The sequence below is a fragment of the Equus asinus genome, chromosome 24 (assembly GCF_041296235.1).
Source record: "Equus asinus isolate D_3611 breed Donkey chromosome 24, EquAss-T2T_v2, whole genome shotgun sequence".
Taxonomy (NCBI): Eukaryota; Metazoa; Chordata; class Mammalia; order Perissodactyla; family Equidae; genus Equus; species Equus asinus.
In genome coordinates this window covers 55,221,204-55,293,292 of record NC_091813.1, presented here as the reverse complement: position 1 = coordinate 55,293,292, position 72,089 = coordinate 55,221,204, and the positions used below count along the sequence as shown (strand labels likewise).

General features: G+C 38.3%; 1 long non-coding RNA gene across 4 annotated transcripts; it reads right to left on the bottom strand.

Moving 5' to 3' along the window:
* Window positions 1-33,194: 33,194 nt before the first annotated feature.
* LOC106842770 (uncharacterized) lies at window positions 33,195-59,060 on the bottom strand. Of its 4 annotated transcripts, XR_006519307.2 has the most exons (7): window positions 58,705-59,024; window positions 47,489-47,625; window positions 47,183-47,340; window positions 46,796-46,902; window positions 37,197-37,246; window positions 35,830-35,930; window positions 33,195-33,867 (listed from the first exon to the last, which is right to left on the bottom strand). It is a non-coding gene; the product is annotated as an uncharacterized lncRNA (long non-coding RNA). The 4 variants fall into 4 exon arrangements; XR_011497748.1 differs by lacking the exon at window positions 47,183-47,340 and having other exon boundaries at window positions 47,489-47,620; window positions 58,705-59,060; XR_006519306.2 differs by lacking the exon at window positions 47,183-47,340 and having other exon boundaries at window positions 58,705-59,048.
* Between the last annotated feature and the right edge of the window lie 13,029 nt (window positions 59,061-72,089).

Here is a 72,089-nt window from a genome sequence, read left to right as displayed (position 1 = left end):
TCTGCTTCTTCTTGATTATTTCTTCAGCACTTTTATACTCCTAATGCTTGAGGAAGGTAAGAAAGTCACAAAACTATTCTTTTCTTCTATTCCATAAAGGATTATGCTTACACCTAGAGTACTTCATCTTACCACTCCTATCAAGGAAATAGTTAAGAAATATTTTAATATGGGTACATATCAGATATTTGCTCTTATAATTCATGAGATGGATCCCTATCAGTGGTACTTTTAAGAGCAATGCTCACACGTCTTATGAATCAAGGCTTCTCCTGCGTCAGAAGGTGACTAAGAGGTTTTCCACCCTTCTAGCGTTCTCACTTGGATGTGGGGCATTTTGCAGGGAGTGCTCTTGCCTTTCGAGTAGCTTTTCCAATCCTGTTTCCTTTTTCTTCTGGGAAGATTCAAAGAACCTGCTTTTCCGGCTTGACTTATTCAAATAAGAAAAATATTTCCTTTGCATTTATTTGAACATCTGGGTTTTTTTTTTATCACTTGGTATTGGCATGACTTGGTTTGTTTGGTTTGTTTTTGGTTTTCTTGCATGTAAACTACTGTATGAAACAGTAGTTTTGAAGTGTGGTCCCTGACCAGCAGCGTCTGTAGCTCTTGTTAAAAGTTCACATTCTCAACCCCGTCTCACACTTAACTGAATCACAAAGTCTGGGTATTGGGCCTAGCAATCTGTCTTGGGATGACTCTGATGGATACTGAAGTTTGAGAATCCCTGGCATAAAATAATATGAAAAGTGGCTTAGTATTTGAATATGATGCAAGTAGAACTGAGCAATTAGTACCTGAAAGATAGGACATTGTGTTGAGCTGGCTTCTGAGATACAGTATGGGATCATCAGAAAAAGTGTTCTGAGTCTGAATGCTATTGGGCCCTGGTGGGGAGGGGTGGAGGGGGACAGAAGCGGTCAGTTCCTTACTCTCTTGTTTAAAGTATTGCGTTAGCAGGGAAGTACTTGAGCTTTAGTACTTCAAGTGTGGTCTGAGGACCAGCACCTTCAGAATTACGTGGAACCTTGTTGCAAATTCATCCAAGAGTCTGCACTTTAAGTAAACCACCTGGTGATTCATATTCCCATTGAAATGAGAAGAGCCATTGACTTCCCAGCACCTCGTGGCCTTTAGTTCAGTGTCAAGGTGCTTCCTCCTGCACTTTAGTTTTGGTTAACACTTTTCTGATGACTGGGCTGATTTGCTGGATTCCCAGCCTCTTGCATCTAGTGATTTTTCTTACCTGAGATTCATAAATGTGAAATTGTTGGGGCAAAGACTGTCTTTTAAACTTTGGTAGTTACTACAGAATTGTCTTCTATGCATTGTAACCCTTTACCCTATCACCAACCATTTGTGAGCTTTCCAATTTTTTCCAACTCTCTGCCATACTGGATATTTTTTAAAAAAATATTTATTGTTTTTCCCCAAACTAAAGTTGAAAAGTGGCATCTCATTTTTATTCCAATTTTTATAGCTTGAGTATTATATGTTGGGAATATTGTTCCCTTTCTGCTGTTTGTGTTTAACTTTATGTTGTCATTGATTATCTATTATGTGCCATCACCTTGCTAGGTATTTTAAATATATAATAGTTAATGCTTAACAGTAATTTTATAAGGTAGGTTTTATAGTTCACAGTTTAGACATAAAGATATTCAGGCTCAGAGCAATTAAATCATTTGCCCACTAAGTCAAACATTGCTGATGAATGACATATACACAAACTAAAATTCAAGTTCAACTCAAATATCCACATATTTTATAACTTGTGCTCTCTGTTCAGACAATAAGAACAAGAAAAGTGAGGAACAAAAAAAAAATTGGATTCAAGAGGTTATGAGAAAGAGTGATGAGCTGAAACTAACTATCATGGGTAAAAAACGTCCAGAAAATATTATGAGTTAAAGCACTAGCTGTGTCAAGTGAGAAATACAAATAAAAGGGGACATTCAGTTTATACCTCCACATTGTGGTAACTGGCTGAATGTGAAATAAACAAAAAAATTAATGACTTGATAGTTTCACTTGGACAATATCAAAATAATTTTATATAACTAACTTTAAACCATTTTTTCACTCAATAAAGTAACTTTGGCTGCTTTGATGTAATAATAGTGTTAACATTAATGATATCTATCAGCTTTCCACCATGTTCCAGACAAGACTGAAGATCCTTTAGATATACGAATTGATTTAATCCTCATATCAGTCCTGTGAGGCAAGTACTACTATACCCCTATTCTGCAGAGGAGGAAACTGAGTCTCAGAGAGGTTAATCATTGTGCACAAGGTCACACAACAGTCAGCTGTGGAACAAGGACTCAAATTCAGGTGGTATGGCTCCAGATCCAGCCCTCTTAAACACTATACCATAATATTGCCTCTGTAAAGATAATTTAAATAAGATTCTTGAGTGGTCCTTGTAAGAAACAATAACAACAAAAGAATAAAAAATGGTTACTCTGGAAAATGAGGGTACTCAATATTCAAGATCTGAACATTTACTTTCCCTTATTTGTTTACTCTAGGGGAGAATTCAAGAGGAGAGAAAATTGTTTCCTTTATCACCTTGTTTTCCCTTTGTTACCTCCAGGCAATTATTCTTGGATCAAACGCAAGCTTTTGGGAGATGAAATAGCTAAAAATGTGGACTATCCACGAGGTGAATGAGAAAGAGTGCCAACTGATCCAGTGCTACTCGGCAGTGCCGTGGCTCCAACTGAGGGGATCACAATGAAACCGTGAAGATCACTAGGCCAATTCAAGTTTCAATAATTAAAACATGGCTTAATTGTGACTCGAATGACTAGTCAGATTAATAAAACATATAAGTACAGTCAGAAAAATTACCAAGAATATTTATAAAAATTAATTTAAAATAATAAATAATAAAAATAAAAATTTCCAAGAGTAAAAATATTGTCTATTTCATTATTTTAAGTGGAGAAAATACTATATGGTGCTTGATGAACTGCTAGACATTTAAAAATTCTCTTTAACACTATATTAATTCTAGAAAGTTTAATTATATAAGTGTAGAAATGAAATCATAACATACTATGAAAATATATAGGAGAATCATTTTTAAATCTTAGCATAGGAGAAAATTACTTAAGGGGCTGGCCTGGTGGCCTAGTGATTAAGTTCAAGCACTCTGCTTTGGCAGCCTGGGGTTCGCAGGTTCGGATCTCCGGCATGGACCTACACACTACTCATTAAGCCATGCTGTAGTGACATCCCACATACAAAACAGAGGAAGATTGGCACAGATGTTAGCTCAGGGACAATCTACCTCACCAAAAGTAAATAAATAAAAATAAAAAATTTAAGCCAATTTCAAAGACTGAAATCGTTTAAAAAATGATTTTTTATACATATATGTATTACATATTAATGTATTATGTAAATACATATACATATTTTAAAATGTGGGAAAAAACTCTACCATTTATCACTTTTCCATATATTTATGAAGTGGGTAAATATTTTTAACAGAAATAACTAACACAGTTTCTTAATAAATAAATGTATCTCATTTGTCTTCCTTTTAAACTATAAATTGCTTGAGCACAGAGACCTGCTGTCTGACATTGGATAAAACTGCCAATGCTTCCTGAGTGCATAAATTAGTGAGCAAATGTCACAAAATCAATATAAAATCAATTATAGGCAAATAATGAAACATTTTGCAATGTTTCTCTAGCTGAATAGTTTTATTTTTACTTCAGACTGCAAACTGTTGCAAGTATTTGTACACGAGATTGAGTATATAATTGTTCAGTGACAGACACATGAAATATTTTTTTAAATGATGCAAACAACCTTTAACAATATCTAAAGAAGGATTGTGGGCTTGGGCCTTGACGGCTCCTTGTTTTACCATTTTCTGAGCTAGATTTCTCACAATTAGATAGCTACATTGAACCCAGTGTCATGAATGGGCATGCCACCTTAGGAAAGCAAATACTTTTCGTAAGCTGAATGTTCTAAATGTTTCCTTACATTTCATTATGTGGAGTTTTTGGATCAAATATAAAAACAGAAAATCATAAAAACAGTGCCACTCACGCTACTTTGGTGGCAAGCCATCTTCTCATCTATGTCATCAACTGTTCTTTTTTATTGCGTTTTAAGTTTAGTCTTTTATCCTCACAAATGTGAACCCACCCAGTGACCTGATCATAAGTTGTTTATATGATTGCACCACATCAATTTGCCATGTAACTTTGAGCAAGAGGCTCAATCTCTTGTCATGCCATGTTTTGCCATTCATAAAAGTGCATTTTTAATATTTTTATCCCATACCACACTGGAAGTGTTGATCTAGTCACAGGGTCTTAGAGTCAATACAACGTGGAAAGAGGTCAACAGAGAAGTCTTTAAATTATAGCCTTTTCTCCCTAGAAGATACATTTCTACTCACAAAAATGCTCAACTATCTTTATTATCGACTATCTTTATTATCAACACTGGTTACCCATAGGGCATTTAAGGTGCTAGGATTTTGACCATAGACCCTGCTCTCCTGTGTTAAGCAAGTAAGTGGGGAAGTAGCCATATATGTTCTAACTTGCTGCAGCCTTACCAATCCCCTTTCTTCCCACAGATTTTGTTAAAGGTTCTTTGTACAAAGGTTCCCTTCTCCAGTCTGCTGTTGCCTCAGGGTGCTTCAGCATTCACTCTATTTGGCAGAATGTTAATCAGCCCTTTTGGACACGGTACCTGCTCTCCTTCTACTCCCACAGACTTGAAAGTTTCAGAGTTCTAGCTTCCTGAGACTGATGAGCCTAAGACACGAATTCTGATTCCCTTTGTCCTGCACCTGCATTCATGGGCCAGCCTCTTACTTTCCTGCGTCTGGCTTCAACTCTATGACTCCAGTACTGAGATGGACCCTTGCATTTGTGAGGATAAAAGACTAAACTTAAGACTCAATAAAAAAGAACGGTTGATGACATAACAAGACCCTGCATGATTTGACCTCCTAAATGGTCTCACCGCCTTCACTCTCATGCATTCAAGCACATACAGATTATGTCAGAACCCTGCTAAAAAAACTTCGGTAATTCCCTATTACCTGTAGAATTTGAAGTCTAGCTTCCTTACTTGACCTTAACTCACATTCCCTCCTCATTATTTCCTTTTATATGCTTTGTTTTGTTGATCCACACCCCCCTTGCCTACCCGTTCTCATTTTTTTTCCATGTGTTCCCACTCTCCAACCTCTGCATGTCTAAATCCTTTCTAACAGACCTGAAGTTCCACTTCACCCACGTGTCTTCTTTTAATTCCTCCCATCAAGAAATTAATTTCTTCATTGTCTGTGCTGTCGTAACATTTTACCGTGTCACTTTACCCCTTGCTTCTTTGGGTTGCAGACAGCCGCATCCTTGTCTTGTCTCCCCTTCTCGCCTGAACACTCCTTCACATGTAAAGAAGGAGCACATCTGATTCATCAGTTGTTTCAAAACAACCAGCAGTGTCAGGAACCTTGGTTGGCACTCACTCAATAAATATTTGTGCAATGCATGACTGTCTTCAACCACCAAAAATCAATCTCTCTGAGAATCTACAAAACCAAATTACTACTGACTTCTTTTGTCTACTGCTGCTTAAGTGGAGAGTGCCAAACAGTCCTAGAATAAACGAATTACGTTCCAAAAGATGAAGAAGCACAAAGCAGAGAGAATAAGAGGGAGGTGATCACACCATGTGCTGATTGTTTTGCCCAGAAGACTTCCAGGCCTTTAATTAAACAGTTTAACCATGGGAGGCAAAAGTTGGAATGTGTTCCTAATTAATGCTTTAAACTCATTATGCTTCCAGGCCAGGAAATATAATAAGTGCATAAGAATTTGGAAATTGTTTCCGCAGAGGTCGTGGCAGGTTTTTTTGATAAATCTCAGTCACTGTGCTTCGGAGAAGCCTGCGCTATTAGCAGAATTAATAACATGGACCAAAATGGGGCAGGACTTAAAGACGAGAGTTTGATTTACATGTGTTTAGATGAAAAACATCACCACACTCCAATCTTTTGTTACCCCACTCTGTCTTAAAATCTCATAAAAATAGTGCATGATGTAGTTGCAATATATTTAGTGATTAGATTCTGAAGATATTTATAGGGGAAGGATTGTATATGTCAAAATTAACCTTGAAAGTCCTTTCAATTGTACAGGAAGTAGACGAAACATGTTTGGGTATCATTCCATCTCTAAAGAAGTTCATTACTATAAATCATTTTTTCCTAGAGGAAGAACAGATTACTGTTTCTTTGAGCATCAGAGGAATTAATTTGTTTATAGCTAAGGGGCTTGTTTTGTGAAAACCACTTTTCTTCTTTTTTGCCTTAATTTACAAAGTTCAATTTATAAATTTAAATGTACATAGATTGGAATATGACTGTAGGTCTCCAACTTACTCCAAATTCACTTGTTCTTGGGAATTTTAGTATCTTTCCACAAAAATTCAGTTGAACTCCATTATTATAACTGTAAGCAATCTAAGGATTAATACAAATTATTTTCTCTGGTTAAATTACTAATTCTATAATATTTTCTTAAAAGTGATTTTAAATTTAAAATTTGAATTAAAAGAAAATCTTTAATTTTACTGATTTTTCTCCAATTAAGTTATTTAAATGCATTAGACTATTTTTATCCTTTTTGTCCTTTCTCCTTACTTCATCTTTGAAAATTCAGATGGGTAGAGTATTTGAAATTTGGCCACAAATTCCAGAAATCTTATTTTCTTGATTCTACTTTATAATGTTCAAGAGGATTTTGATAAAGCAGAAAATATTAGGCAATTAAAATCTGCCAGTATTATCTCTTATTATGAGTCTTCACAAGGGTAGTGTACCACTTTTAATTCAATGCTGAGATTTCTTCTGTTGATTAGTTAATAAAAGGTACACTAAGAAATATTTTCTATTTTTATGGGCCTACTCATCACATTTCATATGGAAACCTTGCTCCCTACACCAAATGGAATATTTTCAGAGCAATACAATTCAATAAGTACTATTTTTGAGTAGATATTATATAGAAGACAATAATTTGAGTTCTGCAGGGGACAGAGATAATCAATATGTTATTCTTGAGCTTAAGTTTTTACAGTTTTTAAGACAGTTTGGTAGCCTTGTATCAATGATCAGTGATCCTCACCTTCCTGTATTCCCACCTTTGTATTTGTCACTTCCCACATTTGGGACTGGCCAATAGAATACTGTGGAAATGATGATGTGTAGCTTTCTCAGCCAGATCAAAAAGCCATCTCAGCTTCTGTTTTGGCCTGTTGGATCATTTGCTCTGGGGGAAGCCAGCTGCCTGTCAAGAACTATGCATGATCTTAGATTTTACCCTACCTGCAAGGTAGCAAGTTACCCTGCCACAGCTTCATGGATGGTAGTAGAAGACATGAGACTCCTGGATCATGCTCAAAAAACAGTTTATTACTCAAAACAATAGAAGTAGCCAGAGTATCAGCACTGTGCAAGTTCTTTAAGCCCCAATTCCCATAAACCAGTGCAAAGTGGGCCAAATGATGCCTATCCATGCAGTGGGTTGTGTTAAAGGAGATGAACCCCAAGTTTAGGAAACCCAATTTTTTATAATGAGCAATAAATCTGCCTGATCTTTGCCTTAAGGAGACATTACCTTCACAATACAGGAGAAGAAAAATAAACTGCCCTCTGTTCTGGAGGGAGACTATCTCTATCTACCATGGCTGTGTGCTGTACAAACACCCTTGAAAGGATGACTCAGAGCATGAATTTTCTGTTCCTCCGCTCACAAGATGTGAGAGACCATGGAGAATTGTCTCCCAATATTGGAAAGCCACGAGACACTCAGGCAGCCCTATCAAGAGATCCACGTGGTGATGAACTGAGGCCTCTCCCAGCAACCAGCACCACCCCACCAGCCCAGCGACTGAACCACCTGGAAAGAGGATCCTCCCATCCCAGGGGAATCTTCAGATGACTGCTTTCCCAGCTGAAAGATAGAAAATGGAATTTTATGAAAGACCTCAAGCCAGAGCTATCCAGAAAGTTGTTCCCAAATTCCTGATCCACAGAAATTATGAAGGAGAATAATATTGTTGTTGTAATCCATTAAGTTTTGAGGTAATTTGTTACACAGTAACACACAACCAGTACAAATTTTTGTGCTTGGCCGTGGTGTGTTATCACAACAAATATCTGAAAATATATCAGTGACTTTGGGATGAGGTAGTAGGAAGAATCTGGAGGCACCCAAGAAAGTGTTAGACGAAAAATAAGAGGCCTTGAAGAACTTTCAGCGAAGACTGCCCACCTTTGAAGAGGCTGTTGGGAGCACTAAAGAAAAGTGAGGGAATCTCGTGGGTTACTGGAAGACAGAGATCTTTGCTATGTAGTGGCAGAAGGTTAACAACACAGTTGTCCATAGTAACATGGAAAGTGGAAAATGTACCTAAGGAACTGGGTGATCTAGCTAAGATTTCCAGGTTGAAGGTTCCATCTGGCTTTCTTCTTGCTGCTTAGAGTAAAATGAGATAGAAAGCCTTTTTGATGATCCTTGAAGGATATATAACATGTTATACTACAGGTAACATAAATTTTATAAATAATTCACCATTTGTGCATCTCACATTTTCAGAGGGTAGATCATTGTTTTCTATTTTAGCATTGTGAACAAATGTCTTCTAAGAAAAATTAAACTAGTTATAGAGAAAGGGAATGTAAGAACTTTTGATTTAGCTGACTTTTATTAAGTGACATTAAAAGTGAACTTAAAAGAAAAATGTAATCAGAAGTAACAGTTTCCTGGGGAGTTAAATTACCCTACGCTATAGCTCTGGAAGTCAATCATTGTGAGACAGAGTAAGAGGGGGAAGTTTCCAGGAAGATAAGCGTTGAGGCATAGCTGCATATTCACCAGAATGCAAGAGAAACATGAGGTATCAAAATGGAACAATCTTCTTAGAGGAACAGTGCTAGAAACTTATTTTCACAGGCAAGTACTTCTCCAGCTTCAGTAATTATTCTTTCTTACTTTGCAAAATTCTAAACAACAAAACCCTTGGTTAGAAAGATTCAATAAGGTCTCAAGATGCCAACTTTCATTTGGCAGCAATGCTAAGCTGGTTTGTGAAAGCTGAACACTTTGGACTGATTCAAATGATGACTAATTTGGAGGCCCATGCAAAACAGTTTCTGAACCCTTTCTGAATCACCTGCTGCTACAGTCAATAATTACCAACCTTTCAAAATCTGCTGAACATGCTCTGCTTTAAATCCTGTAATTTTATTTTGAACAAATAAAGTCAAACAAAGCAGTCATAAAGTAAATCCTGTTTAGAACATAAAAATTACACTTGGAATATTTGATATAATGAACACTTCTAAAATTTTCCTTCTTCACTTATGATTCAAACACTTAAAAATACTCCAACTTAGTTTGTATGCACACACACACACAGAGAAACGAAATCGAAAAAAGAGGTCACTGAAAAAGCCATCACAGCAATTCTCTTTCTTATTTTGGTTTTGTAGGAATATTTGTCTTCAGAAAGATATTGTCAACTTCTAGCAGAGACTCATCAAAATGATAAAATCCCTGGGGAAAATAATTTCATTTCTTTCTAAGGAATTGAGCTTCTGGTTCTGTTCAAAAGAGAGTAGAATATTCCTTTCACTCTATGCTTATTTAAAGTGAGCTGTCAGGTGTTTCTAGGCTCAGAGAAGACACCGCCACTATTTCCTAAGGAAACTTGTTTAGACATTCTACTGTGGTCTCCTCAGCTCCAACAAAGGTACTTCTCTCTTTGAATTCTAGATGTCAGAGACACTGATATGAAATGGAGACAAGTGTATCACCCCAGAAACTATGTGAAATGTGTTGTGATGGAATGTGCATAGGCCTGGGGGTCGGGAAAACTGAGTCTTGACCAGGCTTTGCTCATAACTTACTGTGTAGTGACTTGGTGTCATTGAACTTAAGCTTGCTCATTCATAAAGTAATATAGTTATCTTGAGTTTGAAGGGACTCAAGTTCAAAGGGTTCGAAGTTCCCTTACAACTCGACTCGTCTGTGATTCTGAAAGTTCCTGCCTTTCACATGGCTATAGCCTAATATCAAATTATGAAGTCTGGCTTTACTGAGCAGTATCGTTTGTAGGCAATTTTTTTCCTCATGATATATTTTCCCTTGAAGTTAATGTCCAATTATTTTGAAAGTTAAACACTGTTTGAAATGCACCATCAGTCATTATAATTTAATGACATTGTCTGAGAGCAGTTAAAACCTCATGACCTTGATATTGTTGTAAAGGTCTTGGTTGTGAGTTATTTTACATATGCGATGAGTTGTTTGACATCCTTGTCACTAAAATATAAACTTGTACAACTTTACGTGAAGCTATTCTTCAGGATAGTTGATCTCTGTCACTGAACATATGTTCTTTCACCAGATACCTGCTTTAATGGATTCAAACACAAGACATGATAACAGTTGGCATGACAAAGGGTATCTGTTTTGTATTCAGAAGATTATTTCTTTAAATAAAAATGTAAACTATATTTTGTGTCAGATGGTTTTCTGCTCCAAAGACAGCAAGGAGCAAGACAGCCATGAGGCTGGCTTCTGGCCTTTTCTTAAGACCAAACACATTTAGTCACTGGGTAACTTCACAACGCAGTGAGGCAAATGAACACTTCCAGATTCCCTGGGTTAAGTGAGGTTTTAGTTTCAAACATTTCAAGCACATGCAGCATTTTGGGGTGGGGGTGGGGGGTCAAAACTACTGCACATGAAGAAAACTATTTTTATATTGAAGAAAGTTTTATGTGTGTGTGTTTCCATCAAAAGACACGCTTTCTTTTGAAAATTTCAGATTAGCCGTCTTCTCCAACTCCACAGATCCTTTTGTTGGTTGTCTTGCTTTTTAAATAACTTTTTTAAAATGTTTCTCCAAAAGAAAACAAAAGTGAGCAAGTTTTCTGAAGTGGAACATTTCAACAGTTTTATACTACTATTTTTATAGTCTTCTTTTTTATCCTTAACTTACAGAAAAATCATACTTTAAAAAGCCCCACCAAGTAAACAAAATTGCCTAAGAAATCTAAGACATTTGAACAGGAGCCAGACATGTAGGTAAAATTCGTCTTAAACCATTTGATTCACACGTGTTCTTTCTCTGACAGGACAAGACAAGCCAAACAGCATCGAACAGCATTCCTCCATTTTTCCTTTTGTTGTTTGCCAGTTAATTTTTATTCACTGGAAATGCCAATTTTCCACATGCTAGTCAATGTGGTGTGCTTGTTTGAAAAGAAGCAAAGAAAAAGGACTTTCTGAAGATGCCGAGGACTTAACTCATTCCTTTCTTCCATTCCCTCCTCCTCCCTGACAAGTCCGCTTTCTTCCGGGCTTAGTGAGAAACAAAAGCAGACTCATTCAACTTCAAAAACTTGAAGTCCCGCCAGGTGGACTATTTCAGCGAGGCTCATCCCCGCTCAGTCCTGCTGCATAGGTGGGCCTACTTAAACGGTTTGTGTTGGCTACTTTGTTTATTATGACTTTATAGTCACACCCTCAGTGCCAAAGTGCAGCTCAGCAGAGTGTGTGTGTGGGTGGGGGTATGTGTGTGCTTTGTTTCAGAAGTAGAGCTAAAGAAAGTATGTAGTTTCAGAAATGGGGGAACTCATTATTTCAGAATACATTTGCTCTTCAATGAACGCTTACTAACATTTGATCTTTACCACATACACCCAAGAGTCAGCAGCTTTACCCTCCCTTGTTTTTTTCCTAATTAGGTAAACTGGGGAAAAGAAAGCGCTCAGTCGCTTGCTTCAGTACAGGTTAGAAAGTCAGGATAAAAAACAGGAGAACGAAACAAAACTTTCATCTTGAATTCTTTCGCCTGCATCACCAGACAAGTCTCTGCCTGAGGGAACACGGCAAAGAAATGCAAATACTGCAATCCAAAAATTCCTCCAGGAGGTGCAGCATCTCTCTAGAGTGACTTAACCCACCGGGAAGGATTGCTTTACTCAGACTTGGCACGGAGTAGGAGCAGTTATCAGAATGCATTAAACAAACACTACTCAGTGCATTTGCTAATGAAAGGAGCCTAAATAAAACTGGAATCCAAACCTTCTTGTAGGTTGGAGATGATTAGTAGCAGATGAAATCCACACATATTGGGATAAAACATGTTCTACAGATTTTTAGTGCTGTTACGTTAATAGCAACAACTTAATGCTTAGTTTTTACCATCATACACTCTGTAGCATTTTAGAACTGGAATAGGTCTTCAAAATCAGCTGGTTCAACTCCCTCATTTTACAGATGAAGAAACTGAGACCCAGCAAGGGGTTGGCCATTGGCTTAGTGGTTAAGTTTTAGGGCTCTACTTCAGCAGACCAGGGGTTCGCAGGTTCAGATCCTGGGTGCAGACCCACACACCGCTTATCAAGCCATGTTGAGGCAGCATCCCACATACAAAATAGAGGAAGATTGGACAGATGTTAGCTCAGGGCCAATCTTCCTCACACACACGCAGAAAAAAAAATCACATGGCTAGTTAACAGCAAGAGTGGATTTTAACATGTTTCTCTTGACCGTCAATTCAACTCACTAAACTTTGGGGCCTACCTTTGATATGAAAAGAACTTTTCTTACAGATGCAACAGATGAGAAGATACATAAGTCACAATCCCTACCTTTAAAGACAGAATAATGAAGGAATAACACAAGTATAAAGCTAACTGTAACACGGAGGCAAATGAAGATGTAAACCTCTATGGGTTCAAAGGATGGAAAAGAGAAATTTTCCACAATTTCTTGCTGCTCTACACAGTAATGATTTTTTTTTTCACAGATATAATAGAACAGTGACCTGAAAAGAACCCCAGAAAATCCACTGAATTCATCGGGTGGTTATCCAAATTAAGGGTGGCAAACTTATGCCTTAGGATATGTAGCTAGCTTTTCAGAGTATAAAATACACTCTTTGAAGCAAGAGGGTAAAATTGATGTTACAATGAAATAGTATTCCATCTTTTTTTTCTTTTTTTGAGGAAGATTAGCCCTGATCTAACTACTGCCAGTCCTCCTCTTTTTTGCTGAAGAAACCTGGCCCTGAGCTAACATCCGTGCCCATCTTCCTCTACTTTATCTGTGGGACGCCTACCACAGCACGGTGTGCCAAGCGCTGCCGTGTTCACACCTGGGATCCGAACTGGCGAACCCCGGGCCGCCGAGAAACAGAATGTGAGAACTTAACCGCTGCGCCACCGGGCCAGCCCCAAGTACTCCATCTTAAAGTAATATGTATTTCCTTAAAAATCCCAAATTAGATCAATATAAAGAAATATTACTACTTTCAAAACAAGTAATAAGTTTTTTTCTCTTAGCCATAAAAAATTCTACATGATATAACTCTGTTGATTCTGCACTCCATTATTTACTATACTGGTCAGCTTTGGACAAAACCTCACGACTTATGACCTTAAAAAATATCTTACATTCTAGAACATAACAAAATCCATTAGATTCTTATAGGGTCATTTTGTAAAGAATTAAGGCCAGTTTATATCTACCTATTTTTGTTACTTGTGTAAATTTAGAATTCTCTACAAATTTCATAAACAAATTCCAAACTCTATAATTCAAGTCATCAACAGAAATGGCTAATGGAAACCATCTTTATAGGAGAGTATCCTTTCCTATGAAGAACATCATCAATGGATCCCACATAACTTACTTCTGGATAGCTCATCTTTAGACAAGATACTTGGTTTAATCATTTACCCAAATAAAAGGATCATAGTTAAGAGCACTTTTCCTAACTTGGTTTTAAAAGCATGTCTTACTTACCAATTATAAATTGAATATTCATTGAAGATCTAGCGCTCCAAGCACTAGAAAGTATATAGAATAATTGAGAAGGAAAACACTAATGTTACCCTTGAGAAATTTATCATCTAATGGAGAAGATAATACAACTGATGTATAATTAATATGAGTTGTGTACAAGAGTTGACCCAAACATTGTTAGAAAGTAGACAATACCCGGGAAGAAGTTGATCAGGGTTCACCAGATACATTAAGGACCGTTGAAAGCCAAAGAAACCAGTTTCAAGGGGAAGGAAAAATCTACTCGTATTAACACAAATGTGAAATGAACTTTAATAAGCATCAATAGAAACATTCACAAAATTAATTAGTTGGTAGAGGTATATACTACACAATATTGTACATTAAATAATGCTCATCAGTGGCTTCATCTTTTTGTGTTTAATATTCTTTTTTGGGAAGTGTCATGGCATTGTGAACAACTCGGACTCCTAACAAAAAATGACTTCTCACAAAAGGGGCTTAAAATGCACCTGCCACCACTGAGGTGAGAGAAGCAGACCACCCAAGAGAGAATGGAGCCACCAAAGGGAATGTGTCAAAAGGGCACAGGCGATATTGTGCAAAGCACATTAGAGGGAAGAAATTTCTTCAAGGAATCAAATGACAAAGATGCCATCCTCAAAGATTGTATGTTGAAGAAAAATCTACAAAGAAGTAGGAATTCAGTAATAAATGCCAGAGGCAGAATTTGGACATCTCAGTATGGACTGGTCAATAAATAATATACAGAGCACATTCACAGAATCCATGCTAGACTCTGTGACACTATTTTTGGCCATACTGATACTGGTTAATTAAAACTTTTCATTAAATTCTTAGAAAAGGGGAACAGATATTGAAATTATGGTGCTCACCACATAGTTAATGTAACTAACATAATGAAATTCCAGTTGGCTCATAACGTGTCACATTTTTCTCCAAGACTTAGTATCATTTGACCATGGTGGCCTACTCAGGTGGAAAAAAGTAAAGCATCTCTTTAAGATAGCATTAGTTAAGGTTTTTAGAAAAATGTACTGTTAAAAAGAGGCTAGTTCCATTACTTGTGAAATGATTAAGTTTTGAGAATTTGACACATGTGCCTCATGGGAAATTTTCCCACTCCCAGGGTTGAACCCTGGTTGGTGTAAGGGTGGGCATGTGACCTAAAAAGTTGCAGTCTGGGTGAATCTCAGAACTCTTGCTTCAAATGCTGGGGTAGAAGCCCCTTCTCTCCCTCTGGACCTTGTGGTGTATACACAGGAGTCCAAGGACAGTGACATTTATTTTGCCCCCATGGGGCATTTTCATAGCTTGAAATTGGACCCAACACACAGAGGAAGCAAACTTCAGAAAATCACTGGGAGCTCCTGGATTGAGCTAACCCCTAAGCCAACCCTATGCAGACTTACAGTTACAAGCCAGTACATTTCCTTATTTCTAAGCCATTTGCCATGTTCTGATGTTCTGATCCTTATAACCAACAGCATTCTAAATGATATAGCACTATAACTTTCTGTATGAAGTGTCAACTTTGTAGCCTTATTCCTGGCTTTATGATCTGGTTCTTGCCTACTTCTCATGCTTTAAAACTAGTCACCTTCCCATATTCATCCTTTTCTCCAGTAAAAAATACCATTGGTGGTTTTCTGAACACATGATGCTATTTCAAATCTTTGTAGGTGTTTGTCCCTCTCTTAGGAATGTTCTTGCCCATTTTCTTGGTCTATCTAATTCCATTTGTTCTAAAACTTTTCTCTTTGTCACGTCCCTAGGAAGATTTTCTGGACCATCTCCCATCTGACTTAGATGCCTCTCCTATGTGTGTCCACGACTTACTGTTGCTTATCTCACATTGTCTCGCATTATTCTTCCCGACTGGACTAGACATTCCCCAAAACGATGATTCACGTATTATTTTTTCTTTTAATTACCGGTAACTAAACTAACATTTGTTGATGTTCAAGTGTTGGCTGAATTAATGAATGTGTCTGATAATGAAAGAAAAACAACAAACCTAATTCCGCCTTAGGACAATGTTTGGCTTCATTTTTGTTTGGTTTGGTTTAGATTTTTAGGTAAGAGCCAGCAAACCTAATGGATTTTAATTACTTAGAATGTGTTTCTACTCTTTGGGAAGTTTTTTAACCCATTAGTAGATAGGTAACCAGATAGGAAACCTAATGGCAGATGAGTTACCTTCTCTGACTATTCACCATTAGTCCCCAGAGAGAAATAAGCAAGTGAAATTGAATGGATCAGTAAAAGTCTACCATCACTACTTGAAAATTCTCAAAGCACATGATACATGATGATGTCATGTTTGTTTAGACCGAGTATACAGACGTAAAATGGGAAGAGGAGGGGTTAGAAAGATAATTATGGTAACTAGTTCTGTATTAGGGGTATGGTAAACGGTTGTGTTTTAGTAGACCTTTTTAAGGCTCCTAGAAGAGATCATTTTCACTAAATGCTTCCAAAGCATTACTCTAGATCCCAGACTTTCCATGACTTGGACATTTAGCATCCTTCATGGAGAATGTCAGTATCATTTCAGAAATGATTGGAGCTTAAAACCTTTGTTCTCTTAGATGTCTTTTTCAGAAAAGATACACACTAGAGGAAAATTCTCAGTGAACTTAATTTTTGTTTTTTACAGTGAAGCTTGCCAAATTTGCCTCTGCATATTCTAAAGTTGATTTTGGCGTGTTTGTTATCAGTCATCTAAGTGTCAGTCAGGGTTCTTCCTCGCAGGAAACAGATGGCCCATTCATATCAAAGTAGCTTAAGGAAGGTTTATTTATGAAGGGGCGAACGACCAAGGTGTGAATGGAGTTTAGGAAACAACTGAATTATGCAGGGACCCAGGACAAATCACAATAGACCTCTTATTGCCCTCTACCACATATCCAGAGAGATAAGAAGGGGACTCACCAGGAAAGAGATGGGAACAGAAGGCCATCTGCGGAGGAGCAGGGGCTTCCCATGGAGGGCACAGCCAGTCCTAGGTAATTTCACCAAAAGGGAAGCAAGGGAGTAAATTCCATGACATCACTCTCTTCCCTACTTCCTACCTTCTGCTAGGCTTCCCCTTGACTTGAAATCAGAGGATATCGAGGGCTTTTTGTTGTAGAAAAAGAAGACTCAGCCTATTTTGCCTTCAGCACCTAATATTTTCTTTGTCCTGATGGAAAGCCTGTGTCTGCAATCAGAGAGAACACAGTCTTGTCAGCCATCATATCATCATGGGGTAACATCAATTCAGTTATATTCCTTCCTGAAGTCTAAAATGTTAGCTATGACTGCTATTTTTCAAATAAGAAACTAATGGTAGAAAGGGAAGAAAAAAATAGTGGAGTACCATAAGACACAACTTCTAAATTCTCCCTCTGTAGCCAATCACTAGCATAAATTGAGTATCATAACTGCCTACTTCCACCATCCAATTCTGTATTCCCTTAGCCTCTGCAAGCACTTCTGCTGGATGAGGACTTTTTTAACTGGGGAGGTTACTTGAAACTTTTTTCCTCTTTTTTTGAATAGTCCTTGTACCTTCAGTCCAGGTTATGCTGTGTTCTAACTCTCATTATGGGCCCACTATTGGATAAGAGTCAATATTTGCTTGTAAAGCAAGGGAATTTGGAAATCTAGAGTTCTTAATTTCATCTATATCAATATGTCCCACCAATGAGCCAGGGTTCCATTGTTTCCTGATAGTTGCCTTTCTCTTAGCATGAGGGATCTGGAAGGCCCCGTTTATAATTAGTGCTGTGACTCTGCAACCCTTACAATCATAATGCGAGCTTGGTTGTCAGCTATATCTTTCAGGTGACTATAGGAGAGAGGGGCTCCTTCAGAGTTACTTAGGAGAACTTGTGATTCTGTGCACATTTGTAATTACATGTTCATAGTTTTAATTCTCTTTTTCCCTGTCTGTATTCTCTAGGAGTGTAAGAAGGTAAGTGAATCTAAAATCTTTTTTTTTTTTTTTTTTTTTTTTTTTTTAGGAAGAGTAGCCCTGAGCTAACTACTGCCAATCCTCCTCTTATTGCTGAGGAAGACTGGCCCTGAGCTAACATCTGTGCCCATCTTCCTCCACCTTATACGTGGGACGCCTACCACAGCATAGCTTTTGCCAAGCGGTGGCATGTCCGCACCCAGGGTCGGAACCGGCAAACCCTGGGCCGCCGAGAAGCGGAATGTGCGCACTTAACGGCTGCTCCACTGGGCTGGCCCTGAATCTAAAATCTTAACTGTTGGAGCAGCTAAGTGCCACAGCCACTTGATCTCTGCTAGCTCATCATCCCATGCAACCATAGTGATAACCTGAATATTGATGATGCTATAGTATGCCAACGATTAACGCTGATTCCTCACACCCCCAGCAAAAAGGTCATCCCTGCACTCCTCATGTATACGATGTACCAATCCCAGAATCTCTTTTCAGTGAGTCTGTCTCCTGGGGCCACCACTGGTATCAACTAATGCATCAGCCAAAATCCCCACAGAAGAGAGATCATTAGACGAGTATGTATTTACAAAGTGACATATTATAAAAGTTTAAGTGGAGTGGAAGTGCATTACCATAGATAGGGCAGGAATAGGGGCCAGCAACAATGAGGCGTTATCACTCTTAATCCCAAAGGGCAGAGGAAAGGAGGAAACTAGCAGAACTTGGAAGAAATAAAGTCCCCAACTCATTCAGAAGCCAGAGAACATCAGGGTCCTGTTGATGTAGTTGACACAGGCCCATTTTTAAAGCAGAGAGTAGATGAAAAATGAGGGAGTGGCTCTGGAAGGTCACATAGCGGTATGTGACACGTGGTATTTCTTTGCTTCCTCTCTGCCAAATCACCTTCCTATCCTTCTAAACTATGCAATCTCACCTTTTCCTTGAACTATCTGATTTACTTAATCTATTGTCTCCAGTTTCCCATTTATGTGCACATTCCCTTAACAGTGTATTAAAATCTATCCTTATTCTCGTGTTTCCTAAAATGTGCTCTGATATTTACATGTATATTCTAATACTCTCACACAAGTACACACAAAGATACACATTCACTTATTTCTCCCATTTGGATATAACCAGTGACTATGTCTCGCATATCATTTGGATCACATCATAGATGTGCACAATTGATATTGTACAAGTATTAATGGCTTCTTGAGTTTAAAAGGTGAGAATTGATAACTGTACTTGGAATTAAGTATAGGTCTAAGGATTACATCTTTTCCTCCCCCTTACTCCCCTCAGCACAAGCATTCTTTCTTTGACTTAAAACATTGAGTTTTCAATTTACTTCATCATCTAGGAGAAGTGCTGTCTTTGAAAATACAATTTATGAAAATATAGCTTTCAAAAAGTGGAAAGAGATATTTTTAGTTTTATGAGGAGTCCATGCATTTTGTTTTGTTTCAGTGATAAATTCTGATTTTCTCAATAGGAATTAGAGTTGTTTATAAAAATCCCTTTTAATTATCTCAAATTTTTTTTGAAAAAGAGCAGCCTTATCTAAATAATTCTCCAAAGAGAGATCATAACAGACCACAAACAAGTTAGTTGAAAAGCCAGGGATATACATTTACCATTTTAATGTCTAGTTCCAGATAATTTCAACTCTAAACATTTTAAGTGTTACAGTAATAAACTAGAAGGCAAACACCATGAAACATCATTTTGAAAAGATCATTTTATACCTGTAAAATGTTACTGATGTACAGACATAGGGAATAAATTCCCAGTAATGGCATTCTAAGTCCATTCTCATTTATAACAACTTAAAACTCAGATGATAATGATATTATCATGGTTTCCAGACTCATAAATCACCATTGGGCATTTCCATCATTGTTTAATGTTTGTTTTCCAAAGATCTCAAGTTGATCCATAGATAGACCATTATTATTTAGGATATAGAGTATCTGTATCATTTTACAATGTGAAAAACAAAATAAAAACACATTCTTGAATTCGAGACAATTTACCTCAAATCATATCCCATGTCTATGAAAAAGAAAGAAATAGAAACTTAGAAATTGTGGTTCTGATTCTCTACTGTGGCCATTTAGGCTCCTATAGTTCTATTTCATGCTTCAGTGGGATAACTTTACTGCTTCTACTCAACCCTCTTTACCGGTTCAGTGGTTATGGCAGACTTGCCTTTTGTGTACTAGTTAGGTTTTGTGGAGCACGGTTCAAATAATGGCGGTTCCAAATCTACATACGTTTGTAGGATAACAGGCTTTTGCCACTCTCCAGAAGCCAAGATAAAAATCAAGGAATATGTGAAAACTTAAGTTCACTCCTCCTTCCAGTTTTGAGACTGAGGGCAGATGAGTAGATTGACTTTATTTTCCCTGATTAAAAAAAGAAAAGGAAAGCAAAACCTTACTGTTAGCATGTCAGTACCTAAATAATCAATGTGGGACCCAACTCTAGAACCAAATATTTTTCTTTCTTGCCAAAAATATGATTGACATGAGCCTCAGTAGACACAAAGATAGTTTTCAAGCTCTCTACATAAAGCTTGGCTTAAGAGAATTTTAAATAGTAAGAACATTTCTGATGTTAAAATAGTATTAAATATGAGTCAGAGTTTGTTAGTGACAAAGGGCATTTTAGTGATGGATCTGGATAGGAAATGATCACTTAAAATGTAATCCTGTGTTTCTTGGAGAAGGAGGACAGATTAGCGGTTACCAGATGGGAAGGGGTTAGGAGCAGGGGTAGGGTGAGGGTTAAAGGGGCACATATGTGTGGTGTCTGATAAAAACTAGACTATTGGGGGTGAGCACAATGCAGTCTATACAGAAACTGGTATATAATAATGTACACCTGAACTTACACAGTGTTATAGGCCAACGTGACCTCAGTAAAATAATTAAATAAAAAATATAATCATGTGTTTCTAATTGTAATGTAGTAATACACTGGATGCTGAAAGGCAATGTGACCAACTAAAGGAGATTGAGAAATAAAGGGATGGAAAAAGAATTAATAACAGACAGGACAGTTTGGAACTTTTTTGAGGACTTTTAGGAGAAAACATTTCTTAATCTGCTTTTGTACTCTTAACATGGAAGAACAGTGATAGAAATTCAGTGAAGGAAAAATGTGGCCGAGATGGTTTCAGAAGTGATAAAGAGTCAGGATACGAGAGGATGGCATTGCCCGCCACGCTGGCCAAAAGGTAGGTCCAGAAAAGAGGCCTCACATTCCTAAGGTCCTCCGTGGACTCCCAGGCTCACGCTTTTCCCAGTGCACCATGCACGTCCAGGAAGGGTTGCCTAAGAAAACATTGAGTAAAAGGCCAATTTGGATTAGAAATTGGTTTGTCTGAATCTAGAGTTCACAGTTTTTACCACATCATTCTCCTGCTCAAGAATCCTTCTGTGGCCTTCCTTTCAAATGTGCTGTGTTAACAAAGTACATCATTCTCTTGGCATTCCACTTAGACTTGCTGGGTCTTGCCAGTTCCATCTCCCACTGCTTCCCTGCAGGAAGGTTCTGCTGTATCCAAATCAGTCCATCGCTCAGGCTGTGCGCTCTCCTACCTCTACACGTGATGGCTCGGGCTCTTCCTCCATCTGGAACTCCCCCTTCTGCCCTCTGTTTATCTCAATCCTACCCCAAATCCAACGCTGCTGTCAAAAACGCACCTCTTTGTAGCTGTTCTCTGAAGAACCCAGCTGGCCCCTAGTTCTTGTTTCCCTCTCTGAACACCCACAGTACACTCTCTTAAGACCACTTATTTGATCTTTATCAGATTCTCCTTAGTGTGGTCTGCCGCCGTTTCTGGAAAGCCTCGACAATGTTACAAAACCTCAGCTCACACCACAGAGCCTCCATCGTGAGGGATTAAATAAATAAGCTCTCACACGACATTATGCGTACCATATGCACTGTACTGCTGATAGGGGCTTTTCACTTATTTTATCTTCTATCTCACGGCAAAGTTTAAATAAACAAGTTCTCATCCTCTCAGACTACAGTTTGCAGATGGCTTTCACATATAATACGTTATTTCACAACACCCTTGGAGGAAGGCCTGACACATATGATGATCATCTTACAGTTGAGGAAGCTGAACCCGGGACTCATGAGTGATTGCCTGAGTTTGCACTGACTAAAGGGCAGCACCGGGCTTTAGACCCGTCTTTTCTCATTTGCTAAAGCTCATTGGGCTTGATAGTTTTTTTCTCTACCTGATTATTTCAATTTTGTAGTTCTAAACATTGTGATTTAGAGTTTGGATAAATCGTTAAAATGGTAGAGAAAACAATGACTTGATACTAAGAGATCACAGCGATACAAAGCTAATCAATATAATAAAGGTATGTGATTAGTGCTTTAAATGACTTGGCAATTGATGTAAAATAGGAAGGAGCACTCTTAATATTGAATTAAATCATGCATACTGAGCAAGTATGGCATAAAGAACAAGGAGACGAAAGTCTAGGAACAATGGTTTTTAACTATGTATATTTGAAGTTTTTTCCTGAATTTTAAATCATTTATTACAAGATAAAAAGGAACATTGTGCAAAATTCACTGAAAAATAGAAAAGAATATATTTACAAGTTGTGGATTCTATCGACCAATAACCTGTTCTAGTGTTGAATTGCTAACTTTTCTTGAATGGAAACCACGATTCAGGCAGAGGCCTGAGTACTTTTCCTCCATCATTCATTCACTGTCTTTCACAACAGCACTCAGAGGTGTTATTACCCCAACTTTTCAGAGGAGCTGAGATAAAGAACAGGTGTTGGCACAGGTGAGATCTTCAATATATGCTGCTTAACTCCTAAACCCTGGCTAAGCTGTGTATAATCACCCTTGTGATCAAGAAAATCTGAATCCAACCTTTCTAGTGCATATTAAGCTAAAGTAAATATGTTTACGCTGCCTTGTGTTTCTTAATAACTGTCCATTTGTTTAAAAAATTTATTAAAACCTCTTGTGCTCTTGCTAGAACTGCATAAAACTTCAACGACTTAACGTTTCCTGAGAGAACTTAAATGTCACGTCTGGGACAGAATTGTCTACAGGACGAGCTCCTCTGAGCTTTGCAGTGTCTGCACATTCGTCTGCCGCCACATATGTAAGAAATAAATCCATGTGGCTCGCCTAGGATTGCCAAATGTCCCTGATTGTAAAAGGTGACATTGGCTTTAGGAGGACGTCTAGGTCTCAGTGGTCTCCAGCCTTGTGGAGTTTAACCATAAATACATAGATTAACAGTTTTCAGGGAACGTAACCCGATTTTTTCCCCCTTAAAAAGGTGGTTATTACCCTTGTGGGTGATCCATTTTCAGGTACGCTTGTGTTTGTGAGCTCCCTTGCAGTATTGACAACAAATCCTAAGAGCTAACAATGGCTGTTGGAATTAGAGAGATCTGGTGCGAATCTCAGTCTTTCCTTTACTGTGTGGTATGGGGTACCAAACTTCTGTGAACTTTAGTTTCTTCATCTGTAAAATATACTACTTAATTCACAGGATTTGGGTGAGGATAAAATATAGTAATAAGTAGAAAATCTAGGGATCATGGCTAACACATGGTCCATAAATATTAACAAATAACTGCCAAGAAAACTCAGAGTACATATATAGAAAACGGATTTTTCTAGACAGATGAATACATCAATATAGTCATAGGAGAATATAAAATCATGAGTTCTTTCTTTTTCCTTTTTTATTCTACTTTTGTGTATCTTCCAGAATTTTCATTAAAAAATAAGATAGGATTTTGCTACAGTCAGTAGCTAAGGAAAGACACCATGTTACTGGCAGTAGCAAGAGATCTCAGCACACAGAAGTTGACATTGGTATCCATCTCACTTCCATCCACTTGGAAGAAATCAGACAGAGTCACTTAAGATTTTATGTTGAACTCATTTTAGCAATCAATTTTGTTTTCTCCAATTACTTTTGGGAACATATTTCCAATGGTCCAACTACTCACAATCTCTTTAGACTCATGTTTCAGGTGTAAAGATGTTGAGTATTTTAGTGAAAAAGAGTAGCTAAGTATAAAGGACACGAGAGGTTAAGTTGGCGTGCTGAAAACACTGAATTTGGAAAAGATGCTTCTAGCACAGTCCAAGGAAATTCTGAGGCTGTGATATTAAACAGGCTGTCCAAGCCCTTTGGCAAGCAGTGGTCTGGCATGAAGAAGATTATTTCACCTGGCAACACCCACATGCAGGAGTCGTCAGTCTAGCTGGCCACACTTGCTTTCCTTGGAAATGATAATCTTCTTTTGGAGGAATCTGGCTCTTCAGCAGGAAATCCACTCACGACACCTGCCGTAGCACACTGTGAATATACCAGCGATTCCTGGCATGAGTTTCACCGTAATACGATTAAAATAACCCTTACGTAGATGGGTCTTTTCTGAATGGAGGTACCTAGTAATGAACTGGAAAAAATGAACACAAGTACAGTTCCCAGCCAGGTGAGCCGTCTCAGGAAAATAATTATGAAATGGGACACTCTGAACCGTATTTAGGCATTCCCTTTTGCAACCAACCCAGTGCAATTTATCAAACATAAGTGGGTGCTTAAAATTTTTTTCAGTGGTGGAGTCATTGATTCTGGTATAACCCAGGCATATGTGAGTTGTGCTCATGTGAGTCATTTCTTCCCCCTGAATCCTAAAGAGATGACAACTGAAGTTATAGATGTTTAAAACTAAGACTCAAAGAGATAAGAGGCTTAGCAACTGTGCTAAGCTTGCAGTGAATCCGCAAAAAAAGTGCATGCTAGATTGCTCTAAATTGAATGATAAAACATGAGTCATCTGTTTTTTACATTTTTCCCCTTGCCCCTTAGATTCTAAATCTACCACTTACAAACTTTGTGACCCAGCAGAGAGCTTGGAGCTGAAGTTTTGAGATTGATGCTTTCAATGGCAATTCCTGTTAGCAACAGATGCAACTCCAGGCAGCTCTCCTTCTACTGCTGCTCACACTTCGCTCTGCTGTCTGTGATTTTTATGGTTTCCAGTGATTTCTCTCCTGGTAGCAGCTCCTGTGACAGTCATCCCTCACTAGAGCTTTCTGTATGTCTGGTGTCCATTAAAGTCCTCAGTGTGGCCCAGGGTCCCTCTGAGCCTGGAACGCTCAGTGCGATCATTTCTATGGGATAGTTTATAACACTTTTTATGTTCTCTTGTCATTCATTGAACACCTACAATGTCGTGAGCACTACAGATACAGTAGTGGATATTCCAGATGGATCTCTGTGACAGGAAGCATACAGAGGGGTAAGGAGAGGCACTTCCCCTTGAAGTTCTCTAAGCAACCATATTCAGCACTCCTCCTAGTAGCATCGGGAATTTGATCCGTGCATCATGTTTTCTTCAGAGCCTTTCAAGCAGATTACGTGGCCCTGGACTCCACTTTTCCTTAGCGTGGGCTCCCATGACTACTGATGAGGCCAGAGGCTCAGGCCTCATGATGGCTTACGCAAAGTCACTCATTCTCTGCTAGGTAGCCCCAAACTCAGGTCACCAGAGGAAGTGCTGATTCTTCTTCATGTGCCTCAGGATATGTGATGCATACAGGAAAGAAATGCTGAAGTAGCTTTGCTTTTCCTTTGGTTTCCAAAAACGGTTACGCAAAATGAACTGATGGCCTTTCAAAAATGGTGAGCACTTAACCTATGTTTCAATCTTCTCCTTGAGTCTTACCTAATGGAACCAAAAATAAATTGTGAAAGAGGTAATGTATTAATTTTTTTCTCTATTGCTTGGAAATTAACATTTTGAGTAGACAAAGGCGAACAAAGTGGAGAGGGAATGTTATCCAGCTCCGATTGGTTTACTTCAACTTCAATGGTTTACTGTAGATTCTATCGGTTAACCTGGACTTTTTGGGTCAAAGTAGTGCTATTGCCAGTTGTCTCCATATAAACAAAATTAACACACTATAATTGTGTTGTCAAGCCCTTGTCTTCCTCTAAACCTTTTATAATTTATAAAAGTAATTTGCATATTCAGGAGCAAGCATATAAATTCAAATATAATGTATTTCATAAGAGTTCTTTATAGAGTACCAAAATAATTTCCTTCATACTACGTTGTACATCACTACTTATAACGCTAGTTTTATTTGTTTGCAATATATAACTCTGTTGTTCTACATACATTTCTTATTTTACAGAGGTGATAGATGATAGACAATTTAGATAGATAGATAGACAGATAGATAGAAAGAAAGAAAGAACTATTGGCACACATATCAGGCTACATTCTGCAGAACATTTTTATGTATCACTTTCTAGAGTTATAATTCCAAGAAAAACATCCAGACTAAGTATGGGAGCCTACATTATGCTAACATAAAAAAGCAATAAAATAAAACTTTCCAAAGCTGAAAGCTTTGGAACTCTGAATGCGGTCAACTAAAAATGATTTCCTGTTTCCAAAAAGTTTTTTTTCAGCTAGAAAATCCTCTCTCTGGAAGTATCAGATGTCCTCATAGTTATTTGATATTACTGCCCAGAAGAATCTGGAGAGTAAAAAAGAAGAAAGTGGGAAAGGCCAACAGAGCACAGGAAACCCCTCGTGGAATTTCAAAGGCAGTGACATGTGGAATAAGTTAACTATGCCAAGATATTTTATGTAGAAAGCCTAAAGAACTGAGTAAAGAAAAGAAGCATTCATATGAAGAACCATATAGACATTTTACACGTAGCTTCATATTATGCAAATTAAACTGAAAAAAGAGAAGAGAAAAGAATTAAATCTTCTTACAAGGGATGATTAGGAAATATTTAGCACAAATAAATGGATGAATAATTAAAATGACAGGGAACTATGGAGTAGCCACTCAAACATGTTCCTAAAATGCCACAGCTGTTACTGCTGCTGCTTTTCTTGATTTTTTTTATACCAAAGGTAGTTGTATTAGGGTTTGCCAGAGAAAAAGAAACAAAAGCAGGAGATTTATTATGAGGAACTGGTTCACACGACTACGGAAGAGAGAAGTCGCACAATCTACTATTTGCAAGCTAGAGATGCAGGAAAGCCAGTGATGGAATTCAGTCCAAGTCTAAAGACCTGAGACCCAGAGGAGTCAATGGAGTAAATCCCAGTCAGAGGGCAAGAGAAGATGAGATGAGATGTCCTAGCTCAATGAGTGATGCAGAAAAAAATAAAAGAGAGTGAATTCCTCCTTCTTCCACCTTTGGTTCTATTCAAGCCCTCAATGGACTGGATGATGTCCACACACACTGGGGAAGGCCATCTATTTTACTGACTCCCCTGATTCAAATGCTAATCTGACCCAGACACACTCAGAAATAATGTTTAATGTGGGCCCCTCATGGTCAGTCAAGTTGAAAGATAACCTTAACCACCATAGTAGTTAATGTTGTTAATATTTACCATGTTTTGTGCCAAAAAACAGCAGATAGTTTTAGGGAATGAAATCTTTTATGACATTGCCAATGTGTGTTATCTCTTGTCTTGTCATTCTTCACTGCTGTTATAAAGGAGGATGAGAGGAAACTCCCCAGGCAAATATCTACAGAATCATGACAACCTCATAGCCCATAGCAGAGGAAAGGAAAATGTGCTACCTTATTTTTGGCCAGCAATGGACATTTTGATTAGCACATTTGCAATCTTGCTGAAAATGAAAGGTATATTAGAATTCTTTTTCTTTTCAAACTAATAATTAATTATAAGAAAGAGTGGCTAGTGATTTGGAAAGAAAAAATAGTAAATATAGGTAAATTTTAAATAGATACATTATTATTTTCTGGATGCCTTATATTCCAGCTAAGAAGAAAACATGAGTTGAGACGTTGCCTAAGCAAGAAGAGTTAGCCAAAACTAGCACATATGTCAATGCAAAGCACTTTGTAGGGTATGTGGCACATTGTAGTTGCTCAATATGGCTTTTCGGGTTTTAGTAGACTCGGTTTCAACTCTGTCTAAAGACTATTCAACACAGTTTGGTATAGTTGAAAGGTGCTAGGAGAGTGGATCTTAAAAGTTCTCATCACAAAGAAAAAAAATTGTAACTATGTGTGGTAATGGATAGTAAACAAAATTATTGTGCTAATCATTTTGCAATACATACACATATCAAATCATTATGTTGTCCACGTAAGACTCATACAGTGTTATATGTCAATTACATCTCAATAAAACTGGAAAAAAATAAAATCTTTGTGGAATGGGAAAAAAAGACTATTCAATGCTTTACTAAGAGTTTACACATAATTCATATATTTACTTACTATTTTTGAACATATTTGCTTTCCTTAAGAATTTTATTTTGGAAAAGAAATGTGAAAAAGAATAATGAGGGTACCCTTACTGTAGTATACCTTAAAATATACTATAAAATTTTAATATTTTAAAAATTCAGTAACTAGTACTAAAATAGAGATAAATTAATGTAACATTCCAGAAGATCTAGAAACAAGCAAGTATATATGGGTCTAATATATGACAGAGGTACCATTTCAAATGATTAAGAAAAGAAAATTTGTTTAGTCAATAAGCTAGCCAACCACTTGAGAAAAGAATTACATCCCTACCTTATGCCATGCAGCAAAATAAATGAAAAATGTACTAAAATTTAAATGTAAAAAGTTAAAGCCCTGAAATACTAGAAGAAACATAATGGTTGAATAATTTTGAGGTGAGAGATAGTACTTTAAATCATAAGTAATATATTTAAAAAATTAACTGTACTTTCCAAAACAAACACAAATTTAGTGAGAAGAGTAGCATTGTCTTATGTTCTTGCAAATCTCTTTAATATCTGGCTTAATAGAAAACGTCTGAATTCTCATATCTGCTTCTGCATTCATCTGTGGTGATACGATATGTCATGTAGCTTCTGGAAAACTCCACTGTAAACTTATGAAAGAATAAAAGTGAAAAAGGCAGATATATCCTAGTATTATGAAAATAGTTTTGGCTATTTAGGCCTCTGGAAAGGATCTCTGGGACACCAAGGGGACTCCGAATCATACTTTGAGAACCACTTTATGGGGTAATGTTACTCTTTAAGTCAATTCTATCTCTAAGTGACAATTTCATTTCTGTTGCTCTGGAAAAGATTCATCTGCATTACCTGTAGCTTCCTATAAGTTATCAGTTTCCTATCCCTGTGGAGTTGCAAAATAGCCTCAGCAATCAAAGATACACACTCTTAAAGACTTGGATCACCCCCTAAAGGGTCCAAAAGGACACCTATAATCTCTTCTGCGCATTTCTCAATCTATCCTTCCCATAACCACCTTGTATCACTAGGCTCCACCACATTAAAGACATCCATATGCAAAATTCATGATTTGGACAAATTTCTGGATGGTAATAAAATGAGAAGTAAGGAAAATTGGAACTCCTTCTGATGTAGTTAATGTAGTCACTCCTTTATACTACCACACTTAGATCCCCACAAAATTTCCTTCTTCCTAACCTCCCTCTTTTTTCAGAATCGTGTTTCCCTAAAGAAATCCTTCATCTTTCTATTTGAGTTATTTATTCTTTGGGTGGGAAATCTTACCACTTTCCGCGGCAGGCAGAAATTTCTCTTTTTGGTCTATTTTATGTCTGGAAGTTTTAATGGCACTTCTGACTTTGGTCAAATGTTTATGAGGATCTCTGCTGTTCAGGAGATGGAGATGTATTCTAATTACGTGATTAAAAGTAAATATAATTGTTTCAATACAGGTTCAGTATGTATTCCAGAGGAAAGCATCATGACTTCTTTTCACACTAGGTCATTGGGTAGGTAATGCTCATCAAGGTGGACACTAAGATTTCAAAACCAAATCTCAAATTCAAAATACATGCATGCACACATAAACACATGTGTGTGTGTGTGAAAACAAAAGGCTATTTTTTATCTTTTAGCCTTACTTTGGCCTGTTCTTTTCAGATCAATACCCTCTGCCATTAATATTCTAAGAAGCATTTGACCCTTCCATGCCCAACTGAGTCTGATATCATTATAAAAGACACCATACAAAGTACAAGTGCCTTAGCCTTAGTTTCCCTTCTTAAGAAGTTCCAATTGAATTCTTTATGATTTTTCCTTCTAAAAGTCTGTGTTTGAATGTAGGTGGGGAGAGCTCCAGTTTATATATAATATGTGCATGAGAACTTACACCAACAACATGGACACAAATAAGATTGAGCAGCTCAGATATCTGAAAATTTACCAACATTGCACTGCCTTATTTTATCATTTTTCTTATGGCGTGAAGGGCAAGTCAGTGAGTATTTTCTCCTCTCATAATCCTAGGAAGCTATTAGTCCTAAATCTGACCTTGGGACTGTAGCAGCTAGTACTTCCTTGGCAGTACAATATTCACAATACAAAACTAGAGTCATGGAAAGGTCCAAGTGTGATTCTAGAGACAGAAACTGAGCTAACTTTGACCACGAGGAGTAGACTTTAGTGAGCTATAGCATAAAATACCTTCCTTCTCTCCTTCTGCCTCTTCCTCCTCTTCCTCTCCTTCTTCTTCCTCTTCCTCCTCCTCCTTTTCTTCCCCTCCATCCTTCTTCCCCTCCTCCTTCTCTTCGTGAATAGAGGCAGACATGGCAGCAATCTAAGGTTTTCAGTCTACATAAGTATTGGCAAAGTCTGACTCATTGATCAAATCTGACTTTCTGCCTGTTTTTGTACAGCCCACGAGCTAAGAATGTTTTTAATGTTTTTAAATGGTTGAGATTAACTAAAAAGAATAATAATGCTTTGTGACACGTTAAAATCATATGAAATTCAAATTTCAGCATTTACAAATGAAATAATTTTGGAACACAGCCCCACTCATTTGTTTATGTGTTATACATCATTGCTTTCATGTGATATGGGCAAAATTAAGTAGTCACAACAGAGACCATATGGGACACTCTCATCATTTCATCTCCTGCTCAGTACGCTACAAATCACAGTGATGTAATTATAACTCAACAGCTTTTCCAATGTCACGCATATTGCTGCACCACAACATGATCTTTATAAATTACCAGTGCATACCTATCACGTCAACACAAGGAAAGAAGAGAAAATTGGACTTTGAAAGTTGTGCTTTTAAGGCACAGTGGATTATGGGTTATTTTATTATCAAATTAGATGATGAAGGATAGTGTTTACTGTGTAGTGACAACATAGCTATGCTAAAACAATGCAACATACATCTACATTACCAGACTAAGCGTTCTACACAATACCTCCAACCCAAAGAAAAGCAACGGTCAGAAAAATTAGAAAATTTAATGTGGAATATTTCATCACAGCATAATTTCTTCACAAAAATACAAAGTTGCAACCAAAGTAAGTATCCAGATTGCTCATTTGTTAGCCAAACAAAGAAAGCTATTTACAAATGGTGAATTAATTAGATTGTATTTGATTGCGGCAGTTGAGGAAACCTATGGAGAGAAAATGAATTTGTTTAAGCCTTTTAGTTTTAGAAGGCTTACTACAGCTTTTAGCTATAAGCCTTGTAGTGGGAACATTTGTTCAAACAGTTGAGGAGATAGTGGGCAACTTCAATAGTCAAATAAAAAATGAAATAAATTATTTTTAGTGGTTTTCCTTGGTTCTTGATAAATTAACAGATGTTATCAATACTACTCAACTGTTATTCAACTGAAGAATTAAGGCCGAATTTGACATGACTGAAGAATTAATGTCAATGAACAGCCTATGTGGGAGAATTATAGGAGAGAATATTTTTCCAAAAAGTTGAGGAAGCGTTAATTCAGTACCTTCTGCAGTGGAACCTGCTAAGATGTGTTACAACTAATGGTAGGAATAACCATGTGTGATGCAGAAAATGGCTTGTTGGACAAATTTACTAAGCTTGTGAAATTTTCTTAAACAAGAAGAACTGCCCTCGATCAGCATTACTGAATACTAAATAGTTTTAGAAGTTTGCTTTCACTGCAGCCTTGATAATGTTTCTTAATGAATTAAATCCAAAATTACAAAGCAATAGAGTTTGTATGTGAAACATACTGCCGTAATGTCCTTTTTGACAACTAATGTTTTCTTGAATGACAAATTTAAGCTGCTTTATACACATTATGTGCTGGCAAAAGTTTAAACAAGAGTAAAGATTTCCATCTTCATACAACTTTGCAGCAAGAGTATTTTCTGAGCTCAAACTACGATTTTAGCAGCATTTTTCAAACCTCAGTGCAAGTAGAAAGGAAATTTCATTATTTCAAAATCCACCTAACTGTGCAATTGAGAAGCTTTCACCTAACATTCAAAATGATTAATCTGAAATGCAATGACATGCTAAAAGGCAAATATCTAAAGAAAGATTGAACAGAATTTTGTTAATGCATTTCAAGTTTTAAATATGATTAAAATCATATGCTGGTGGATTGATAGCAGTATTTGGCAGCACTATCTCTATGAAAAGACATTTTCAACAATGAAATACATAAACTCTCATTACAGATAGCATTAACAGATGAATATTTGCAATCAATTTCGATGATAAGAAACATTGAACTCCAATAGACTTGAGACTTTGAACCCGAATTAAGCAAAATGTTACCCCACTCCCCAAAACGAGAATTCCATTCTTCTTCTTAGTAGACCTGTAGTACAAAACATTACTTTGTGGTACTCAAAATAATCTGACTACTGTAGTACTCAATTATTGTTATTATTATATTTGTTTCATCAATTACAAAGTGTATAGAAATTTGTTTTCTGTCTTGGTATATAAGTACCTGCCTAATATCCTTGAGCTTTCCTCTTGGCCCACAAAGCTTCAATAATTATTTCTGGATGTTTACAGAAAAAATTTGCTGACCTCTGATCTAAATGAAGTTAATTTGAATTCTGGTTCCATCAGCCGTACTCAGAGGAAACTGATGGTAGGAAAAAGCTACAGGAGGCCACAGACCACAGACCGCTGGAGTTAGGATAGTCGCTGTTTTGAGGACTACTGGATAGGAGATTGGCTGAAAGGGTCATATCTGAGATTTTCTTCTCCCCAAAGAGAGCAGAGGCTAGCATGAGGGCTGATTCTCCAACAGTCCGAATTAGTCAGGGATTTTTGAGAGTCTTTGGCTAAAAGACCCTTAGGAAAGACTGGACCACAGTTGAGTTCTTTAAATTGCACAAACAAAGAAACAGAACATTATTTTAATTCCCAAAGTTGCTAAAACGAGACCTTGATTATGCATACATGCAAAAAATTCTGAGGGGTGCCTGCCAACATGTTAATATTGGTTCACCCTGGGTCATGGGATTGAAAGTTATTTTACTATTTTTCTTTTCTCTAATCTTTTTTTCTCTGATTTTTTAACATTATTATTTGTTATTTTACTCTTTTACTTATCTTCTTTCCCTCATGTTTCAACAGTGACTAGATTTTATATATTTTGAAATTCCATACTTTAAAAAAATTGTTTAAAGAGTATTTTCTTATTTATTAATGTTTCAAAATCATGGGAGAAGACAAATGTTTCCTATTTATTTTCAGATTACTTATAAGAAAAAAGTTGTAGTTGGGAAGAAAAGAAGATCACTAGGCTAATTATTTTTCATTTCCTGCAAACATTTTATTTCTTCAAGAAAATAAGATTTTAAGAAGTTAAAGGAATGTCTACTTAAAGACAAGGAAATAATATTTTAGGTAATTGAATATACCCATATCATTAACCAACACAGAAAACACTATTATTGCTAAAAGAAATATGAGATTGTTTTTTCTTAAAAAATAAAGTATATTTTAAGACAGTCTAGAAAAAAGAAATTAATAGGATTCTTGTTATAACATAAAAGAACCTCTTCTGGGGCTGGCCCCGTGGCCGAGTGGTTAAGTTCGCGCACTCTGCTGCAGGCGGCCTAGTGTTTCGTTGGTTCGAATCCTGGGCGTGGACATGACACTGCTCATCAAACCACGCTGAGGCAGCGTCCCTCATGGCACAACTAGAAGGACCCACAACGAAGAATATACAAGTATGTACTGGGGGGCTTTGGGGAGAAAAAGGAAAAATAAATAAATAAATAAATAAAAAGAACCACTTCTTTCATAGAATGCAAAATTATTTTTGTGTGCGCCTTTAAAAAATGTCTTATATTTTAAAAGTCTAATCCATTTACATTATCTCAGCACGTTCGCACCTTGAGAGTTAATGAAGTTTATGATTTCATGATGTGTCAAATGCCTTTGACGTGCTAACACAATTATACGTATGTAGTTGTGAGCCTGAGACAGCATCAGGTTCTGAAAGAAATCAGTTGTCCTAGACATCTAGCGGCAGGGCTGGGGTAATCGTGCTGTCACCCCCCAGGATACTGAGACGCTATCATTTCTCCTTCTGATAACTTTCTGTTTGTTTCCATAGAGTTATATATTTACAGAGAGACTGTATATTTGCTCTCAACATATGTTTGTGTTTGTTTACTCGGTTGACATAGAGAATACAGAAATTTTGGATAACATCAGTGTTAAGAGATGACATTGACCAATGTGAATATCATTAAAGCACACTGGACGTGCCAAATAAACAGCATGTATGAAGTCACAAGTTTACTTTTTCTGCAACTAAAGTCAAACTTTTCTTGTCTTCTTATTAGCTTCCAATATTTTCAGAAAGAAAGAAAGAAGACCTAGAGAAAATCAGAACAAGGACTATTAAAATAGTTTTTCACTTCATTTCCCAACATCTTAGAAAAAAGACTTGGCCTTTGTTCAGAGCAGTGTGAAAAGATTATGTTCCGTCTGAACATAACCAGGCCAGGAAAATAACCACTTTGCACTTGTTTGCAAGCTCGTAATCAAAGAGATGATATTTACCATTCCTAAGTTCTTCAAAGATATGGAGGATAAAGAAAGACTTTTAAAATAATCTCTTTAGAAGAAATTTTTCTGTGAAGGAAGCCCAGAATCACCAGCATTTGCGTTCTGCCAGCATATCTCTGGGAGGTGCGTGAGGATTAAACCTCCTCTAATCACCAATTGTTAGCTGTCAAAGGTGGGCTTTGAACTAACGAGTTCAAACACAGAGTTTGCTCATGTATGATCACTTGTCTGGCAATCAATCACAGGTCTTCCATGGGAAGCCATTTGTTTTACATACAAAGCCTTTGCTTTGATACAGTTTACACAAATACAAGATGCGCATGGAAAACAGCCTGTCTTCCTTCATTTTCTTGGTTTCCTAATTTTTAAAAAGTAGCTCACTTTTCTTAAAAATGTAACTTCTTTATCACATTTTGTGTCATTATTTTACAAATTAAATCTTTCCTTTCTGTTAAAAGATGCAATAATAAAATCACATCATAGTCACAGAAAGAAGGCTTTCCTGAGGATGAGAAATATGTACCAAATTCCATTTGCTTATTAAATATTGTGCTATGCTTCATAACATATCTAAAGACATTTAGCTTATCCAGTAATTATTTCTCAGGGTAACTTTTGGAATATAGAGATTAAATAGTCATTTGCGCTAAATAGTAAAAAGAAGGTTATAAATCTTAAGTAGGTTTAGCTTCTAATTTAAAATCGTCACTTTTAAAAGACCTTTAAGGTCAAATTTGCCGTCGTGGGAGCAGTCTCCCCAGGTAGCAGGAAAGACGAGCCTGTTAAAGCAGTAAGAGCGGAGGACAGAGGAGAGTAGGCTCAGGACAGAGGAACCCCTTGCCTGGGGTACATTTTGTTCAGTGGAGTCAAGGGGAAGCGGGGTACAAAGTTGATGATCTGGTCCCCTGGTAGTAGAAATTCACTTGGCAAAGTTTTTATAAAACCAGAACTGGTAAAGCCTTCCCCTTTATCTCTCCCTGCATCCAACCAGTTACTAAATCCAGGAGGTTCTATCTTAAAAATTTCTCTTGGACACATTGAACAAATCTATAATATACTAATTAATGCACGGATGAGTGAATGAACGAATGAATGAATAAAGCACAGCAGCAAAATGTCTTTTGACTCACTGCCTCTCAGATGAGATGCTGCCTCCTGATTTCTGGGAGATCTCTGTTCACACACAACAATGTGCCATTCAGCGGGTGGATCTAACAACCAGCCTGCAGTTCTAGAAAGGGAAGATAGTTTGAATGAGGCCCAATAGCAAGGCCTTCATTTAAAGAACAAGTAGGTACTCAGGAAAATTGGGACAGAAGACAATAGCGAAACTCACAAACTAGTTAGTAAACACAGCTTATCCCTGGCACACAAAACGTCACATCTTGCTGGTGACGTGACATGACTTCATGTTAAGTGTCACCCACTGGTGGGCTGAGCTTCCTGGAAAACTTCCTAATCTACCTTGATTATCTCTCTAGGTCTGCATGTGGCCAATAAGGGACAGAGTGGCAGGGGAGGGAAGGAAAAAGCAGAAGATGCAAGACAGAAGCCAATCAAATTAATCTAATTTCAGCCAGTCTTCTAGCTTTTAGAGTATCTTAGGCTAAGTTTTTTAATTATTATGCACTTATTACTATTATTACTATATTTCATAATTTCTTAAGCTTCTATGGAATTTATATTGGCATATAAGTCTTTTCCTTTTTTTTCTTTGGACACACAACTAATTTGTTGAGCATGTGACCACATGAAAACTGCCAAGTGACTATCTTTTTTTTTTTTTTTGAGGAAGATTAGCCCTGAGCTAACTACTGCCAATCCTCCTCTTTTTGCTGAGGAAGACTGGCCCTGAGCTAACATCCGTGCCCATCTTCCTCTACTTTATATGTGGGACGCCTACCACAGCGTGGCATGCCAAGCCATGCCATGTCCACACCCGGGATCCAAACCGGCAAACCCTGGGCTGCCGAGAAGCAGAACATGCAAACTTAACCGCTGTGCCACCGGGCCGGCCCCCTATCTTTTTTTTAAAGTTCTTGAGATCTTCTATTCAGCTGAAAGTGAGAAGTAGGGAATCTTTCTTCACAAAACTTTCACATGAGTTGCAAGCTCAAGGGGTTTGGATAATTCAGATATACGCCCAAACATATGGGTGCTTGGCAAATTCAAGCCCTGTTTTAGTTTTTCTCTTTAGTTTTTATGGTATCAGTTACAGAAAACTGTCCAACCTCCAGGCAGGGCCTGGATATTTCTCATATTTCTATCAGCTGGAAGTTAGAAAAAGAAACACATTCCATATGAAACACATTTTTGAAAGACAAGAATGCAGAAATATTCTCTCTAATGACATCGATTTTATACAGACAATTTCCCTAAGAAAGGTAAAGTAAGTTTTGTTGTGGGGGAGGGAATGTGGGCCACCTAGTGTGACATGCATGATAATGTTCTTTCTAGTTTATTTCATAACGCTGTGTTTTGGTAAAAAAATGTTTACCTTGATTCCGGGTTTCTCATCTTGTCTGTCTCTTCCTGGCTTGGCTTTAGCTTTTAAAATAAAATAAAAATAAATGAAGGCAGAGAACAATTTTTACAAGCAAGTGTCTATGCAAGAAATAACTGGAGTCTCATAAAGATTTATCTTTTTTTGATTTGTTGCAATTTGAGATGCAATAAAAACGTTTAAGGCAAGGTTTGCATCATTCCATTAGTCTAAATAAGTACAGTACTTTCCTACCTATCTTCATCGATGGAACTTATCCACTTTTAAATATTAGTACGCTAAGAATTTTAAAATCTTAGTGCTGCCAGCATCTGCTAGAAGTCTCCTTATGTGTTTTTCAGAGGGACAGAGACTGCACGGAGAAAACTTGGCATCGCTTCTAATGCTACCAAATTAGATAATGTGTGACAGGATGTCTAATTTCTCAACAAATACCGTTTCAACAAATACCAGATTTGAAGATAATCCCACTGAAATCTGAAGTTCAATATTCCATATCAGATAGAAGATTGCACATAAAGTTTTGATTTCAAAAATCTGTAACGTTTTAGCTTCAAACACATTTTATAGGCTAAGACTTAAACACACTTTGGGTGCTTAAGATTAAGTTATGGAAAGCAGCATGCTGAGTTTTAATTTTTCCAAGTAAACATATACTCAGCAAATACTAACCAAACTACCAAGAACATAGTCTGTTTCCCTGACATGTATTATGTTTTTAAATCAAAGACATTGTAGGCAAAATTATGACAATAGTATTAGAAATCAATTAACATGACAAGCTAATATTTAGTAGTTTTCTGAAAGGTCTATGAAGGGTTTGTTTTACAAACATTTTTATAAGTAGATATTTTAAAACTGAAAAAAATCTTACTTGTATCCTAAGAAGAAGTTGAACGGTCTATGAAACTTGTTAAGTCTTTCGAAACCAGAAGGTTTTGGCTAAAAAAACCCATGACACTCGAGGCCATTCCTTCCAACTGAGCCACTGACTCAGGGGCAGAGCTTGGCATTTAAATGTCAGTGAAGACATAGCCTTCTAACTGTAATCCTTATTTTCATGATACAGTCTCATATTTTGGATACTCCCATTCTTACGAAATTCAAATCGTGTTTACTTATCAGAATCTGGGAGCTCCTTATGTACAAATAATTTGTAATTCATCTTTGTATCTCCCCAAGGATCGCCAAATGGCAGGGGCTAATCCAATGTTTATTGAGTTGAATTCATCTAAACTGGGCTTTCTTCTCTCCTAAAAATTTTACCCTGCGACTCCATCTTGTCTTCCGTGTGGTGTGTCTCTGTATTAGACCACTGCTTACTGCGTTTTGCATCACTTAACGGGAGCAAGATAGCACTAAAATTGCCTACTTGATTCTGAGCCTTAGGTGAATAAACGGCAAAATTTTGGAGAGCTCCTCAAAGGGGTGGGAAGCAGAAGGAATGCGCTGTCAGGCATTTTTCTGTCGTCTGGGGGATTTGGTGGAGGAGAAGATAACACAGTTTTAGAAGTAAAATGGGCCTGTTTTCAAACTCTTGCTATTTCCTAGGACAAATGACAACTGTTCATTGACCTTTGGTTTATCATATGCAAAATGGGAAGAACAAAGTTTACTCTTAGGGACATTAGGAAGGTAAAGTAAGATGCTATATGTAAAGCATTAAGGATAACTCCAAACACACAAATGGTAGCTATTAAAATTTGAACCAGAAAGATTATGGTGTTACAAAATGAGAAATTTCTTTTTAGGTCACATTCCTAGCTAGAAGTGACTCACTCTGTCAAAAGAATTTAAAGTGCCCCGTTTCTCCTCACAATATGTGAAGAAAGCTGACCCCATCCAGAGAATTCAGCTAACAAAGAGAAGACTGTCGAGTGCTCCACCATCACATACAGCAGCTCCCTGCCCCTCCCAGGGTTGATGAGCTATGTCAGGGGCTGCATTTCTGAGAAACATGTTAGAAGCAAGCAGCGCCAGTTAGAATCAGTCAGTAAAGATAAAGTCCTTAGAAACCTCTCTGACAAAACACAGAGTCACACGTTGGCTTGTAAAATAAAATCCAACTATAAAACCAGGAGACCAAAAATAAAATGACATAGGATCAACAGAAATAAAAAAAATGGACAGGCACCAGCCCATTGGCATAGTGGTTAAGTTCAGATGTTCGTTTCCGGAGCCCAGGGTTCACAGGTTCCAGTCCCAGACGCAGACCTAGTACCACGTGTCAAGCCATGCTGTGGCAGCATCCCACATAAAGTAGAGGAAGATAGGCACAGATGTTAGCTCAGCAACAATCTACCTCAGTCAAAAAGAGGAAGATTGGCAACATATGTTAACTTAGGGCCACTCTTCCTCACCAAAAAAAAAGATGGACAGACAAGAATTCAGGTGTTGGATACAAAACTAAAGGAAATCTCAAAGTATAATTAAATGTGAAAGGCATCTCCCTTCTAGGAGGTGGGACTTAATCTACCCTCACTCTTTTTTCTAAATGTAGATGCTTTTAATGATTTATTTCCAAATAATAAAATCAGGAAAGGTGGGAGGTGGGGGAGTGACTTTACAGTGGAGAACGCTGGCAAAAACTGCTTCAGCCACATGATGGAGGTCCACATCAGCAGTGATAACTCACGTCAATGGCACGTGCTTGTGATATAATGTAATGAAGAAGGGCCCTTCACCTCTATGACAGTCTTCCCTAAAATGCATAACTCCAGTCTAAATAGGAGAAAGGTGGTCTAGTGGTTAAGATCTAGCACTCTCACAGTTGGCCCGGGTTCATTTCCTGGTCAGGGAACCACATACCCATTTGTCAGTTGTCACACTGTGGTGCCTGCGTGGTGCTGTGACGCTGAATGCTATGCCGCCAGTATTTCAAATACCAGCAGGGTCACCCACAGTGGACAAGTTTCAGCAGAGCTTCCAGAATAAGACAGACTAGGAAGAAGGACCTGGACACCCACTTCTGAAAAAACTGGCCTTGAAAACCTTATGAATAGCAGCGGAGAATTGTCTGATACAGCACCCGATGGTGAGAGGATGGTGCAAAAAGACTGCACAGATTTCCCCTCTGCTGTACCCAGGATCACTAGGACTCAGAATTAGCTCAACTGGCACTAACAACAAAATCATAAGGAAGGCATCAGACATACCCCACTTGAGGGACACTCTACATAATACCTGATCAGTGTTCCTTAAAACTGTCAAGATCACAAAAAACAAAGACAGACGGGGAAACTGTCATAGACTAGAGAAGATTACAGGAGCACAACAACTAAATATAATCTCTTATGTTGGGTGAGATCTTGGAAGAGAAAAAAAATTAGAGAAAAAACTTGTGAAATCTGGGTAAACTCTAAGATTAAGTTAGTAGTAACATGCCACTGTTGATTTCGTAGTGTGACAAATGTGTCGTGGTAATGTAAAATGTTAATAATAGAAGAAACTGGGTTAGGGGTATCATCTTTATAATGTTTCTATAAATCTAAAACTATCAAATCAAGAGATTATTTCAAGTAACTCTGAGTTTTGGATTTTTTGGGGGATATTTGCCCTGAGCTAACATCTGTCGCCAATCTTCACTTTTTTCTTCTCCCAAACGCCCCCCAGTACATAGTTATGTATCCTAGTTGTAGGGCTTTCTGGTTGTGCTATGTGGGACGCCACCTCAGCATGGCTTGATGAGCAGTGCTAGGTCCATGCCCAGGATCCGAACCGATGAACCCCAGGCCACCAAAGTGGAGTGCACGAACTTAACCACTCAGCCATGGGGCGAGTCCCAAGAGATTACTTTTAAGAAAGGGAAAAGCATTTATCAATAAAGAGTTTTTTCACATGTTGAAAAATACACAATCCACAATGAAATTCTAACAATAACAACAAACATGAGTATATAGCATCAAATTATAAGAAGCCAAAACTTAGAAATACAAGTGGTAGAAGACTTTTAAATCCTTCCTCAGACTTTGATTCCAACCGCAAAAAATTAAAAACTAAGATAATTGCAATAAAATATTTAATACAGTTAAATTAGGGTGTCATATCTGTATTAAAGCTTGCACGAGGATTAATCATATATGAGGCCATAAAGAAAACTATATATTCCCCAAAGTTGAGAGTGAATAGACAAAAGTAGCTGGCTACAATAAAATTAAACCACACACACAAAAATGAATGACAAACTACCAAAATCAAAAAAGAATCCAGTTTTAAAATATTCTCTGACAAAAATATGGATAAAAATAAATATCAAGATAGTAACACAGTTTATTTTGAAAATTAAAATAGAAACCTTGTATATCAAAACTCATAGGATATGTCTAGGGAAGCACTTACATAAGAATTCTATTTTAAATATATACTTTAAAAAATACATAGTGTTTTTAATATTGAAAAGAGACTGAAAGAATGTAAATGCACCCACTACACATTCAACTCCAAAAAGTCAGGGGAAAAATACAAAATAAACCCTAGGAAAGAAAATTTTAGATATTAAGCCAGAAATACAGCACTTGAAAATCAGAAGACAGTAATATTAATAAGCAAACTCAAGACGTGAATCCTTAAAGAAAAACTGTAAACTTTTGTGAGTATAATCCAAAAGTAGGGTGAACATACAAAATCAGAAATGGGAAGAGGGATAAACAATGAATTTGGAGTGATTACCATGAGGATCTTTGGAGATGTGAATATCTCAATAACATGAAAGATTTTTTACACAATATAGGTTATTTAAATTCACTTAAACAGACATGGTATAACTTGAAAAATCTATAAATGTGACTGAACAGATCAGTAGGTTTCCTATATGTGACTCAACCTTTCCTTCTGGGCTATAACTAAGTCTAAGGTTGTAGGACAAAGTGTCTGACATGAAGGTGAGTGGGGCAGGTCCTTCTGTGGTCTTGGACTAAAGAGGATCTGGACCCCAAATAGCTGGTATAGGTGGGCTCTGAAGTATCAAGTCCTTGAGAACAAAAACCGGATCCAAATAAAAGGGTATGCAACATATAAAAGGCAAAATAGAGCTGAGGATTTGCTTGGCCAAGCCTAGAAAGATGGTCAAGGAGAGACCAAGCCATGGGTAGAGTGAGAGCTATTAATAGCTCAAGTCAGTTAGAGGTCAATGTCAGTTAGAAGACATTATTACACATGGTTTTAATTAGAGAAAGAATCTCAAAGTAGTAGACAAGAAGTAGATCTTTCTGCAAATGATGTTTCAAGGTATAATTAAATATTTAGAAAAACTATGGGTTGTATCTTCATCTTGCAAACACCACAATACTTCCAAATGGGTTAAATATGTGTATATGGGTTTGAACACATGTATGCATATACAACAATTAGGAGAGCTTTAAGTGAATAACTGACATGATTATAAGCACCAGAGTGATCAAGGAAATTAACAAAGCAAAAGATCTATATGCTCACTGTATGCATTTTTGTCTTCATTCATATATTCAGTAAGTATTTATGAGTCCTAACTGAATTCCAAGCACTAGAAATACAAAGATTAGCAAAAACAGATAGAACCCTTGCCTTCACAGAGTTTACAATTTTGTGTGTGTATAGGAAAGCTAGGGGGAGGAGAAGTATCAAATATAAATTAAAGGATCATAGAATAAATGTAAGATTAAAAATATGATAGGATATTTCAGGGGAGGTACATGGTGCTATGATAGCCTAAGATTTGTTCTAAATTGTACGCTCAGGAAAGGCCTCCTTGGAGAAGCGATGATTGAGCTGCTATCTGAAGGATGAGGAGGAAAGACGTTGGTGAACTGGGAGTTGTTCATAAGAGTGTCCTCAGCCCTTGACCCTTGCTGTCAGTGTGGCCAACAGTTTTTTTTTTAATTTTTTGTTTGTTTGTTTTCAAAGGATTTATTGTTCATATTTACACCTATTGCAAATAGCGAGGAGGCAGCAAGGGCAGAGCCTCAGGCCTCATCCCTCATCTCTGCTCCGGAGTTTGAGGACCATTGGATGTCTGATTTTAGTGTCCTCTGGGAGATACCTGAGATGCAAAGATTATTCTTCTCACCCATTTTCTCAGGGTCCTGGATCACCACTGTCCCAAGGATTCTGGTCTCAACGGCTGCCTTCTCAGCTCAAGGCACAAACACTGTGGTTGGGGTGGACAGCCAAGGCAGGAGTCACTCCTGGCAGGCACCAGCTGACCCCGTCCATCTTCCCACCCCTGGTCCTTCTCTCCTTCTTTCTCTGCTTGTCCCACACTGGGCAGATCCTGGCTCGGTGGACATTTATGCCCTAGATGTACGCCCTTAACTCCTGGACCACAGCCAGCCGTCCTTAGAGGCTGGAGTCTAAGCACCATCAGTGCCCTGTCCCTAGTCTTTCTATGAAGAATATATAGCCTTTTTGGTGGAGGAAAGGAAAGGAGGTCCATGGTACATTTGAGGAACTAAGAATATTGAAAATATTGAAGCAATTATCCAATATTTGAAAGATAGAAAAAAATAATCCATTAATCAAAGATATTTTTACAGATATAATCATGGAAGCTAGGTAGAAAAGGTGAGGGGGTATTTGGAATGCAGAGATCAAGGGTCAGAGTATGGAACCAGATAAGGCTGGAGAGGTAGGTGATGATCATGCAAGATGTCATAATTCAAGTTAAAAATATTTATTTTACCTTAAGAATAAAAGGGAAACATTAGACTTATGCAGAAGTCGTGGTGAGGAACGGGAGGCAGGAAATATAAGCAGGTTTTTATGCTGAAAAGGATGATCTGGCTTCAATGTGCAAAGTGGGAGATCAGCTAGAAGAACACCATAATAATCTAGGCAAGAATGTCTTGTAGTTTGAATGAAGGTTGTTGCAGTGAAGATGGAGAGAAGTTGATGGAAGCAAGAGAAACGTAGAAGGTATAATTGACAAGACTTTTTGATGGATTGGAAAATTGAAATCATCTGTTTGGTTTTAGACATGTTAAGTGTGAAGAGTATTTAATTTACTATTGCTGTGTAACAAATGAGCCTAAAATTTAAGTGACATAAAAAAATTTATATTTTCTTTTGCTCATAGATTTTGTGGGTCAGTAATTCAGACAGGGCACAGCAAAGATGTCTTGCTATTGTTCTGCAATGTCTGGGGCCTCTGCTGGGAAGACTTTGAAGCTGGAGTTGCCTCTGCAGTTGAAGGCTGGAATCTTCTGGAGGTGTTTTCACTCAGTATGTCTCATGGTTATGCTGTCAGTTGGGAGCTCAGCTGGGGCTATTGGGTAGACACCTTACATATTGGTTTTGTCAATTGGCTAAGCTTCCTCACAACATGGTAGCCTCAGTGCAGTCAGACTTCTTACAAGATGACACAGAGCTCCAAAATGAATCTTCTAACGAACAAGGTGGAATCTTTATCACCTTTCTGCCACCTTCTTGGTTATGAGCAAATCACGAGTTCATCCCAATTCAAGGAGAAGAAATATAGTTCCACCTCATAATGGGAAGTGTCAAATAATGTATGGCCCAAAATTATTTACATTCTTCCCACATGGAAAATATATTCACCTCCTTCCAAGACCCTTGATAAGTCTTTTCTCATTGTGGCATCAGGCTTAGTCTCAAAGCCTAAATTCTCTAAATTAGATCTAGATGCAGATGAGGCTTCTCAAGTGTGCTTCATTGGGTACAACCCCTCACATAGTTCCTCTGTATTGAAGATCTATGAAGTAAAGACACAAATTATATACCCCCTGTAATAGAATTCTCCAGAGAAACAGAACCAAAAGGATGTGCATACATCTTATGTATACGTATGTACATGTTCTGGAGTTCCAAAGACCTCTCTTAATTTTGTACCATCTTCATCTCTTTTAGTTCAAATTGCTGCAAGGTCTTTGAAAACTTCATGGACTTCCTTCTTACCAATTTACTTTCCATTCTGTTAGATAAAAGCTGTACCAACACATATCTTCAACATATCTTCTTGGGCTCCCTGGGCTGGAGATGTAAGTTTGTGAGTTATCAATGTAGTAATAGATAGTAATTAAAGCCACATATGGGGATGAAACTGCTTATAGTGGAAGCATAAATGGAGATTAGAAGAGTGCTTATGACCAAACCTATGCTACCCCCCCAAAATTAATAAAATTAAAAGGTAAAGACAAAATGGGTCATTTGTATTTATAATAAAAATGATAGGACAAGATCTGATAGCCTTAATACATAAAATATTATGAATAAAATTGAAACAACATATCAGAAGTGGTCAAAAGAATAGATAGATAGAAAGATAGACAGATAGATAGAGATAGGTAGATAGTTAGATAGATAGATCTCTCCAGGCAATGAAATACAAATGTTTTGTAACATGTATCAATGATCTGCAAATACATTTTTTAAAAACCAAACTGAAAAAGACTCTTTTGAAGTTTTAACTCGAAGCCAGAAAGAGTGCAGTTAGATTGGCACTCCAATGTACTATGGGAGGGCTGTGTTTTGATATTAGAGGGCAATGTTCAAGGCATATATAGAGTAAGCACTTAGAAAGTTTATTTACTTAGTAATTCGATTCCTAGAAAATAAATTTAGAGAAGTAGTTAAATATTTATATGCACGGATGTTCATTGAAGCATCATTTTTTTTTTTTTATGATCTTGGTTTTTTTTTTTTTTTTGAGGAAGATTAGCCCTGAGCTAACTACTGCCAGTCCTCCTCTTTTTTGCTGAGGAAGCCTGGCCCCGAGCTAACATCCGTGCCCATCTTCCTCTACTTTATATGTGGGATGCCTACCACAGCATGGCATGCCAAGCGGTGCCATGTCCGTACCCGGGATCCAAACCAGCAAACCCCAGGCCAGCGAGAAGCGGAACGTGTGAACTTAACGGCTGCACCACGGGGCGGCCCCAGCATCATTTTTTTTTTTTTTTTAAGATTTTATTTTTTTCCTTTTTCTCCCCAAAGCCCCCCAGTACAAAGTTGTATATTTCTCGTTGTGGGTTCTTCTAGTTGTGGCATGTGGGACGCTGCCTCAGCGTGGTTTGATGAGCAGTGCCATGTCCGCGCCCAGGATTCGAACCAACGAAACATTGGGCCGCCTGCAGCGGAGTGCGCGAACTTAACCACTCGGCCACGGGGCCAGCCCCACCAGCATCATTTTTTTTTAAAGATTTTATTTTTCCTTTTTCTCCCCAAAGCCCCCTGGTACATAGCTGTGTAATTTTAGTTGTGGGTCCTTCCAGCTGAGGCATGCAGGATGCCGCCCCAGCATGGCCCAATGAGCGGTGCCATATCTGTGCCCAGGATCCAAACCAGCGAAACCCTGGGCCACCAAAGCGGAGTGCACGAACTTAACCACTCAGCCACAGGGCCAGCCCCTGCAGCATCATTTTTGTTCAAGAATGATAGTTGAAGCATCATTTTTAATAAAGGAACATGAGAAATGGTCAACATTTCCAACAATAGAGGAATGGTTAAGTAAATTATGAGACCTATATAGGATTCAGAATTAAAAAGCTAACAATAATGATGCTTTAATGAAATAGAAACATGATCACAATGTGATGCTAACTGAGGAAAACAAGACATAAAACCACACAAAGTACAATTCCAATTTAGTTTAAGATACGTACATATTAAAACTCAGAAGGAAATGTTAACATCATTTATCTCTGTGTGATGCAATTATGGATGATTTTCATTTTCTTCTTTATTCTCTCTGGTTTTCTTTTTCATTTTCCTACAATAAGCATGAATTAGGTTAATAAACAGAAAACAATAAAAATAACAAAAATGAGCTTAAAAGATGTGGTACTTAAAGGCTTTTCTTTGAGCAATTGCATAAGCAAAGACTAAGTTCTTAGTAGTAAAGGCCCCAAGGAAAAAGTGGCAATCCCAGCACAGATGGCAGGATAAAAATGCAATATGGGGAGCACAGAGGAAGATTCAGACTGAACCAAAACAGAGACAATTCCCTTAGGAGGGTGGTTTTCTAAAAATTTGGCACAGAAACCACTTACCCCTACTAGATCTTGCCCAGAAGCATTAAAAGAAAAACAAACAGAGTTTCTCTGGCTGAAGACAGAGACAGAGCCTGGAGCTCTGCTGCCTGCCGCCCTTGGTCTGCGCTCTCTGACTTCTCCTGCCCCAGGGGTCCCTGCAGCAGGCCCTGTGAGGTCTAAGAAACACAGTTGGAAAATCAAGAAAATCCTCTTATGTTAAGGTTTATCATCAACCACTCCCTAACAAAGATAAGCTGGAAATGACCAGAATTCACTGAATAATCTTCATTGACTACATACCAATTACAATGTAAGAAAACTTACGCCCTTCTCACGACAGTCAGGGTTGGTTCATGAATTCTCCACAAATTCATTGGTCCTCTCTGTGAGAAACTTCATTAACAATATCATTCTAAGTATTAACTTCTGCAGGCACCCAGCCTGGGAGGATGATAGCTGATCTTCCGAGTTATCCGAGTAAGAAAAACAGAAAAAAACAAATGTGAGTGCTTCTAAAAAGAGCTATGGTGCTGAGATGCTGCATCAGTTTGGCTTGATCACCCTTGGCCATGTTTAACCCTAAAGGCAAAGAATCCTCCCGTGTGCCTGGGCCACACTGCAGCCTAGACAGGGACACGTAATGATAGATGCAAGGAGAATAGCGTGAGCCCTTCTACACTGTATCAAAACTGAGCTAAACCTGCAACTGCAGTTGTGGTAAGCCAGGCCTGGACACAACCAAAGCATTAGACAGGTCTTACTTATTACATCTCCTTAAAACTCTTCAGAGATTTCAGCAGATTGCCATTTCTCGCTAGGGTGCCAGTGGCTGCAGTGAAAATGAATGGGGACATCTCTTTGGACCATAAGGGAAACTATAGCACAAAAGCACATTCTAGAAATCAACTTCCCAATGTGCCAGCCGTGTATGGCTTTAAGCTCTTAAAATATGGTTAGCCTGAACTGAGACGCATTATAAGTGTAAAGTGCACACCAGATTTCAGAGACTTAGAACAGAAAAAGAATGTAAAATATCTCATTAATAACTTTTCACGTTGATTATACGTTGAAAAGACATACTTTTGGTATTTTAACTTAAAATATATTACTAAAATTATTTCCACCTGGTTCTCTTATCGTTTGTTTAATGTGGCTACTAGAAAATTTAAAATTACTTATTTGGCTCATATTTATGGCTGGCATTAAATTTCCACTGGACAGTACTGTTACAGAACAAACAGAATTGAGACGGAAGTTGTTAGTCCCTCTGGTCTTACTTGGGATTGTTTGTGGGGAGAGGAAAGGATTCCTTGTTCCACAGATGAAGAGAGAGAAAACAGCCCTGTCCTTTTGAGTCCTTGATATATCAATTGGGGTTTGAATTTCTTTGTGGAAGCAGGAAATACCAGTTACATTCCATAATAAATGAGGGAGATGTGGACTAATCCCAAAATGCACCCAGAATGAGCCTTCTGTTGTCTCCAACATGAAAAGAAGAAAATTATCTAAACTGATTGTTAAATAGGAATGTGGTTATTGACCATCAAAATGAGCTTAAGAATGTTCTATATAATGAGAGCTGGTCTTAACTTTTATTCAGGGATATGTCCTTTTATATCTAGGTCTAAAACTTTATGCAGAGTACTTTGCTCTGAAATTGAACATTAATCTTCTGAAGCCCATAAAATCTAACATAACATTAAGTTATATATTTCTCCAAGAGCATCTTCATTCATCATTTAAATATATTATGAGAGTCTCAGTAACATAATAGTAGATTCTAAGATGGAGTTTACATTACTCAGTCCCACACTTTCAAGGGCGTTAGTATTTTCATCTATTTATTCAACAGGTATTTATTGAGCACTTCCTATGTGCCAGGAATTCTGCCAGGCACTAGGGATGCAATGGGAATGAAAAATGGAATAAGATCACGGACTTCTCAGAAATTGCAGTCAGTGTGGGAGGTGGACATTTATCAAATAATCACAGGTAAGAATTCTGAGGAGCAAACAGCAGGGAGAATTCAAAGTTAAAGTGGAAGGATGAGCTGTAGACAGAAAGAGGTACAACTCTTCTGAATATAACAGGAGGAGTGATGCCCTGAATCCAAATAGGTACTAAACAAGCCAATGTGTTTGGTATAAAGTGTGTGAGAGGAGAGCAAATGTTGCTGGGATGCTTAATATATCCCAGCCACATTATGTAGACATGATCATCACTCATTATCTAGACATGGCCAATTACTCAAAGCAAGACTTAATTTTAGACAGTGGCCAGGTTTTAGGAATAAACTCCTCCACTAGCACTGAATTTTGGGTTGGTGGAGGGCAGGCCCACCCAATGATAACAGGAGGAGATACTTGGCAGTATAGACACAAGCTTGTTGCCACCATCTAGGAAATCTACGATGTACAAAGACTGGGCTTCTATACTGGCAGAGATCCTTCAGCAGTTCTAAATATCAACACTGTATACCATTGCAAAAAACTGAAACATAGGTTAAGACAGGTCTGATGACGGAGCATGCAGAATGTGGGGGAATGGGGCATAGAAGGGGAGAGGGATGATTAGACCTAAGATAAAAACCCAGCCATAGAAGCTTTGCTATCAGGAATATTCAGGAACAACTTTGACTTGGAGAACATTGTAGAAGTCCAATGGCCAGTATCAGCCACAATCTGGGTTAGATTAGTAAATGTGATCAATGCTGGAGCACATGACCAAGGTCAGTCTATCAAGGAACACTGCTTAGTACCAAGTTCCCCAGTTTGGAAGAGAAAGTAGGGATAGACAATCACTAGTTTTTTCTGCTTTCAGTCAATATTGCCCTCAAGTGACTTTGATACATTTTAAGAAACACTGCTTTACATTCAAATATCTCCTTGATGGATACATTTTGTATGTGCTGTTGGGTGAGGGGCTGTGCTAAGAATACATACCTCAGAGGAGACCCCTCTGAGTGATTTGGAGACGCACCCATCTCTAGGAAGGTACAACTGCTCCGGGAACTGAGGGAAAGAATGATTAGTGATCCTTCCACCATAAAAACCAGGGAAGGCAACAACAGACAAGAATACAAGCCAGGATCATGAGCAAGTTTGTGAGAAGGAGACAGAACTTTCAATAGGCTTTGAAAGAGCATCACAATTTGGAAAGTTGGATGTAACAAGAATGGTCAATGCCATATGCAACAAAGGTAGGGTCATTTAAATTCATATAAAATTTGTAATATCTATGAATTTTTATAGTATAAAATATATAATACAGCTTTTACTTATAATATATAAATCAAGACTATAAAAAATTTCTTTTATTCTCTAAATATGTATTGTCTAAACTTGGTATATCTTGCTTACCAAGTGTTCAAATTTATAGTAAAAATCATTGATCAAGATATTCTAATGATTCTAAAATCATTAGTGTAATTTTTGGTTGACAATGTGATAACTAGCTTAAATGATGCTCCTTTCTTAGCAGAGATTTTACATATAAAATTCTCCCCAAAAAATCTCCATTGAAGTACAGGTCATAAGGCAACTAAGGATACTATGAGGCACCAGATAGTGGAGATTCAGCCTGCCGCCCCTTCTCAATTTCAACTCTCCCTATCTCTTTCCACCTATCATCCAATAGCAAAAGGCACTGGCTCTTTGTCGTGAGCCTCTTGACAGGAGTATGGAAGTTAAATAGAGAGGCAAAGAGGATGGGTGGGGGGACGGAGTATTCAGCATATTTCTAGCTTCTGTAAACTTGATGCTTTAACATCTGCCCTAGATGCATATGCCAAAAGCACACCTTGCGCCAGGCACATCTTGTTCCAGACAATGTGATGATATGGTTGAGTCACCTTACCTTGACCTGATCACTCCCTTCCCCCTCAGGAAGAATCCTCCTCCCAGGGGCACATTTTTCAAATACAAGCAATCCAGTTCAGAGTCTACACCCACAACAACCTCCCTTATCAGGCTCTCACACTCTGCCACTATGTACCTGCCCTAAGCACCGCAGACCAGATGTGAGAATAGGCACAGCCCCTATGCTGCATAGACTGAAATTATTCCAATTTAGCCAATCCCAAACCTGCTTACCCCGCCTCACCTGTTCTTTCCCCTGGAAACCATGATAAAGACTCTTGCCTACAGTTCTCTTCTCTCCCTCTGTCTCCTGACTGACCCCATGCTTCCCTGTGGCCTCTCATGGTGACACGTACTCCGTCTCTTGTGATCTGTGCATATAATAAACTATATTTTCAATGGCTGTTGTCTCCTGATCTGTTGGCCTTACCATACCTAAATAATAATAAAGTCTATTAAAACAAAGGGGAGGCAGGAATAGGGGACAGGGAGGGTGGTTATTGGCCGGTTCTAGTTACCTGAGTTAAGAATCTGCATATTTTGTCTGCTTTGTTCCACCCAAGAAGGGCAGAATGGTTGCTTCCCTTCAAAGTCCGGTTAGGAAACAACTGGTGCTGATGTGGAGACAACTAGTTGAAGAACAGTTAATAAGCAGGACAGATGCAGGAGGGGAAAGAAGAGAAAAACAGAAACAAATGGCAATTACTGCTAGGCTCAGCAAGTACCCGTGCTTGGAAGAGCTGCAGGAGCAGACGGGGCAGGGGCAGGATATCCTGATGTTTCTCCATTGGGAGAACTGGCCACAGGCAGTGGGGAGTGGTCAGAGAGGAAGCCCTCACTGTCACATCTTGCATTACACATTCTTTGACCTTTAAATAAGATCCCAGGAAGATCCCCTTCTCAGAAACTTCCTCACACTGTGCAGGGATGGTCAGTACCTCCCATGGGAAATTTTTACAATAAAGCAAAGTTTCCAATGGTACCTGAGTGATCACTACCACAACCTGAAAGTGAAGCCCCGCTTGTGCTGCCTGCGCCCCAAGCTTATCCCAAACTCCTCATCCATTACCAAGTTTCTCCTCAGTGCGCGTGCATGTGTTTCCCTTCTTCCTGCCGAGGACATTTTAACCCAAAAGAAATTCCTAAACACCTAAAATGGATAACAGGATCTGTTCAGCAGGGCTCCCAGTTCTGTGCTCTAGTGCCCAAACTGAAAAAATCTTGGAATCACAGTGGTGGAATTCATTAATTAATTTTAGTGCTTATCACACTTTCTATTAGACCATATCCCAACCAGTAGAAAAATATTTCAATACATAATAAGTGGTGTGGTTGCATTAATCTTTGCCCCTTCAATATAAGCCCTGGTTTCTCCTATTTAAGAGAAACAGACTCAGTACTCCATAGCAGAGCAATCTTCCAGAAACACAACCAAAGAGGTTTAAATAAAGGATTCATACATACACATATAGACACACAAGCAAATTGTATATACACATACCACGCACACTAAACTGACACTATTTTAGATGTGTCCAGTATTTCTAAACATAGAAGTCTCTTTCTTTTCAGAGCTTAGGAGTCCACTGGTGGAGGTTCTCCATGCCAGCAGGAATACTCTCCCTCGCAGCATGAAAGGCTCTTTGTTGCTGTGTTCTTGTGCTAGTTTTCCATTCAATATGTTGCAGAATACTACGGTTATTCTCTATCACAAATAAAAGAAAAGCAACCGTGCTTCAGAAAATTGGTAGAATTGGTAGAAAGGGAGAAGAGAAGTTTTAGTAATCAGCACACTACAGTATTATGGATTCCTTTATTTATAGAGAATTCAAGGTCGTGTCTTCCAAAATAAAGATGGTCTCTGTGAATGTTCATAATGTACTTTGAGATCTTCTACCTACAATTAAGTGCAGTCCCACAATTCCTTGAGGACCTGGAAAAGGCTCCAGAGTGTGTGAGTACTGGGGCCTCCAGCAGGGTAGGAGACATCAGTTCCCACTCCCCAGCACACTTTATTTGGTAGCAGTGCCATGATGTGACTTTGGGGAACCTCTCTACTCTTGCTGTCAGTCCATGCAGTTTAGGCGGGGCTAACCTTGCACCCTAGCTCTGGAAGTGGGGTCCTGACTCCAAGCCAAATGACTAACATGCAATCTCAGGACAATAACTGGAACTTTTGTAAAGGAGACTCTTCCTTTAAGGATACCAAGCTGCTAAAACAGAAATCTGAATCTTCAGGTGAACACTCTTGCCATAACTTTGGAAAATCTTCAAAATAAAGCCAGCATATAGGGAGAAAAAGCATAGTCGACGATGGTGAAGTAGACATGGAGATGTTCCACCTAGGTTTCTTTTCAAGGAAGGACTGACTGCCCAGCTACAGAGAGTCTGGCCAGCAGATGGCCTCCAGCTGTCAGCTTCTTCAGATTCTGCTTCATCTATGGAGAGCTGCCTCACCTGAGCTCATGCCCTTGCTGGCTCAGCCTACAGTAGTGACTGAGCAAGGTCAAGTATAAAACCTGGCCATTTTGGCTTATCTTGGGAAAGACCTCAGGGTCAACACTTAATACAGAACCCTCCAAGGGGTAGGCCAAGGTTTTTCAGGGCCTGCATCATGGTTCTGCTTATCCCTCTGCCTTTCCCTTCACAAGTGTTAATCCTTAATAAACAGCTTGCGTGCTGTGCTCCATCTCAGCACCTGCTTCTGGAGAAGTTTGTGATAGGTGAAAAAAAAGCAGATAACTGGTAAATTATTTGAGAAATCAGCTATGGCTGAAATAAATTCTTTCTCTGGACTTCCAGGAGATTGAGCCAATAAAGTCTTTGGCAACTGAAAGTTTCTTGACAAAAATAGGCTCTATACACTGAAGCACACAATGGGAAATTATGATATATATTTGGTTATACTTGGAGGTGTCCTGTTTTTGAAATTCTACTCTCCTCAAACTATTCTGATAATCCATCTTAATCTTCTTAGGTTTACGAGAAATGAGATCTTGCCACCCAAAATACTGAAGACTACATAAATCATTAATGGAAGAAGGACTTGAGTCTAGAAATTTCTTATTCCAAAGCCTATTGTGATCAGCAAGGAAAAGACTTATTTAAGAAAGGGGAGTGAGTTTGTGTTAAGGTAAGGAAACCAATATACCCAGCCATAGGGAGCCAGGAAAGACAGAGATGGAGGAAATGAGATGATGAGCTAGCAATCACCTGTAATTTATATTTACTTCTACCCATAGCTTTTGTCTATGTCCTTCCACTCTGTCCTATAGGGCCCCATTCTATTAAGTGCAGACTTTATAGCTCCCCAAAACATTTTCTCACCTCTTACTCTGTTAAAAATCTGTTTGCATAATGATAACACATTCTATCCTCTGCCATTTCCAATATAGTCCTCACCTCAGTACCACTCTTAGACCCTGGCAGGAGGAACCCCTACTCTGAGCACTAACCATTAGAGGACCCCATTGGGCTCTCTTTCAGCTACCCTTCTCGCAAGGGGATGGGGTATCTATAGGGTCAAGCAATATGTTTGTGTTTTCCCTTCCAGAGCACACTCCAAGTTCCAGGGACCACAGCATTTCATGTTCCCGGCATAGGCCACTTCCTCTGGCCATACTCCAAAAGTGCTAACCATGCAGCTGATGTGTTCAACTTTAGGCTCAAGGGGGTGGCTAGGCAGTAGTTGTTTGTGTAAAGTGAGAGCAGAGATTCCAAAAGTGGGCTGAGATTGGGAAGAAAAAAGGAACATGCTGTGTACCAGAAGCCAGCATGGAATTCCAAGGAAATACAGAATTCTAAACAAGAAAGGGCCAAGAGGTGAATGATGAATTTTTTTACTATTCCCATTATTCTTTGTTGCTTCTTTTAAATCATTGAATGCCCTGCTCTTTACATCTTTAATCATTTAATGTCTCAGAATTATAGAAAGTTAGCCTTGTAAATTCTCCTGAAAAAAAATCATAGGTCTAAGGGACCCTTATTCTATATAAATCCATGACATTAATTTGAGTGTACCCTTCCTACTAACTAGAACTGTTCATTGCTTTCCTGTCTCCTAAGCAAACTCAACAGAGTGACTCCTGAGTACCACCTACCTCACTGAGCATCTATTATGCTAGACGTTAAGAATTCAAATGATTAGGATCTGTTTTCTGCTCTTGAGGAGTTTATAATCTAGTGTTTGTGGTATGTTTTTGTAGTGTAGTGTTTGCATATGTGTGAGAGAGCCTGAAAAACCATGATTATAATGATATGTAACTATAAATGCCTGATGACTAATTAACCACGATTTATAACAACTGCCATTGGGAAAGATAGGTGGGAAGGGCTGGCGGGGGGATGAATGGGCCTCAGATGGTTTCAGAGCAAAGGTAGCAGTGTTTAAACAACATGCTGTGTTCGGGGAACACCAAGTAGCTCTATATTGCTAGATCTTCAACTTTAAGGAGTTGAGAAAGGCATGATAAAAACTAGCCAAAAAAGGCAAATCAAGTCATGAAGGACTTTGGACGCTCTTGTAAAATAAGGCATTAAGACTAAGGATTGAGAGGGGCTGGCCCCGTGGCCGAGTGGTTAAGTTCGTGCGCTCCGCTGCAGGCGGCCCAGTGTTTCGTTGGTTCGAATCCTGGGCGCGGACATGGCACTGCTCATCAAACCACGCTGAGGCAGCGTCCCACATACCACAACTAGAAGAATCCACAACGAAGAATATACAACTATGTACCGGGGGGCTTTGGGGAGAAAAAGGAAATAATAAAATCTTTAAAAAAAAAAAAAGACTAAGGATTGAGAAAAGAACTTCAAGAGTTTTATACAAGAAAGGGATATGATGATATTTAAATTGTAGGAAGATCGTTTGGGGACAGAAGTGGATTCAGGGCAAGACTGATTCAGGGTAGGGTGACGGATAATTGTTGTCAAATTGGCACACTTTGAGACCGAAAAAGGAGCACTATGATCATCCCACTCAGAAAATAGGCATAAACTGGGACTGTCCCTGCAAAACTACAATGTGTGCTTGCCATAATTTGAAGGGATTTAAGGCCACAGGAATGACTTACAATGTTTCTAAAACGATCTAAGTTGGAGACAAAAAAGCCTGAAGGAACGCAATAGCCGTGGGAATAAAAAGGAGGGATGAATTCAAGAGATAGTTAGGAGATAAAACCAGCAATCTTTGATTTATTGATTGTGAAGGATTAAGAAGAGGAGAAGACTTCTGTTTTCAGCTCTGACATGTTTAAAATTTTGAATCTGTTCTTACAACCAAAAAACTGAACAAACTGAAAATCAATGACTTTTCTTGAACCCATCAGAGAATTGAAGTAACAAGGCAAACTGCCCCCCCCCCCCCCCCCGCCCGCCCCCTGCAAGTCTGGTAAAACAGGAGAATCCAGAAAGTCACATCTAAGATACGTTTACCTGGGGAGGAAGCCCCTGGAACCAAAAACTAATAGGAACACTTGAATGGTAGTTTTGGTGAATTACTGGAGACTGAGTGTGGCTAGCATGAGAGTGAAAAACTTTAGGGGCACAGTCTTGGGGACATCACCCACATCTTTCATGGGTTCTACTTCCAGAAATCCCACCAGTTTCTTTTTGTAAAAAGTCAAGAAAATCCCCTTGTGGCTCTGGCAGGGGGTGGAGAAAGGCATCGGTTTGAAATAGGTGCAGAGCTCCAAAGTGTTCTCCATAACAAAGGCCTACTTCCAAAGGAAAGACTTTACTAGAACCTTATCCAAACTGTGGAAAGGCCATTTTCCCTAACTCCTATTCCGTCTAACCTTCCTGTCTCATATAAGAAGATAAAAAAGGTGAAGAAGCACTTATGAAGATCACATCCCAGGGAGTCAGGCCCACTAAACGACTGAGGATTATTCATAAGATTATAGAATGCTTTCCCTCCCCACATATTGCCACCACACAAACAAGGCTCCCATGTAATAGCAGTGGATTACAGGATAAAGAGCTGAAAGACGCAGACTCTAAGGAGAAGTTCTTAGGGAAGCCCAAAGTCAACAAGAGAGACAAAGTCAAGAACGCTAGAAGAGTTTGAAGTCCCTGGCATCTATGGTTACAGCAAACATTAAACGTGGCCCAAACTAACTCCTAGCAGATAAAATCTCATACTAACAGACTGTTTACTTCAATTCTTGTTATCCAATGCATTATAGCTTCCCCCCCAAAAATTACAAGATGTGCTAAAAGGCAAGGGAAAATAGTTTAAAGAGACAAGGATGCATCTGACCCAGATGCAGATATGTCATAGACTTTGGAATTATCAGAGAGGGAATTTAAAATAACTCTGGTTAACATGTTAAAAAGCTTTCATGGAAAAAGCAGGTAGCATGCAAAAACAGCTTGGTAACATAAGCAGAAAGATGGAAACTCTAAGAAAAAAATTGAAAGAAAATTCTAAAAATCATAAACACTGTAATAGGAATAAAGAATGTCTTTGATGGACCCATCAATATACCAGGACGTAGTTGAGAAAAGAATCAGTGAGCTGGAATCAGTCCCATGGCGTAGTGGTTGGGTTTGGTGTGCTCCGCTTCAGTGGTCCGGGTTCACGAGATTGGATCCTGGGTACAGACCTACACCACTCATCAGTCATGATGTGGTGGCTTATAAAGTGGAGGAGGATTGGCAACAGATGTTAGCTCAGGGCTAATCGTCCTCAGCAAAAAAGAAAAAAAAAAGAAAGAATCAATGAACTTAAAGATAAGTCAATAGAAACATCCCAAATTGAAATGCACAGAGAAAAGGAAAGAAAAAAATACAAGACAGCAATGAAGAACAGTATGGCAATTTCAAAAAAATGCAATGTATATGTAATTTGAACACTAGAGAAGAGACCAAAAGAAATATTTGAAGAAATAATAGAGAATTTTCCAAAATTAATGACAGACACCAAAGCGGAGATCCAAGAAGCTCAGAGAACACCAAGCAGGATGAATACAAAAAAGTTATACTTAGGCATATCATGTTCAAACTGCAGAAAACCAAAAACAAAGAGAAAAGTCTTGAAAGAAGAGGGAGAGTGAAGGATTAAGCCTCTGCCAGCACTCAAGCCAAGACCCCTCCACTGTAGACCCAGATTCTTACACCAGTGTTTAGATACCACCCGGAATTCATTTTCTCCCTTCCCTTCTATTTTCCAGCTTGAGTACTATTTCATACCATTTTTAAAATAATATTACTCCTAGATTCAACTTTTTTCCAACATCACTGATAGTTTACTCTCTTGGGTATTTAAAACATTTTAAAATAATAACATAATGTGGTTTCATTGCAGAATGCTAAGAAAGTTGAAAAAAGTATAAGGAAAATAAAAGCATCCATAATCTCAGACCAAATTTGACTGCTGTTAAAAAATCATGTAGTTTTCCAGTGTTTTTCAAATCATGTAGCTTCCCAGTATTTTTCTCTAGCTAAACCAATCATACTGCTCCTGCATCTGAGCCTGTACACTTACTGTTTTATATGCTTATAATTCCTTCTCCCATTTATGTGCTTTCAGGAACAGTAGCTGAGCACAGCGATATGAACCAAAAAGAGCTATAACATTGGCACACAATGCTGGGTATCTCTATGGCCTGCTACGCGTGTATATCAGCAAGAATACTCACCAACAGTACACAAGCACTGCCCAGCAAGCTGCGCAGGCTGAGTCCTTACCTTATGTGCCAGGGAGAAGCAATGGCAGGAGGGGGCTAATCCGGCACAGTTCTCTCTTGGCTTGGTGTTGGAATCAGGACAAATCCTCATATTCACTTCCTTTGGAATAAGTGAGTTCCTAGGATTCTTGGATAATCCTATTTTTCAGAGGGAGAGGGTTTAAAGAGAGATACTCTTGTTGCCGTTGTTGTTTCTAAAAAGAAGTGTAGGGGACTAAGCGATTGACTGAGGGAGGGAGTAGAGAAGAAACTATTATAACCAAATCTCTATCCCGAACTCTGAAACACGTCGTGCTAGTACTTAGTCTATGCCTGCCCATCACTCTGTTGAAGCTCCAGTGGAGCAGGAACTCTCTCATCTCTGTGGGATCCATTCCCAAAAGTCAAATGACTACTCCCCCAAAATTTAAGCCAAGTGCATTATTGTCTTGTTCTACCTTTAAAAGCAAAAAGAATTAGTTACTAATTCCCAATGCAAGCACCAGCTTGTAAATTACTGAAAATTGAGCAATTTTCTCTTTTTCTTCAAATGCTTATTCATTCATTCATCTGGACTAAATTTTTTGTGACTTTTGGAATTACAAAAGAAAATACATAGCCCTTCATTAAACACACTCATCAAAGAGCATTTCAATTAAGAACAAAGCCAGTATTATGGCAAACAAGTCACGATACACAATGCAGCCCAATTAACTCCAATAGGAGCCATTATAAAAGATCTCTTTCATGACATTGGTTGATAAATGTTTGAAGGCATTTACCTGCCTTGCAAATGGACAATTTTCTAGTCAAAGGCTACCAAAAAAAAAAAAAAAAAATTAAATATCCTGTAACTGTCAGCATAGGAGAAAAAAGCCACAGGATGTTAGAACTCAATGGAGCCTATTATTTTTGATTGAATTTTCACAACTGTATTGCCTTTTTTGTAAGCTGTCACAGTATAACTTCTCTCACCCCTGAGGCTATCACAGTAAAAAGGAGACTTCTTTCTCATGAAAAAGTTTCACATAGCTGTGCTTTTTATGGTGTATCTAGTTATACATTGAAAAAAACCATGCTCTTAATTAACTACCATTCTGTACAAGGAAAGCAACTACTGTGATTACTCAGGGAACAGAAAAGCCTCTCCGTGTTCCTTGTAAATAGCAACAGTGCATAAGATAAAACGAAGAAAGCATCTATTTTATTGTGAAGTAAGCATGGAAAGAGCTTGCCTGATGGGACGGTGCAAACTCCGGTTGGGCTGAGAGTTACTTAAGCTGGAAGTGCCACTGCAAGGGAGGGAATGGAAAGTAGGCAGTCCTTTTAGGAGACTGCAGGGCAATGTCGTGAGTTTCACAGGTTGCGTTCAAATCCTTGGCTGGGACAAAGGCAGGGCCAGATCTACACTCTTAAGTGGATGCAGAATGAATTAAAAAAAAATGTCTGGTATTTAAGAACCAACCCTAAACCGGGCTTCAAGATTGCCCTTTTTGGTTTTCAGGGGTAGAGGAATCCACAAATATTTGAGAAAATATGTATATTTCTATTGGGAGCAAAATGTGGCTGGATCCGTCTTTGCTTATCCAGTCTCCAGTCTCCAATCTCTGCAACTGGAAAGGAAAAAAGTGCATAAAGTTAGAGAAAGAGATCACCATGAGGCAACTTTTCCCTCTCTCTCTTTTTTTTTTTTTTAAATTTGGGTTGTAATAGAGGTCACACTGGGCTTGGACCTTGAAAGTAGAACAGCAGAAAAAGTCTCTGTGGAAAGAAACAGTGATAGATGTGCTCCTGATTTTGTTTACACTGTCGCTCACAAACAACCTCTTGTTCTAAGTTCTGCCCAAGTCAATCTCTTCCTCTGAGACTTTCTCAGACATCCTCAGCCCACAGTGATGTTCTAAATTCATAGCCTTTGCAGGTGATAATGCTCATTTGGCACTAAATACTTACAGCCTTGAATTATCATTTGAGTGGGTTGAATTTGAAGTGACTTAAACTTTCTAGTGAAGAATTTTAGCAGAAAAATGAAAGCATGAATGTGTTACTCAAAGAAAAGTCCAGTGTAGAGACATAAAGGTGGTAATCTTCAGAAAATAGGTGGCTTGAAACCAGAAGAATCAATGGGAGTACATAAAGTAAAGCAAAAATAGATGAGGGGTTGAAAAGAATTCTGAAGAAAATCATTACCTAAGAAGAATACAGTAGGGGCTGGGCCGGTAGCACAGTGGTTATATTTCCATGTTCTGCTTCAGCAGCCTGGTTTGCCAGTTCGGATCCCAGGGGTGGACATATGCACCACTTATCAAGCCATGCTATGGCAGGTGTCCCACATATAAAGTAGAGGAAGATGGGCACAGATGTTAGCTCAGGGCCAGTCTTCCTCAGCAAAAAGAGGAGGATTGGCAGCAGATGTTAGCTCAGGGATAATCTTCCTCCAAAAAAAAAAAAAAAGAAGAATATAGTAGAAAAATTAGTGAAAGAGAATTTCAAGATGTCAGAAAGGCACAAAGAACATTACTTTCTGTGTATTTTTAGTTTTCCCAAGAGAAAAGCATTATGTTATTGGTGATTTCAGTATTCTCCAGAACACCTATCAGAATTCTTTGCATATAGTATGCCCTAAATATTTATTTAGAGCACAAGACATGAGGAAGAAATTCATATAAATATTGCTGTTATTTTCCTTTTGATTATTATTTTCTTAGCAATAACCCCAGTGCCACTCCTGTTTCTGCATATTGATCTGGTCTCTGAGAAGACAGGGATGGCCGCAGTGGGCCTGTTAGTAGCAGACTCTCACCTCTAGGGGGAGCTCTAAGAGAGGAGTACTGAATAAAGGTCACGTCTAAGACCTTAATAGGTCATTGAGGTGGACTGAGTTTTTGGTGAATTAGGACGGAATTAGAAGGAATTAGCCTCCACAGGTCTGAATCTTTAATTCATTTGAAATCACATCTTTTTAAAAATTTCACATGACAAGAAGCAGATCCAGGCCTGACTCTTACTTAGAAAAATTATTCTAACTTGGACAAACTAAACCAAAGACCAGGGTAGAATTCATGGGTTAAAAATAATGGCCGGAGTCAGCAAAACAGACACATAGATCAATGGAACAGAACTGAGAGCCCAGAAATAAAACCACACATCTATGGACAGCTAATCTTTCACGAAGTTGCCAAGAACATACACTGGAGAAAGGAAAATTTCTTCAATAAATGATGTTGGGAAAACTGGACAGCTATGTGCAAAGGAATGAAAGGAGACCATTATCTTATACTACACAAAAAAATTAACTCAAAATGGGTTAAAGACTTGAATGTAAGACCTGAAACCATAAAAATCCTTGAAGAAAACACAGGCAGTGTGCTCTTTGACATGTCTTAGCAGCATTTTTTGAATACTATGTCTTCTCAAGCAAAAGAAACAAAAGAAAAAGTAAACAAATGGGACTACATCAGACTAAAAAGCTTCTGCACAGCAAAGGAAACCATGAACAAAATGAAAAGACAATCCAACAACTGGGAGAAAATATTTGTAAATCATATATCCAACAAGTGATTAATTTCCAAAATATACAAAGAACTTATACAACTCAACATCAAAAAGAAGAACAAATGCAATTCAAAAATGGGCAGAGGATATGAACAGACATTTTTCCAAAGAAGATATACAGATGGCCAACAGGCACAGGAAAAGATGTTCAATACCGCTAGTTGTTAGAGAAATGCAAATCAAAACTACCATGAGATATCTCCTCACACCCATCAGAATGGTTATTATTAAAAAGACAAGAAATAAGAAGTGTTGGAGAGGATGTGGAGAAAAGAGAATCCTCCTACCCTGCTGGTGAGAATGTAAACTGGTGCAGCCACTATAGAGATTTCTCAAAAAATTAAAAATAGAGATACCATATGATCCAGCTATTTCACTTCTGGCTATTTATCCAAAGAACATGAAATCACTAATTCAAAAAGATATATTCACCGCTATGTTCATTGCAGCATTATTCACAATAGCCAAGACTTGGAAGCAACCCAAGTGCCCATGAACAGATGAATGGATAAAGAAGATGCGGTGTGTATATACAAGGGAATACTACTGAGCCACAAAAAACGATGAAATCATGCCATTTGTGACAACATGGATGGACCTCAAGAGTGTTATGCTAAGCAAAATAAGTCAGACAGAGAAAGACCGATACCATATGATTTCTCTAATATATGGAAAATAAACAAACAAACACATAGATTGGTGGTTACCAGAGGAGAAGGGAGTTGGGGGCAAAAATGGGGTGTAGGGGCACATATGTATGGTAACAGATAAAAACTAGATTATTGATGGTGAACCTGAGGCAGTCTCTACAGAAGCTGAAATATAATAACGTACACCTGAAATTTACACAATATTCCCAACCAAAATGACTTCAATAAAAAAATTATTAAAAAATAATGGCCGAAGGGCTACACATAGGCACTGACATGTTAAGCTCAAGGTGTGTGACTCTGTGAGTATCTGTTTATGTAGATGTGCATGTGTGTGAGTATGTGTGTCTGTTTTCAAGAATTAGAACAACTTTGAAATATGCACAAATTTACCCCTCCCTCACAGTCTCTGCCTCACCATTTGGCCCACTTCACAGATTTTTGATATCTTTTTAGTTGCTATAGGCATTTGAGTTTGGAAATGTTGTTTAAATTTGTAAAAGTATATTTTTACAGTTTCCATTCTCAGAGCCCTCATGGTTAAAATTTAAGTGTTCAATATGTCATAAATTCCTGCATTTCTCTTCAGGAAAAAAACAATTTCAATTCCTTCCTCTGAAGATATGTTTTGCTCCATGGAGGGGAGCTTAGCAGAATAGACAGATGATCTTGTGCACAGGCCACAGAATTCACCAGAGTCTGTCCTAACTCTCTTGCTTTTGGGTTCACTGTGTCCACTTATTGTGTCCATCTTAGCCGAGTTGAAATCATGGGAACATCCCTCTTAAAGGGAACAAGGATGAATCGTTCTTATGGATTGTGAGGTATTTTATTATCGTCACCAAAAAATTCAATAGAAAAGACAAGTAAGATCTGAAAACCAAGTATCCAGCACTGCGTGTTAGTCTAACCTTGTTTTTCTTACACTTGAAAAGAAAATAAAGGGTACTGAAGCAAAAGCCCTTCTCTGTAGTTCTGTGATCACAGCCAAGCCAGCAGATTTCACTTTGCAGAACAAATGAGCATTCCAAGCAGGAGGGATTAAACAACCTCCAAAAGCAGGCACGCTGCCATTGGGCTGGATTTCTCGGTGTCAAAAGCCCTTCTTCTGTCCTAAAAGGACAAACATTTCAGGTCTCATCATGGGTAACTGGGAAAACAGGGTAGAAAGGGGTCTTCCAAATGGTAAACCACCTATTTGTGTGAAACCTCAGTAGACAAAACTGCTGTTGAATTCATCCATCCAATCAAGAAAACATCAATTAAGTGTCTACCATGTAGCAGGCTCTGCACCTGTTTGGAGGTATAAGACAAGGTCCTGCCCTAAAAAAGCTCACAGCCTACCACTGCTGGCAAGTGAAAATGGATTTTCTGTTTCCACCGTGGTCCATAGGAATATTTGAAGCCAGTTACTTGAGAGTATTGTGAACCCATCGGTCATAATCTCTATAGTAAGAACAAGTACCTACTATTAGTTCCCAGGTATGAGGCATTCCAGACATATTTTTAAATGGCGATTTTCAGGGTCCCTGGCAAAGATATTAAATGGATTTGATCAAAAGTCAAAAGGAGCCCTTTCACATGCTCTCACTGAGAGACTTGGCATTAAGACTGTACCTAATTGAAAGACTTTGCTGGCTGAAGTGTGTTGGCTTCAAGCCCAATCACAGGACCCCTTGGAACAATGAGTAAGGCCATTAGTTTGCATGCCTAATCCCAAGTGACCTTGTCTGAGTCTCCCTCTTTCTTGGGATTTGCAGGTCTCATGGTCTGGTAGCATGGGAGAGTGACACGTTAATCCTGCTCCTTTTTCTCTCTCATCTTTACAGATTGCTACAAGCCACTGACTACCCCAGACACGAAGACTGAGTCATTTTCTTTAACAACTTGACTGTGAAGCTTACTTCAGAGTTTAACATTATATGTGCTATTAACTTTGAACATCAACCTCTGACTATAATTTTTTCTTTTGGCCATGGCAATAACTCCCCTCCTTTTTTAAAGACAGCTTTATAAAACATACCCCAACTGTAGCTGGTTTCAGTATTATCAATTAATTTTACATTTTTTCCTTAATTATTATTCCTTCTTTTTAGAGTCATTATATATCGGATTTGTGCTTTTAGTATCTACAGAGTGACTAACCAAATGCAGTAATTAGCTGTCTTAAACACACCTGGAGTATTAATCCCTCAGATTCCCTCTATATTTTTGTCTTTAAAAGAGCAAAAGTAAAACAAAACAAAAAAAGTAATATTTTTCTTTTCCTTTAGGTAAAAATAAAACCTGGTCAAATGTAAATTATCTAAACTCCTTTCCTCCATTATCATGGACTGACTTGGACAATTCCCTCTTGCCAAATTGTTTGTTCCTGGTTGTATGGAAGATATTTCCAGAAAATAAATTAGAAGAAGCAAGGGAAACAGTTCTCCAAATAAAATAAATGCCTCGGCTGTATAAGATCATTAGCGGATGGCTCATGGTCAATTTGAAGTTTCAAAGTGATGGAAGCAGACTTTAAAATAGGGCTTCCCAAGGGTTTTCTTGGTGAGAAAGTCCTCTCTCCCTGAAGCCTGACTGGGGTTGGAGACGTTTGACTGTCGGGCACTCTTCCTCCTGAGGAATGATTCCCAGTGAGCTGAGTGAGACCATTCAAGAGTGACCAATGGCACAGAGATTCACCACCGTTAACTTTAAGATCTTACCGCGAACTGTCGTGAATTAGACCGTTTAAAAATTGTAATGAAGAGGCTCCAATTTAGGATTAAGTGGGAAGCATGGGTTTGTTAAAGAAGAAAACAAAGTGAAAACTGTTTTGAGATTTTTTAAAGCCGAATTAACATTACTAGTTTCAATAAACAACTATATGTCTTTTTTAAAAAGTGTATCTAAAATATTGTTTAACCTGAAACAAAAGCAGTAATGGCAAATATTTTCTTGCAACAAATAGCTACAGTTTTGCCTGTGATGCTCAAAAGCCATTGTTTGTGCAAGAGCTATAGACTTTCTTCACCCACACACCCAGCGCCCCTCTCCCCCATAAATCACAGCCCAGTTTGTTCACCCACTCTCTGCCCCACCTTCCCTCACCCGCAGCGGGGTAAACATGGACCAAATACAGGTCATGAAGCTATGTTCATCATTTGAATAACTAGATTCTAAAGCCTAGTTCTGTAGCCAAGTTTCTATGGCCTATATGAATCAATCTTTCGCTGTTTGTGATCAAAATTAAGTTTTGCTCTTTTTTTAGTGCTAAATTTTAAAACACATACAACTTGATAGAAAAAAATTGCACTAAAATTAATCAAGAAAATTGAGCTTCCTTAGTGAAAGATACATCAACAAACTCATTACATGCTTACTGAAGGTCAAAATCAGAAAAGCTAAATAATAGTACAAAAGTTTTATCCTTGGGGGATCTTAGATATAATTAGGAGGAAATGAGTAAGAAAAGACTGTTATAGAAGTGGAATATTTGCTGATGGTTGTTGCATATTAAATCATCAGATCTTACAGATATGGTGAAAACTAGGACATTGTTCAAATAACCAAATGATTTAATGTGTAAAAAAAATTGGCTGCTTTTAGTGTAATGTTTTGCATTTTTTTCTTTTTCTTTTCTACTCATAACAATCTGTAAACTACCCTTCCAAGAGTGAAAACATTCCGCCAGAAAATAATAATAATAGTAATAATGAGACTCAGGTGTAGTATTTATTTACGAATAGAGCATCTAATTACAAGAAATTCCTCTGGGCCGGCCCCGTGGCCCAGTGGTTAAGTTTGCGCACTCCGCTTCCGCGGCCCAGGGTTTCCCCGGTTCGGATCCTGGGCGCGGACATGGCACTGCTCCTTAGGCCACATTGAGGCGACATCCCACATGCCACAACTAGAAGGACCCACAACTAAAATATACAACTATGTACTTGGGAGATTTGGGGAGAAAAAGCAGGAAAAAACAAAAAAAGATTGGCAATAGTTGTTAGCTCAGGGGCCAATCTTTAAAAGAAAAAAAAAAGAAAAAGAAATTTCTCTATAAAGATTGTGTCTTGAGTTTTTCCCAAGTCTAATATAGCTTCAGTCACAGATGGGTACTCCCTCTGGAGAAAAACCAGGCAACCTGTTTCTGAGCGCCTCTTATCGGTTCTGACACATCGTTGCTCCTGTTTCTTCAGAAGTAGCAGAGGATGTAAACGAACAGCGCCCCACCTCACTATAATTAGTGTCTTTATCGCAGAAAGGTGCCAGGGTTCCGCATTGTGCTCTGAGCTCACAGCCTATTTACTGAGGGAGAGAGAGGTACTGTCATCAGGTCCTGCTTAGTGATCGCTGCCACCCTGTACTATTTTAGAGATTTTGACTCACTCATAAGTCAAGGTGACAAAAATGGAAACCACTACTTTGGATTTTGAGTTCCGACAAGTGAGAAATGCCATTAAATATATAAGAAATTATAAGAACCTCTGAAATGGTAAATTTTTTCCACGGAGGTGACAAAAAGTAAACCAGAAAAAACAGAAAAGTCACTCAGCCTTTGGCAAAGTCTAAATACATAAACTTTTTGATAACCTATCTGGAGAAGCTGTATTTTGTTTTCTTATACCATAGTAACACAACTACCAGTTCTGGATTTCCCATTTCCTTGTCAGGATTATTACTGTCACTCTTCACCATAAAGTTTCTTCCTATCTTTTACTCTCATCAATATTTTCAACTTCTCTGATTCATTTTAGTTTCACCCACAGGTTGTGAAATACAGTCTCCCTAAATCCTTCAAACTTGAACTTCTGGACACATGCTGTCTTACCCCAGTGATAACTTTTCCCTTCCTTCCTCTCTGTAGATGTTAGACTTGTGCTGTCCACAACAGTAGCCACTATCTGCGTGTGACTATGGAGCCCTAGAAATGTGACTACTCTATATTGAAATGTGCTGTATTCCATTGGAGTCCAAGCAATTATTATGAAAAAGGAATGTAAAATATCTTAATTATTTTAATATCAGTTACACATTGAAATGAAAATATTGGCTTAAATGGGTTATCTTAGTAAAATTACTGTTACCTGTTTCTTTTCATTTTCTAATATGGCTACTAGAAAGTTTAAAATAATCTACTCAGGTCCCGTTATGTCTCTGTAGGGCAGCATGGGAATAGAATATGAATCTCTGGACACTGCACCCCTGTGATTTCAAATATTCCTTCCTTCTTCTGAATCCTTTGGATACAGCTCCCTTTTCATGTGAATTTCTCATCTACACAATCCACCATTTCACATGTCCACACTATAAGCTCTGAGAGCCTCTTTAAGCTTATATTCTTGTATTCAATAAGTATGTATGGAATGACTATTTGGTGCCAGGTATTCTATCAAGCACTATAGGCAAATTTGGGGCTGGAATATGTTCTGGGAACTGCAGGTACATTTGTGAGTCTAGGGTTGAAGGTGCAAGGAGGAACATGATGAGAGACAAGGCACGAAAGGCAGAGGAGCCCCATCATGAAATGACTTGTGTGCCATAGGATGGAGTCCAACTTGCGTACAGAGGGCAACGGGTGGTCAGTGTGGACCTTTGAATAATGGAGCAACAATAATCAGATTTACTTTTCTAAAACAATTAGGTTATAGCAGGATAAGAAAAGAATTAAACAGCTGTCATACAATTAAAAAATATTTCAAGGCTTGCACTGAAGCAGTGGCAATGAGGACAGTTGAATTCAGATTTGAGAGTCACACAGGATGTAGAATCTGCAGAACATGGTAACTACTTAGGTATGTAGAACAAGGGAATGAGACAGATCAAGGATGAGAACTCGCCCCAAAATTCTAGTTTGGTAGGTAACAGTGCCATTTACCAAAACTCAGAATGTGGAGATTGTAGGAACTGATAAATTTCAAGTCTGATCCATTGAATCCGGGCTTCCTAGAAAATACCCAAGTGAAGTTACGTGGTGGCAAAGGACGGAGGAGGATGGTTCACAGGATTAAAATCTGGGTTAGAGATATAAGTGGTATCGAAACATGGAAGTTGAAGAAAATTGCCGTGAGTTAGAATGGAGATTAATAACACGAACTCTGGAAAACATTTTCTGTGAAAAACTAAAAATAAAGTACTTAAGATTCTACCTCTAAATACAAAAATACAATATTTAAGGGTCTACATTCAAATATATTTACACAAGGAAAAATCCATATGCTGAAATGTTAAGTGATTACTTTTGAGATATGGTTATGAATGATTTTTCCTTTATTTTTGGGGCTTGGTATCATTTTCTACATTGTTTATAATGGACATGTATTACTTATGATGGTTTCCAAGTGTTTTGTTTTAATGACAAAAGAAATGATTAGTATATTCAAGTGAGGCATCTTCAAACAATACAGAAATGCATACAGCAAAAAGAAAATATTTTCCTTCAACCACCTCCAATGCCACATCCATCACAGAATCAGTGTTACAAGTTAAACTTGTGTTCTTCATGAACTTTTCCAGTGCATTTACAAATAGATGAGAGAAAGATGGCTAGAGAAACATTTTTTCTTTATTTGTTGTGTTTTGTTTTAGGTTTTGCTTCGTCGTAAATAGACTCCAACCCCTCTCCTCTCCTTTATCTATGTTCTCTAGATGATTGTTCCTTGTCTACTGGTTTTAAACGTCTCTGTAAGGCTGGTGACACCTGATTTTATATGCCCAAGCCATGACCTTCATCCAGAGCTCCACACACACTCATACTACTTGTCCATTTGATATCAACACTCAGCTATGAACTAAACACCTTGAACTAAATATGTCCAAAGCAGAACTTTGATGCCTGCCCTTTCCTGTGGCCACAACCCCAAATGGTTCTTCCTGATCCCAGTAAAGTGTATTTGCTTTCATTCATCCAGGCTAGGGCCAACAATCAAGAAATTGTCCTCGATTTCTCAACTTTACATACAATACATCAGCAGAAACTGTTGGCTCCACTTCAAAATATATTCTATGTCTATCCACATTTTTCCATCTCCACTGCCATTGTCCTAGTCCAAACTATCAGGTTCACTTGTCTAGATTGCCTCATAGTCTACTTCTCTTCCAGTTATGTCCCCTTACAACTCATTTTCCTTGCAAAGAAGTGACTTGTAAAAATGTATGTCAGATCACCTTACTCCTTGATTTAAAACATCCCGTGGTTTCTCATTCCTTTTAGAATAAAACCCAGACTCCCTATCATACCCTATAAATCTTTCCATGACATGTGTCTTGATCTCCATCATTCTGGCCACGTTGGCTTTCCCTCCATTCCTAAAACAACAGCAATTCATTCTGGCCTCGGGACCTTTGCATTGCTGTTCCATCGGAAAAGCTCTTCCTCCAAATATAAGTAAGCCTGACCCTTTCTTAACTTCAAGTTTAAACCCCAATGTTGCCTTCTCAAGGAGTTCTTCCCTGGTCCTGTTGTTCTCTTATTAAACATGACTTTATACATGTAAAGTATAAATACTTTAAATTAAGCCACGTATGTAATCAATTTAGAACAATGCTGGGATACTTACTATACAGTCATTAGACCTGACTTTACCCACTTGGGGTTTTGTTACAAATCATTACTACCAGAAAACGTTCATTTGTTTACCTGAGGCCCAGAGCCAGATATTTACCTACACTATAATTTATAAAGGCAAAAAAGAAAAATAGTCTCTTTTCTTAGTCTATTAACTAATCTAGTCTTCCCCATGAGCCTGTCCCTGATTCCACCAACTAGCAGCAAGGAAAAATGAAAAAGAAATTATTTGAATTATATTCCACTTTAAAATATATTCGATCCAATTGGTTAGATATCACTTTAGATTCGGTTTGGTATAATTATGCCATCTTTTACATGTATCTCCTCAACTCCTTGATTTCCCTGAGTAGAAGGGAGAGAGATTTCTCTCACCCCAAAACAATATGGAAAGGGGAATCTCTGGCTTCATGCTCGTTCTTGGGTAACTCAATCATTTTTAATAAATATTGTAATCTCAGCATGGTTCTAAGCGGCTTATAAGCATTGCTTAACTTAATCCTTGCAACAGTGTTATAAGGTAAATACTTTTATTACCGTAGTTTCACAATTAGAGAAACTGAGGCAAAGGAAGGCAATGTTATTTGTGCAAAATTACTACACTGTGAATAGCAGAGCCAGGAGTTGTACCCAGGCAGTCTGCTCTATAACTCGTGCCTTTAGCCACCATCCTATGCTGCTTTGTTAGCATCCTGGCTGGATCAGTGAGCTGTGGTTAGCTCAGTCCCATCCTTGTGCTTTCTGCTGGAGTCTACTGCTGACATCTATACCTAATGAGCTTGTGGTTGAGTCTGCTTGGCTTGGCCAGCGACTAGGCTGCCAACTCAGCATTTACGTTACATAGGACCTGGGAGAGGCTCAGGAAAAAAAGGAAAATTCTGCTTCAGCCCGTCTATGCCACTCCACCCACTTACCCAGTGTGGGCCATTCCACATTTTTGTGTGGCCACTCTGTTCATTGGGCTTTTCCTAGAGACCTAATGGGGAGTGGGGCCAAAGCCCTCATGCCCTCCTCCCTTAAAAGCCCGTGGCTGATTATCTCATTCCCCTATTACTGTCTCATCGTTTCTTGCTCTTTTTCTGCCCATAAGCTATTGGGCCATGGCGATAGGCTGGCTGCCTACTTCGTAACACAGACTTTCACGACCTCGTGTCTTGTTTCTTTCTGAAGTGGTATTTGTCAGCACCCTTTTTCCATGGGCCACACCAACAGACTCACTGATCAAACATGGTTTATGGGGGAGAGGGATAAAAACACTTTGGTTTAATACTTGTCAAATATTATCCATACCTCTCTTGTACCCATCCCTCTCTTTTTGTTCTCTTCTAGTAGAACATAGGTTAATGACAGCAGAGGCCTTGCCTGCTCTTGTCTGTAGACCAGCTTGCTGACTTCTAAATCTCAGCTATTTCCTTCCTTAAAACATATGGTGTATTTGTCATGGATATGACCCAATAAGGGCCTGTGCAATGCTTAGAAGAATAAAATACATTGTAAAACCTTTCATCCATCAAATGTCTGTCATACTGCCAGGCCAGGTGGAGTAGTAATTGTGCTTGCATGTATCAGCAAAGAACAGGGCTAATAGATGAAACTACTTCAAGTAATTAACTTAGTCATAGCTTTTTATTTTATTTTTTTTGACAGAAAGTGAGTAGA